Below are 70,999 nucleotides of genomic sequence, written 5' to 3' on the forward strand. Positions count from 1 at the left end.
TGAGGATGCAGTGAGGCACATGTACAATGTATGCACTGAGTCATAGGGAAGCCGGGGCACTTACTAACCAGCCCCTGTTCTTTACCAGTTGGCGGTTGCTCTGGGGGTGTTACATCCCCAGCCCTTCTAGATTGCCCTGTGTGCAGGCTGAGCAGGCTCCTGTGGGGCAGGAGAAAGGAATACAGGGCTTTTGTGGTGGAAAGACTTGCACAGGAACTGTCCACTGGGGCTGCCGGTGAACTCACAGTGGGCTAAGGGATATGGAGTGGTGTGGGGCATCCACAAAGACATCTCTTACCAGTAGTACTTGCTAGAAAATTGAGTCAGAACCTCTTCACAATTGTTCCACATTCACAAAAGTTAAATACCAAAGGTATACATCCAGAAATAAGCCCTCATACATTTATGTTCAATTCTTGACAAGGGCGCCAAAACAATTCAATGGGTAAACACTAGTTTTTTCAACAAATGGTGTTGGGACTACTGGATACCATATGTAAAGAATGAAGTTGGTCCATCTACCTCACACCATATACAATAACTCAAATTGGACCACGGATATAAATCTATGAGCTAAAACTATAAAACTCTTAGTAAGAATATAGGGGGCAAATCTTAGTAACCTTGGATTTGTCAATAGTTTCTTAAATTTAACCCCCAAAACACAAGCAACCCAAGAAAAAAATGGATACCTTTGGACTTCATCAAAATTAAAACTGTGCTCCAAAGGACACTGTAAGAAAATGAAAAGACAACCCACTGAATGGCAGAAAACATTTGCAAATGACAGATATGATATAAGGGACTTGTACATACAATGTACAAAGAACTTTTGTAACTCAATAACGAGATAACTCAAAGAATAGGCAAAGGATCTATCTTAATTGACATTTTTCCAAAGATGATATACAAGTGGCCAGTAAGCACATGAGAAGATGCTCAATCAACATCATTAGCCGTTAAGGGAATTCAAGTCAAAACCATGAGATACCACTTTGTGCCCACTGGGATGGCCAAGACATAAAAAAACAGTAACAAGTGTTGACAAGGATATGGAGAAATAGGGGGCGCCTGGGTGGCTCAGGCAGTTAAGCGTCTGCCTTCGGCTCAGGTCATGATCCCAGGGTCCTGGGATGGAGCCCCACATCGGGCTCCCTGCTCCACGGGGAGCCTGTTTCTTCCTCTCCCTCTGCTGCTCCCACTTGCGCTCTCTCTCAAATAAATGAAATCTTAAAAAAAAAAAAAAAGGACATGGAGAAATTAGAACCTGTTGATGGGAAATGTAAAATGGTGCAGCCATTCTGAAAGAGTCTGGTAGTTGCTCACAAGGTTAAATGTATTGCCGTTCCACTCCTATATGCCTGATTAAAAAACCTGTGTCCACACAAAAACTTGCACACAAATGTTCAGAGCAGCATTATTTATAATAGAAAGTGGAAACCCAGATGCCTTTTTAAATTATTTTGTTTGAAAGAGCACACAAGTGGGGGGAGCTGCAAAGGAAGAGGGAGAAGCAGACTCCCTGCGGAGTGCGGAGCCTGAGGTGGGGCTGGACCGCAGGACCCCAGGACCCCCGGGTCACGAGGCGAGCTAAAGGCAGACGTTTAACTGACCCAGCCACCCAGGTGCCCCTGGAAACCCAAATGTCTTTTAACTGATAAATGGATAAACAAACTGTGGTATATACATTCGACGGAATGTAGTATTTGGTAATAAAAAGCAATGAAGTACGGAGAGATGTTCAAATACGTGAACCTTGAAGACGTCAGGCTAAGGGAAAGCCAGCCACAGGTCACACAGCTTAAGATTCCATTTATATGAACGTACAGAAGAGGCAGGTCCATGTATAAAGCAGATGAGTGGTTGCTTGGGGCCGGGGGGATGAGAGGGTTGGGAGCCAGTAGCTAAAGGGTCCTGGGCCTCTTTCTGTGACAGTAACGTAGAACTCATCACGGTGATAGTTACACAACTCTGAATGTGCTAAGAACCACTGCACTGTACACTTTAAATTGGTGATTTTGCATGGTATATGAATCTCAATAACACTGTTACAAAAATAATCAAGAGCATGGAAACATATGTACCTACTTTTTTTGTAAAGTCTCATGTTTTAGCTATTACACTATCATTAAAGCAAACTTATTCTAAATCAGTACACGCTTTGTTCATCCGGTATGGAGGCTTCTCCCACACAACTGTGCTTGTTCTTCAGTAAATGGAACAAAGTCTATTTTAACATGCCAATGCTGCTCCTCTACCATGAGCTTTTTTTTTTTACCGAGACTGTCTCATTTTTCTCAGATAAAAGGGAATGACCAGAAGTAGATGGCTGCAGATGGACCAACACCATTTTAGAACCTCCTTAGCTTTGCCTCCTCTCAATTTGCCTCAGCCTTGGTCTGGAGTAACCCTTCACTCAGTATTTAAAGAATTAGAATACTAACCCCTTACCTGTTTATAAACCCTTCTTCCTTGGCTTATCCAGTTCTTTTGAGAAAACATCCAGAATCCTCCCCACACGCTCAAAGGCCCCGTGTGGCAACTCTTGCTAACGTCCTTCCTGCTTCAGGCCCTACTCCTGCTGTGGCCATTTTCCAGTGCCCTTTCCCGCCACACAGGAGGTGGGGTTTGTTAAATGAACAAGTGTACTTTTTTTATTCTCCGAGTGGAAGAAATTTTCAAATATATCTTAAATTCATTATGACCACATAGGGCAAGGCTTAACTGTGAATTCATAGATGAACTTTGAGGGTCTGTGTTTCTTATGGGAATGTGCATTTTTCTGAAGAAAGCATCCATAACTTCCATTAGATTTCCAAAAGTATCTACCACACAAAACAAGGTAAGGAACCGAGTTAAGGGAATAATGAGGCCCACAGAAAAAGGGAGAGACAAAAGTAAAGTGAGAGGGTAAAATAGCCATTGTGTATTTATTACAAACAATGGTGCTATAAAAGGTAAACTGCCTTTGTCATTCTTGATGGTTGGAAGTACCAAGGAGATCAGGGATCCCTATGCCTAAAACAAAAACTAGCTGATTATCTACCCCCCCATTTTCTCATCCCTGTAGTTAGCTACAGAAGACCGCATGCTTCCTTCTGTAATGGCAGCTCATGTTGATGGTGATTTTCCAAGAAGGTTGTGCGCTCCAGAAGCCTTTGAAAACTACACACGCCAGTCCCCCATTCCAAGATCTGATATGCCTTCTGCCATACCAGGGGTGTACTGGGTATGTGTGAGGTTGAGAGTCATTAACCTAAATAATGTTCTCTAAAGAAGCCATCTAAAATCCCAGTCATGTCTTGGCAAATTGAAACTATTTAAAGAACATGAAATGTCCAAATGGCAGTTTATCTACATAAATCAGTAAAACATGTGTCAGTGGCAATTTAATTTTAGTATCTTGAAAAAAAAAACAAAACAAAACTCCAACTTACGAATTAGTATGCATCTGCGTATTTGTTCACACACACATACAATCATTTGTTCCCTCATCTTAAGTTCAGCCTTCTACAGGATGAGGTTTCTGGGGCTCCAAGATGACTGCGTTAAGAGTTGGTGCTCCAAGGAGCCCCTCTGTCTGGACACTGGCTGTTTGGTGTGGCTGCGTGCCACGAGACCAGGGTCCATTCTATGGAATCACAGGCCAGAGCAGCTCCTGTTATATTCCAGATGCACAATGCAGATGCCATTTCTGTTGCAGCCCAAGTTCATGTATCCAGGTGCTTGTACAGTCGACGACTTTTCTCTTTTTTATTTCTGTTGCCATGTTTTTTCCAGGCCTTCCCAGCCCGGCTCTCAGCACTCACAGTAGCTGCGGTCACCATGCCACTCCCAGGCTTGTAGCCCATCACAGCCTGGACTCCTCTGGTCAAAGCTCTCACATTTTCCTAGGAAGTAAGATAGTATTATTTGATATGTGAGCACAGAATTATTTATGGAGAACTCCAAGAACAACCAAATTCCACCTACTGATAAATAAACAAAATGTGGTCTATCCACTCAACGGAGTATTATTTGGCAATAAAAAAAAGTACTGATAATACATGGATGAACCTTGAAGTCACGATGCCAAGTTAAAGAAGCCAGTCACAAAAGGCCACAGAGTGGGCGATTCTATTTATATGAAACGTCCAGGACAGGCCAATCTATCTAGGACAAAGTAGACGAGTGGTTGGCAGGGGTTGGGGGGAAGAGGGGAATAGTGAGTCACTGCTAATGGCTACAATGTTTCCTTCTAGAGTGAAAAAATGTTCTAAAATTATGGTGATAGTTGCACAACTCTGAATATACTACAAATTATTGAACTGCATTTTAAAAGAGTGAATTTTATGCTCTGTGAAGGGGTATTTCAACAAAACTGCTATATAAAATGTGTTGGATCAGAAGGTAAAGAAAAACTTTAAAACTTACTTGATGGAAAAAAGTTTTATCAACTATGTTTTCAATCTGTGTTGCCTTTTTATTTCTGCCTGGATGTGTTTTCAGTTCGCCACCATTTGTTTTGTTCTCTAGGAGTCGCTGGTGTTGCTGCTGAAAGGTCACAGGGTCTCTTCCAGGAGGAGGATGACAGTACAGAAGTTTACCCTGCGAAGACAACAAGAAGCGTAACAGCACCTCACAGGTGCCATCTGTGTTATCCCAGAAGAAAAAGTCCTCTGAGAAGACCTCTCTGCCAGGCACCCTGACAAGCTTCCCGCTTTCTGATGGGAGCTGAGCAGAGTTCTGTCACCTACAACTGGAGAGCCCTAATGAAGACACCGACTGTGCTCCTTCACATGTTCGGGAGGCCTCGCCGGCCCACAGCCCCCACACAGAAGGAAATCTTTCTCCTCTGTGCTCCTTTTTACCTTGTTTGCATCTCTACTCAAGTGTCCTTCAGTACGCCGACATGACTGTACTTAGGATAAATATTTCCCACAACAAAAACCAGGACACAACTGGACAGCAGGATGATACTATGGGGATGTTGGGCTGACCATGGTTGCTCACTGGGCACAAATTTTCTGCTTCCTGCTGTAAGCGCTCTATAAACTGTGGTTGGTTTTAACTCATCTTCTCATCTTCCACGGTTTTACAAGTGGTAAATGAATACATAATTTATACATACAAATATTCCATTAACTTCTTTCTTCCTGAACTGAAGGCAAGAGAGTATGCTGCCCAATTTGACTCCTGTGCTTCCCAGAGCTCTGTTGATGTGGCACTGAGAAGGGGTAACAAAGCCAAATCCTCATAACCAGTTATTACCGGAGACCCGGAATGCTTGTTTGTGAAAAGAATTAAGCTTAATCCACAACAACTATTGGGGGTTAATTATGTGCCAGGCACTAAGCTTAGTGGTGTGTGTGTCTCCACATACATGTATTTTTCTCATTTATTTCCCATAATAATCTCATGAGATAGGTACTATTAATTCCTATTTTACTGATAAGGAAAACCCCCAACTTAGCACGTGTTCATTTGTAATACGAGAATAACAACCTCATAGACTTGTGTATTCTTAACCAGGTGACAACACGGAGAACATTTTGCACTGCCCTCAGCTGGGCGCGCTGGGAGTGCTGTTGTCACAAGGGGAAGCGCAGGGAGAAGGGCAGATGACGGGCTATGCTGCAGGGAGGGCGGGGACATAGCTGTCATAGGAACCAGCAAGGGCTTTGGGAGATGGAAAAACCAGAGGCACACATTTTCTCACTTTCACTGAGGACGTGTGTAGAGGCATCTCCCTTGCATTATGCTGTCGGTTACATGTAGGGTTCAGACGATGCTAGCTCCCCTGGATCAAGAATGCCCGGCCAAGGCGGCAGATCCCCTCCCCTAGAAGAGCCGCTCAAATCTTGCCAACGCTGCCTCTCGCCAATGACACCACCACCTCAGTGAGGAAGTATCTCCTTTCTAACTCAACAGCTTGCCGGCATGTAAAAGCACACCGTGAGGACGAAGGCCTGTTTACTCCAGAGCGACAAGGAGCCGGGCTCACTTACGCTGACGTAGTCCTTCAGGATATAGCGAGCAGACCGGGGCTCGTCTGGCTGCCCACGCGCACTCATGAATCCTCGCATGTCTGTGAGAAGTAATGGTGCAAAACCCAAGTGAGGAGCCAGAATGTCACAACAAGGACAACCGAGGTGACGGAAGTTTAGTCTTACCCCACTTACTATGCATTCTGACTTGCTAGTTTAAAAAAAATTTTTAAAAAGATTTTATTCATTCCTTTGTGGCGGGGGGGGGGGAGAGCACGGGCAGGGGGGAGAGGCAGAGGGAGGAGCAGACTCCCTGCTGAGCTGGGAGTCCAACATGGGGCTTGCTCCCAGGACCTGGAGATCATGACCTGAGCTGAAGGCAGACACTTAACCACCTGACCCATCCAGGCGCCCCTGACTTGCTAGCTTTAAAAAAGCAACTATCATGGCAGAAGATAATCTGGTTAGCACCATAAAGACATCTGAGAATCCAGGTGAACAGACGGTATTATTCTGCTATCCTAGCACCAAGAGGTAACATTCAATTTCTCTCTACTCCAGTTATTTCTTTCATCTCTTGATTTTAAAAACATTTAATCATGGAGGCTACCTGTAGAATGCTATGTTGTCACTATTATGAGCAAAACCAAAAGCAATACAGTAAGCCTCTTTTTGTTTAGTCATGTATCTGTGCTTTTTCTAGTTTCTCAAACATACTATACAGATCCCTCTAATACTGACTCAATAGAGGGAGTAGCAGAGCACAGTGGTTAAGAATACGGGCTTTGGCAGACAGGTGGGGTTCAGAACTCAGCTTCCTCACCTAGTTGCTGTGTAGTAGGCTCTGTCATGTTTAGAAGGAAAGAGTGAAAACCCTAGTTCACATAATACACAAAAATACATTTAGGCAGATTAAAAATCTAAAGATATTAAAAAAAGATATTAGAGGGAAACAATTTTGTCTTTCTGAGATAGGGAAGGCCCTCCCCAAGTAAAACACCAAACCTCAACAAGCCAAAAAGGAAAAGGAAAAAAAAAAACGCTATTAAAATTGTTAATGTCTACAGGGTTAAAGAAACCACAAAGGGCTCCTACAAATCATTAAGACAACAAAAGATGCATAGAAAACTGTGATTCCCAGAAGAAACAGAAATGGCTAACATATGGACAGAGGTCCCATTTCACTACTATTTAAAGAAATGCAAATTATTTAGCAACATCTTTTAAAATGAACTGTCAGAAACTATTCTTTACAGACCTGCAGATGATCCTAGAAACTGTACATATGTGGTCATCCATTTTTATTCTGATTTTATCCGACTTAGATGACAAATCTTAAAAAACTCAAACTCAATTACTTTTCATTTTATCTGGAAGTCAAACTAAATGGGAAGTCTGGTGGAGGTCCACCTTTCCCCATCTTTCAGGCTCTGGCACCAGAGAGAGGTCTGGATTATGAAACGGGTTCTCATCCAGGCTATACCACTGACCAGACACCACCGCGGATAAGTCATTTCATGCTCTGATTTCAGATTACTTCTTTAAAAAAAAAAAGGAGGTGAAAGGTAGCCTGATTTTTAAGGTCTTTTCTAGTTCTGATTTTGTGACTACACCAGTCTCATCAAAACTGCTTAGTATATATCCTCCTTAAAGTCTCCCAACTAAACTAAGTTCAAGTTCTGGTTTAAGTGTGTTTCATATCAAATCACCTTTCTCTGTGAGAAAAATACAAGTTTTTTCTCTTCGTATCAAATCACTCAATAACCTGAACTCCTTCCCTGTTGGTGGCAGTTCCTTTAAAGGCATGCCACAGATGTATGGAAATGTTTCTAACATTGCTATTTCTTCAGGTAGACGTAGGTTCCTCCAGACCACCTTTAAAGTTTGTATTTAAGGTAAATAAATCACAATCAGTTGAAGAATGATAGGCAGATAGCTCCCACATAGAACTGGGGTAAGACACAGAGGTGGGAGAGCGGTGGACTCATTTTATTGTCAAACAAGGTTTCCAAGGGACCGATGGAAGGCGAGGGAGGCTGTTTTGTGTTCCCATCCTGACCACGCTCCACTCTGTCCCAATCTCTGAGGGCTTTCCTCTCCCATGCTGCCCTCACAACTCTCCTATCCTGCTATGATAGCATATTCATTTTCTTCCCAACAAACAGAAGGGAGAAGACTCCAGAAAAAGCCAACGCAGCCTCAGTCATATCTACACGAAAGTGAATGCCCTAAGGGCCTTGTCTTCCAAGCATGTGACAGCGGCTGGCTCGCCCTGTGTACCCTGTGGGAGCTTTCAACCCGGTCCGCATGTAGGCCTCCGACAGGGAGGGGCCCGAGACCAGGAGAGCATGGGAAGACATGTGTCCCCCGGAATGGGACTGATTGTGACCGTGAAGGTCCACAAAGGGCAGACCAGAAGAGGCCAGGGACTCAAATCATCTCCTTCTCTAACTCTAGACAGCGCTTAACACACACTACTCAGGCAGCACTCAGCTCTCGAGACCTCATTGTTGCACTCTGAACCCACCACCAGAACAGCTTGTGGGCAAGGCCCACAGAGACAACAAAAGCATCAACGCTGGAAGATGACATGACAAATGCTAAGGAAAAATGTGAATTTGTATCTTTGCAGGAGTAGTTCTCTCATTAACTATGTTGTTACTTTTTTTGTTCATGTTTTAAAATAAATCACAACTCACATCCATAAGCCGTCAACAGTTCTTCTGATGTTGGAAGTCGATGGGGATCTTCATCCTCTCTAGGCTTTATGATATTAATGCCATAGGTGGCTTCTAAGACGTGTCTCGGAATATTCTGGCAAACATAAGCTTGTCAAGGAATCCATTCCCTTGAACTCACCCCTGCCCCACCACAGCTTCTGACACGTGCTTCCTAATTCAGCATTTTTTTTTTTTTTAAGATTTTATTTTATTTGACAGAGACACAGCGAGAGAGGAAACACAAGCAGGGGGAGTGGGAGAGGGAGAAGCAGGCTTCCCGTTAAGCAGGGAGCCCGATGCGGGGCTTGATCCCAGGTCCCTGGGACTATGACCTGAGCCAAAGGCAGACGCATAATGATGGAGCCACCCACTCGCCCCTAATTCAGCACTTCTAAGACAGAAGCCTTCTCACCTCTCCAGAGAAAAAGGGTAGTTATTCATTAATTTTTGAATACTTTTTTTTCCTCTTTAAACACCATGCTACCTTGTTACCAGTTATTCATGCACATGCCCCATCTGCCCTCCAGAGTGAATCCGGCAAGGGCAGGATCCATGGCTGATTCATGCCTCTAGCCTCCACAGAACCCAACCTAACCTGGCTTGTAATAAATGCTCAGTACACACCTGATTACTAATTCAGAGTTGAAAATATACAGAGAAGCATTCAGTAACGTGACATCTGTGTTCCCAACTATCAGGAGGCAGTAACAATGTCATCTATCAAAAAAATGCACTGAAAATGGAAACCTTTGGAACACTATACCAGCCCCTCTTGCCACCTGGAGGTAAGTAGAGTTTGTGGTATAGCCACCAGGCCACTTTGCAGACTTTCGCATTCATGAGTATCCATTAATATAAAGTATGGTTCTGCGAGATGACACTTTTTACAGAAACAGTGTCATATCGTATATGTAATGTTTTGAGATTTACCCAGGTCACTACAGGTATGTTTAGTGCAGTATTTTTTTTTTTTTTTAAGATTTTATTTATTTGAGACACAGAGGTAGAGAGAGCAAGCATGAGCAGGGGGAGAGGCAGAGGGAGAGGGAGAAGCAGACTCCCCGCTGAGCCAGGAGCCCAATGTGGGGCTCAATCCCAGAACCCTGGGATCATGACCTGAGCCGAAGGCAGACACTTAACCATCTGAGCCATCCAGGTACCCCCTAGTGCAGTATTTTTAACTACTGTATACTATTCTATTTTAGCGATACACTATATTTTACCTATCCTGGTAAATGAGTTCTTCCTCATTATTTCTTACAGAAAGAGAAATTAAATTGGGGTGCATGAAAACCTGTGGCAAGGATCTTGTCAAGAACTGTAATTTGGCATACTTATAAACTAACAAATCAGTGTGCCAGTCTCATGGAGTCTCCTGTGTTCCACCAGTACCCACAGAACAGTAACAGACTAACTCGTTGGCTTTAAGGAGGGTAAAATCTTAAAGACACCGTGGTTCTTAACAGATCTATCTTTGAGTACTTTTTTCATATCAGACGCTACTCTAGATGCTTCACTTAAGGTAACTCATTATGCTGGGAGGTTGCAGAGTTCCTAATTAGCTATGTACCAGCTGTTAGATCTTGGCAAATTATTTAACTTCTCTGCACCTGACTTTCCTCAAGCTCGAAAAAATTCAAGTAATAGCAGTACCCACGTCAAGGGTTGCTTTAAGAATTAAATGAGATTACTTGATAAGTGTTGTGTGAAGCACACAGTAAGCACACAATAAATGGCATTAACGATTAAATTCTCACAATCAACTGTGAAGTAGCTTTTCGGAATTTTTCAGAAAAGGAATGTTTCTGGAAGGCTAAGCAAGCTTACTAAGGTCACACAAATAGTCAAAACGCCAGTGTCAGGATTCAATTGGGGACCGCCATCCAAAACCTGGGCTCTCCCACTGATACCAGGCAACACTGCCACCATCAGGACATGAGGTTCTACTCCCGCAGTCCTGATGCTACCTCACTGCACAAACTTGGGCAGATCACTAGTCAGTATTTCATGTTTTTCCGTTCAATAGCAGTTGTGAATACATCCAATGTAAAGCAATGTCCCAAACAAACCTGAAGCCCTAATATACACATTAACAACCAATCTTTGCAAAGCAGGAAGGATATTAGTGACACAGGGGGGACGTGGTCTCTCATTTGATCAATTGGGAGGATTCCATTGCAAATCATCTCTGCCTTGGTAGAGACAAAGGATGGCATCACCAGGCCGGGGCAGTCACATAAGCAGAGGCCAGGTTCCACAAAGAGGGTCTGAAAGACAAGTGAGAAGTTTATGTTGGGCACACAGCAGAGAAAGGGAAAAGACCAGCACACACGTGGCAAAGAACTTCACAGAAACACCCAGAGGGAGGAACTGACTGAGAAGGAAATCCAGAAGCTGATGCTGCAGAAATACCTGGAAATGCTTGGTGTGGCCAGGTGTGGCAGACACAGACACTTTCTTGTCGCCCATGATGGTGTTGATTGTGGAACTCTTACCAACATTCGGGTAGCCTACCTGCAAGAGACACCTAAGTTACTGAAGAGTCAAACGCTCTGTCGAACCCAAAGATAATACACACATAGTGCAACAGTAGCATAAGTGTTTGGTGGCTTCAAAAGATTTGAAAGAGATGCTGTTTCTTGACAATTTTCTCCCCTGTGGTGTGGGTGTTATTTACTCAGACATGTTTCCAGTGATGAACAGTCAAGCTAAGTACATTTTATTTTATAGGTCTTGCTGTAACAGATGTTACAGTAAACCTCAGCCCCCTGTTCCCAGCTCTCCCCACGATGTCCCATCTTACAGGCATTTCACTGTTTCCGCTGTATTTTTCACACTGTGGGTGAAGTCGAGCATCAGATAGACATTTTTAATCATCACCACATGCAATTAATCTTTAATTTTTAATAACCTGTTAGAAAGCTCTTGTCTTGTTGGTTAAAAATGTTAAGTGGCACATTGACTTGATATGGGTTAATAAGCTACTAAAGCTCTTCAATTACTCTTAGCGGGATCATATAAAGGTTCTCAAATAAGCACTCAAATCATGGCAGCCTTGCTCCAGGCTTTTTCTCGGGCTTGCCCCTGTGACTCTAAATCCAATTCCCTCTTACTTCTAAGAATCCTCTATCAGTGTGACTGGAAGATTATAAATACTGATTCCATCGGACATAAAACCCCAAACCTTCCACCTCTGTTCCAGGCCTCATAACAGACAACATCACTGCTTCAGTCTTCGCTCTCACTCCTCTCCACGCTTAGCCATACTGTTATCTGCTATTCCATGAACATATTTCCATTCCTGGGGCTTTGCTTAAACATCTACCTTCTGTTTGCCTGAAAGGCCCTTCTACTGTCACTTTGTCAAAAACTCACATACTTTAAGGTACAACCTCTTACATAAAGAGTGCAGATAACTGCTCATTCTCAATAGTCTCAGGTCTTCTGTTTATTTATATCTTGATTACATGACATATTACTATTTGTTTAGATGTCATTTGTTGGGGGGAGGGCACTTTTGTTGCTGTCATCTCCCCCACCTTCTGCAGACCAGGCTCCCTCACTGTACACCCCTACGGGCCGCTGGATGCCCTCTTGCACTCACGACACCCGGAACACCAAGCGCTGGGAGGGTGGGGACTGTGTCCGTCTGGTCCGCTGATACACTGCTATGGACCAGCAGGATGCCTGGCCTGTGGCACGTGATCAATAAATGTTCGTAGAATGAGTAAATTAACCTATTCTCAGGATTTATAGAGTAAAACATTCAGAAAGTGGAGGCTGTAATGTGGGGCTCGATCTCAGGACCCTGAAATCATGACCTGAGCCGAAACCAGGAGTCAGACTCCCAACGACTGCACCACCCAGGCGCCCTACCACATGGGTACCTTTATTTCTAATCCATTGGTAGTTAACACTTCCATAAATGTGAGACATTTCCATAAGTGTGAGTAAGAAAGAAACTGGCTTTTAGGGAAGCTGGACTTTCTGGCAGCATGTAAGAAATGGATTTTTAGCAATCATATAAAGAAAAGAAGCTGAAGTTGTGAAGCTGAGAGAAATGATGTAAGTTCTCCAAGGTTCACAGCCAGTGAATCCATCCCACTGTAGCACTGGGGGGCATACTAGGTCTGCCTGGCTCCAGGGGCAATTCCTTTAATTAGCGCTCTGAAGTGAAATGTTGATCTGCTACAATCATTGTAAGTGGTGGGGGAGCGCTTCAAAACAATTAGGATTAACTATACTTGGCATGTAACTTAAGAGCTAGAAGATTTTAAACCTGCCATGATCTACAGTCCCTCACAGTTTTGTTCTCCTGGGTGAGAGTCCTTTAAAATACCTTCTCTAACATCTTACATTTCCTTAGCTCAAGATGGGGCCTCTGGAGCTGTGCTGTATGTCTTTGAGGTCTGAGCACTTCTCACAGCCACCTCTAGAATTAGCATGTATTTAGCTAGGGATGTGATCTCCTTTCCCTTGTTTTTCTGCAACTAAAGCACCAGTCATGTTTTGCTTGGCCCAAAGATGTCGGGATTCTCCCTAAAATGCACCTGGAACATTTACAATACAAGTTGGCAGGGATCACATGACACCAAAGGCCTATAGAAAAAGGCAAGATTATTGAACTGGAAGTGTGAAGACACCCTTACAGGCGCTCTCATTCTGCTACCTCTTGGTAAGTCACAGGACCAGTAGGGCTGAACTGGAAGATGGGAGAAGATAATTAATATGAATAGGGGTGTAACCAATATAAGCCTTGAGAGAGTTCACTCTTTTGAGTTGGGCTTCACCTACCCCCACAAGGCCAGTGGGAAACAAGAGGGCAATAACGATCCTTATGATGCCAGAAGCTTGGCTGGTCCCTTGGGTGCCAGTGTAACTACCAATGGATTAGAAATAAAGGTACCCATGTGGTAGGGCACCTGGGTGGTGCAGTCATTGGGCGTCTGACTCCTGGTCTCGGCTCAGGTCATGATTTCAGGGTCCTGAGATCACGCCCCGCATTGGGCTCCATGCTCAGTGCAGTCGCTTGGGATTCTCTCTCCCTCTGCCCCCCACCCCCGGGGCTTGTGCTCTCTCTCTCTCTCCAATAAAGAAATCTTTTAAAAAATATTTTATTTATTTGTTGGGGTGGGGAGAGCACAAGCAGGGGAGCTGCCGGCAGAGGGAGAGGGAGAAGCAGGCTCCCCAATGAGCAAGGAACGCGATGCGGGTCTCGATCCCAGGACCCTGGGATCATGACCTGAGCTGAAGGCAGATGCTTAACCAACTGAGCCACCCAGGTGTCCCTCCAATAAATAAATCTTAAAAAAAAAAAAGGGTACCCACGTGGTAACAATCTTAGGACCTATTTCATCTTACCAGTCCAACCGTAAGTTGTCCGTCTTTCACCTTCTTCCCAGTGTGCAGCTGCTTAAAGATCTCCAACAACTCCTGCCTTGATACCAGGTGGCTAAAACTGTGTGTGCACTCCTTCTGCAGGGGCTTCCTACCCTGAGCCTCAGAATCCGCAGTGCAGCTTGTCTGCCGGTCCTGGCCACAGGCCTCTTTGTGAGGGTTGCTGTCCTCTTCGGAGCATGTCTGCCACGCCTCCTCCTCCTCCTCCTCCTCCAGACAGTCCTCGTACTCACTGGGGTCCTCATCGCTAGGGGCAAGGTCACTAAGTGCGAGGGAACCGCAGTCTGGGAGATGTCTGGGCTCACTGTGTGGGACCGCAGCCTTATCACAACTGGACTTTTCAGACTCGGCTGTGTTGGCTTCTCCAGCACCCCCGTTCGCTTGTTCCTGGAGAGAGGACAGAAACCACAAAAGCTCAGAAGTGTATAACAATGGCACCTTTCACTCTAGTGAATGTACTCAGAGTTGGTTATCTCAGATGAACAGAGGACAACACAAGTGACGAAGGAGACCAGAAAAAGTGAAAACAGGGAGACAAGGTAAGCCTTTGGGTGGAAGGACACAACAATCAACAATGGTGCCCTCTGGGGACCTCACTTTAGACATTTCTGTATTATTTGGACCCTGTACAAAATATGCATTACATTTGTAACAGATACATCTTTAAAAAAAGCAAGCATTTAAAAAAGTCCGACATGTGTCAAGCTGAATTTTGGCAGTACATTCATTTTGCACCAGGCTGCAGAACAAAGCATTTCTCATTAACGATAAAATATTTAACATTCCCTTCTTTGCACAAAGCAAGAAGGGCATGGTTTATAATTTGAGTTTCTTTTCACATTTGCATTTTTAAAGACCGTGATTTGCATGTTTAAGGAAACTGCTATTCCTTTATAATTGCCTTTAATAAATCAAAGCACTGTGGAGCATAGCTTCCTCTGGATGAAATGCAGATGCAACAAAACTCCACATGTGAAAATTATTCACATATGCAAAGAAAAAGATAAAAATCATTTACTCTTCAAGGATGTGTTAATTCTTCTGAATTCCTACTGATGGTTAAGGCAAAAATAAGACAATTTACAGTATTACTAATTTGAATTAACAAGAGTGAGTAGGTCTGGATTTAGAAGTGATGCAAACCTTGTATCATTTCTAAATTACCTAGTGTTAGAATGAGTAACCGTCACAGAACAGGACACAATGAACTCAGTTAAACAAGTATCCTAAATTTTAGGAAAGTAGAGATATAGAGAAAATGTCAGGGAAGATAGACATGATTTCATGATCAAACCTGGCAGGTCAAAAAGAAACATGGCAGCATGGCTTATAATAGAACCACAGAACTGGAAGCAATTTCTATGAGAAATGAGCAATAAATGTAAAGACGACGGTGTGTCTTCACTGTGAGCTCTTCTGGATCATTTCAAAATATGAAAGAAACAGAAAACAGTAATATGAACTGAATGTGGATGTGTATTAAAAAAACCAAAACTAGAAGCACTTTAGGTTCAGTAAAAATGTTAAAGACAACAAAAGGACTTTGTGCCAGTTATATTAAAAATAAAAAGAAAGGAAAAATCAATCCCTTGAGCAAACACAGTGCAACAGATGGCTAAGAGAATACCGAAGTATTCAGCTTGAAAACTTTTTTTTTTTTTTAAATAAGAAGGGATCAAACAACTGTAAAAGGAAAAACCAAATTTCAGGTAGGTGAGAAAACAGTGACTATCAAACTATTTCTAATAAATTCGTGTTTGATACTCAAATGACAGATGTGATTCCAGCTATGATATCACAACAGTAGCTGGTTATTGGTCTTGGGAAATCATGAAAAATGGCAGATACTTCAGAAGACTTGGGAGAAGTAAATGATGGCTAACTTAAAAAGGGAGAAACAGTATCTTCCGTAACCACTCCCCGTGAACTCAGAATTGGGTATGGGAGCAAGTCTACAAGATTGCTGGTGAGCCCTAGAAAGACAGTCACCAATGTACTACTTGGTTAACAGTTCAGGGAATACCACAGATGTAGAAACTAATCTTTCCCCCATTTTGACAGTTATTGGGTTGGTACACCGGGATAAGTAAAACAGTGATAAATATTTATTAAAAAAACTTCAGTAAAACATTAGTTTCCAGGAAAGAGTTGAAACAACAAGTAATGGTTAAGAAGACAAGCCATGAAGCCAGACTACCTGAGGATAATAAGCACTTATACTCACTGCTAAGATGATTAAATGAATACAATGTATAGAGTGCTTAGGACAGTGATGCCTGGCACAGAATAAGCTTTCATGGGTTAGTTTTTATTAACAATAGTAACAATGGAACAATTATTACTGTTGTATCCTTGTGAACACATCTGTATTCATCACATCAAAATGCTTGGTACAGAGGGCTTAGCAAGTTCACAAAAGGTTACAGAGCTCTCCCCTTGGTCCTAATCTGTTTAACAATGTTATCAATGACTGGAAAGAATACAGAGAAGGACAAACACATAAAATTGGCAGATTCAAAGCTAGGAGAGAAAAGCAAACTGTACAACCAAAATGAATTCCCTATTTAGCCCCAAATCACTAACAATATTTCAGAGTAACTGTATGTCCTAAATTGAGAGAAATACAAAATGAAAAACTTTTTCCATTGTAAATATGGGATTAGATTTGCTAAGTCTTTTCTTTTTTAAAAAATATTTGAGGGATTTCATTGTTCACAGGTTAAATGAGCTAAGAGCATAACACAGCTCCTCTGAAATGGGGTAAATTAACAAAAACTGAATTATGGGGCGCCTGGGTGGCTCAGTCGTTAAGCATCTGCCTTCGGCTCAGGTCATGATCCCAGGGTCCTGGGATGGAGCTTCGCAGGAAGCCTGCTTCTCCCTCCCCCACTCCTCCTGCTTGTGTTCCCTCTCTCGCCGTGTCTGTCAAATAAATAAATTCTTAAAAAAAAAACAACTGAATTACTGGGAGTATTCTGATCACAAGAAATAATCATCCCTCTGAATATATAACGTATAAATTAAGTGACACCAACTGTGTTTCCAGACATAGGCAGACAGGCACTTGAGATGAAGAGTGTCCCAGATATTCTGTCCATGATGCCTAGGACACCAGAAAATATACACAGAGAGAACTAAGGGGACAAAGGAAGAGTCCTCAGATCAAAGGCTAGGGAGGCGGACTTAGCTTCACTGAACTGAAGAACTTTCTAAATGTAGATAGAAAGAGTGAGCTACCTGGTCTTTATCATTTAACGCAGATAAATAACAGAGAGATTATGTGACTGTCTGCCCTGAAGGTGAGGGAAGGAATTCATAGTTAGAGCTAACCTGTGAGCTCATCAAGGGGAGGGCATTGTATTCACTGGCACTCAGCTCAACATACAAAATAGTCTACAGATGGTTGACAGAGATACGAGAAGAGAAAAGGAAAAGGCTAGGAGAAAAGGTATTACTTAAGTCTCTTTCAGCTCTAAGATTCTACTAGCAATTTCACTTCATAGTTATTACTAGCTAATAGTTACATTTTTTATTAGAAGATAAACCCCAGGGGTCCCTGGCTGGCTCAGTGGGTGGCGCATGTGACTCTTGATCTTGGGGTTGTGAGTGGCTCAGGTAAGTGTCTACCTTTGGCACAGGTCGTGATCCCAGGGTCCTGGGATGGAGCCCCACACTGGGCTCCCTGCTCAGTGGGCAGTCTGCTTCTCCCTCTCTCTCTCCCTCTCCCCTTCCCAACGTGCTCTCTTGCTCACTCTCTCTCAAAAAATAAGTAAAATCTTAAAAAAATAAAACAAATAAACCAAGATAACATGGTATATATATATATCTTTAGGGTTACTTCATTTGTTTTGAAAACAATGTCAAAAGAGATTCTAATCAAGTCCTGAGAGGTAGAAGTAAATGCTTCGGTTGTACCTGCCTCCTGTTAAAAACAATTATAAAGTCATTACGAAACCTATACAATTTCCTACTGAAACTTTAAAAAAATTAAAAATTATAGCTAACATCAGTGTGTACCACAGAGCCCCAGAGATGTCAGATTATTTGACACCAGAGAAAGTAACCTTGTGACTCATTTTTCTATGGGTCATCCTACTATCAGAGCATTTAGGGAACAAACAAAAGCCCTGGATTCCCATAACTCTTCAATAAGAAAAAACAATGCTTACTAACCAGGAACTGAAATCCTCCTCCCAGAAACGCAACCTGACAAAGTCCCCCAGAGGTTACCTTAGAGTCACCAATCAGCTGAATGGCTTCAGCCAAAGCTGACCAGAAGATAATCTTCACATTTTCTTTTTCAAAGTATGTGGCCCAGGAACTCCGCTGCTCAGCAGTCAACAAATCTGCCTTATTTATCAGAATGACGTTTTCCTTATTATCATCTATTTCTTTCACATAACATTCCTAGGCAAGACAAAGGTATTTAGACAGGCCTCTTCAAACAAGTAAAAATTGGGCTAATTATATTGAAAGCCCCCATATAGTACTAAAAGTTTTTACTGTGCTCAGTTTTAAGTCAATCCTAATTTAAAGATTTTTCATCCTGGTACATTCTACTGACCCTCTCAACAAGCTCTGAAAAAGTCAGATCATATATACCTAGAAATACTCTCGACATAAAGAATTAGAAAGGGTAAAAGGAAATGCTTTCCTACCCTGTCGAAGTATAATAGATTCTTTAAGTAATGTAGTTCCTCTCTTGAATAGTGCTGAATTGTTTTACACAAAAGTTTAAGAATTGCAAAACTAGGAGATTTGTCAGCCAGCAGGGACTATTTTTCAGCCAAGTGATGATAGCCAGTAATAATCTCATCTTTTGGGGTGCCTGGGTGGCTCAGTTGTTAAGTATCTACCTTCGGCTTGGGTCATGATCCCAGAGTCCTGGGATCGAGCCCCACATCAGGCTCCCTGCTCGGCGGGAAGCCTGCTTCTCCCTCTCCCGCTCCCCCTGCTTGAGTTCCCTCTCCCGCTGTGTCTTTCTCTGTCAAATAAGTAAATACATAAGTCTTAAAAAAAAAAAAAAAATCTCATCTTTTCACGTAAAAAATACTTTTTGAAGTCTAAAAGAAAAATAAGACCCAGTAATTGAAATTAATTCCCAGCCACAGCTCTTCATTAGGAAACACACCCGAGGTATAAAAGCTGACTTCGTATGAGTTTCAGTATTAAAACTGTCCCTCACCAGTGGATTTAAAAATATTCAGGGGCACCTGGGTGGCTCAGTCGTTAGGCGTCTGCCTTCGGCTCAGGTCATGATCTCAGGGTCCTGGGACTGAGCCCCGCATCGGGCTCCCTGCTCCACAGGAAGCCTGCTTCTCCCTCCCCCACTCCTCCTGCTTGGGTTCCCTCTCTCGCTGTGTCTCTCTCCGTCAAAATAAATAAATAAAATCTTAAAAAAAAAAAAAATTCTGCACTAGGGCGCCTGGGTGGCTCAGTTGGCTGGGCGTCTGCCTTCAGCTCGGGTCATAATCTTGAGGTCCTGAGATTGGCCCCCATGTTGGGCTCTCTGCTGGGTGGGGAGCCTGTTTCTCTCTCTGCCTGCCGCTCCCCCTGCTTGTGCGCTCTCTATCAAATAAAGAAAATCTTTAAAAAAATATTCTGTACTATTACTACTATGGACTCAAACACTAATAGGAATACTTCACATGTGTACAGTGTTTTATTAATTTAAAACCTGTATTATATTATTTCATGTAGTCTTCACTCCTTAACTGTTAGTCCCCCTGGTGTTTTACAAACTTAGTTCGCTTTTAAAGTATCACAGGGGATGATAAGTAAGGTACGAGGGGAGAGAACCTCACAGTGTGGGTAAGATGCGACTAATAAGCACAATGCTATTTCAATGGATGTCTCTTAAAAAATGAGAAACACTGGCAAATGTCTATTAACAAACTGGCTTCTAAACTAAAAGCTAGAAAATTCATGTGTTTGCCCTTCCTACAGATGGAAATACTTGTTTTCGAGGGAAGACACCTGTCTAAACAGCAGCAGTATGCATGCACCTGCCCCTGGGAGTAGAGGGGGGTCTCCTTCAACACAGAGGAGAGGACCGAACGCTTGCCCACAGTGACGGCTACCAGTGATGCCGTCCTCCCACTGCGGCTCCAAGGACTGCGCATTTGAATTGTCACACTTCACTTACCAAATCCTCACATCTAAACAGGAGTGGGTTTCGAGCATCTACTATCTGGACCACGATATCACTGAAAAAGAAAGGGAAACAGGAATATATCAACTTAAGATGCCACATCGAAGCAGGAAGGAGGAGTCTAACTTCCTTCGTCACACAGAAGATGCAGCAATAAGAAAACTTTCTGCAGCCGATACAAGCTCCTCAGAGCCTTCACAAATGTAGGGGGGACTAGAGCAGCCGAGCGCTTCAAGAATAAATCTCCCACTTCTCTGGGAGGACCCTCCTTTCATTCTGCCCCCGTGGCTAGGAGAGATGCTCTAAGGGCCAGCTGCCACTGGAAGGAAATGAGCGGCAGACAGGCTCACAGCAGTCTCCTAAAAAGCCGTGTCTGGTTAGCCTGTTCTGAAGTAATGCTTATGCAACTAGGCTGGAGACAGAGAAAATGTATTAAATCAAGCTTACTATTTAAGGCAGGGCTTTGACAATCAAAGTGTATTTTCTTTCAGAATAGTTAAATTTCCAGCATAATACTGTGATTCATCGGAACTCACAGCCTTGCTAATTAATGACAAATTAAGTTCTCTAATTAAGTGGGTCCCGGTATTTCTTCCTTAAGGTAATATCTACCACTTTCAAACTGTAAGGATTTAACAGTAAACGCAACAATGACTGCAAAATGTGGACAAAGCCTAATAAAAAAATTGCAAGGTCCACAAACATCAGGTCTACCCACAAACAAGTAGACACCAGTAAGAAAAGACAAACTTAAGACCGCTTGCTTCGTGTGCTACCCGAGGCTGCAGAGCACAGTGCTGACCGTGTACCAGGAAAGGCTCCTGTGGTACAATAGTGCCTTATCTTCCTGGAATATGGTGTTCTGCCCTCAGTGCCCCAGCAGCTTCCTGCATTTCAAATTACAGGGCATACATCAAATCTTTTCCAATAACTACGCTTGAAATTAAAAAGGCAGATGGCTTAGCTAGCCTGTTACCAAACAGGAGACATCTGCTGTACCGAACACATCAATAAATATTTCCTGCTAAAAAATCTGGCAGTAGTCACTTTATTAATAATATTTCTATGTAATTCAGATCCACTTCCATGTGATATAAACTATATATAAGTTACAAACATACTCTCTTTTACAAACAGAGAAATACCTCATAATAAAAGTAACAGAGCAAGTAACACTGTAAACTAACTGAAGTGAGGAGTTCTAAGTACAGGCTTCCTCTGGAGAAACCAGTTGCTTATTTAGGGACATAAATATGTGTAAAGGGCCATTCTGTCAAAGGTGAAAGAATGAACACATATGCTGCCCTCTCAAAACCTATAAAAATGAAAGTAAACTCTGAAGCTCATTAGGACACAGGAGCAACTGACACATGGTAGCCCAGTCAAGAAGCAAGCCTGTTCATGCTCCACAGCCCCGAGGAGGCAGATTAGAAGCGTCAGATGAAAGGTCTCTAGGCAAGGGTGAAGTGTAGGACTGAAATCAATCTGAATGAGGAGCTCTTAGGTCTGCTCCCCTATTCCATCCAGGCAGGCAACTACACCCCCTCAATCTCCTATCCCAATGGCAGAAGGCTACGGTTTATAATGGAGAAAATGAACCTGAGAGGCTGAAGAATTGGGACCTCAAGCACAGAAGGTGGGGGAAAAGGTGCCATACTGAAAAAGGGGGGATTAAACAAGTCTACATACCAAATGGTGAAAATGAGCAACCCCTTTGCAATATACCACCACATTTAGCCATGTTCTTGGCAGAAGACCATTCTTCTCTTTAAGAAACTGACTGGCTCCAGGGAAAACCCCTACAGATCCTAACATCTTGGGGTATTCCAACAAAATGAAATTGATACCTACTTGGTCCTGTACAGTGAAGTCTACCAGATGGCAAATTCCACCCAAACAGGTCATCCTGTCAATCAACTTTATAAAGCTTCATTCTTAAATATGACCACACTGGGGTGCCTGGATGGCTCAGTCAGTTAAGCATCTGCCTTCAGCTCAGGTCATACATGATCCCAGAGTCCTGGGATCAAGCCCTGCATCGGGCTCCCTGCTCAGTGGGGAGCCTACTTCTCCCTCTCCCTCTGCCCTTCCCCCTTGCTTGTGCTCTCTCTCTCTCTCTCTCAAATAAATAAAAATCTTTAAAAATGTATGAACAGACAACAAACATCACTTGATATCTGAGGAAGGCCTCTTATATAAAAGTCAGAAACCAGAATAAATAGAAAAAAAAAGGAGCAGAGAGGAAAGACAGACAATACAGGAAGGAGAAAACCTAAAATCAAAAGAACAGAAAAACAAAACAATACTGTTAAATATGCAGATGGGGGCATTCCAAGGCCAGGTTTCAATTATGTTAAACCTTGTTACCATTTCTCTTTGGAAGCAGCAGTACACATCTTCAACTGCTCAAGAGGCCCTGAAGAAGAGATCCACTGTGCTCCACAGAAGTTCCCCAGGAGAATCAATGGGTCTTCCCAAGCCTCATTCAAGCCTAACTGAATCAAAGGGGCCTGCACAGAGTCTGGGAATCAGCAGCAAGCTTCTACACTTTTCAGGCTTAGAGATTTGCCTTGTTACCCTGACCCCCCCCATATCCCAGCCCAATAGCCTTCTCTCTGCCCCTGCCGGAGCAGGATGGAGAAGGTATGTAAGTGACTTAAAAAAAAATTGAGATATAATCCACAGATCATAAAATTAACCCTTTTACAAGTTTACAATTCAGTAATTTTTAGTATATTTGCGAAGTTGTGCAACCATTACCACTAATTCCAATTAAAACAAATCACTCCTTGATTCCCCCAATACTCATCAGCTGCTCCTTTCTCTGTTATAACTCGGCCCACTGCCTTTCTATCTGTAACACAGCAGGAATCACACTCTGGATTTACCAAGGACTGATCATCTGAGTGCAAAGACTGACTGCGCTTCATTCCTGTGCCCCTGATGCCTTCCCTACAATGTATTTTCTCTTTGCAAGCAGACATCTACCCCCTTTCACACCCGTATTTTCCATATTTCCAATAGGAATCAACAGACATTTGCTAAAATAACTGTAGGTACTTCAGAACTCATCTTACAGAAAACGTTCACCATTCTTACATGCTTATCAGCATGTTCACCTAATAATAACAAAAAAAATCTATACTTTGAAAGAAATATAGCATTATACTTTCAGTTTTTATAATAATCCTCAATAGCCATTTGCATAGCTTAATCCCTGAGCACCCCAGCCCCCGGGGTCTATGAGCATTCATCAACATCCAAATCTAATCTAACACCACTAATGTCTTCCTTACACCAAAGGAAAATGGTAACTTACCTTCTCTCAATCACCCTCCAGAGCTGGCGCCAAAAGTCCAAATTTCTTTCAAATGGAGTCAATAGCAATTTTTGTTCCTCTTCTAGCCTGGCTTTAGAATGAAAAGTTTTTATCTTTGCCAGATTATAATCAAAGGTTTCAAGTAGTAGAAACACTCAAATTCATTGCATTAAAAAATACACAAATATCAACTATCAAACTGTTTTTATTACTTTCTGCTGAGTCATTATGAAAATCAAATTTGAAATTTTATACTTAATCTACTTAAGCCCTAGACATTCATCCCACAAAATGACATTTTCCCACACACCTCCTTCTGGAAGAATGTTCAAGAGAGCAGTGATCAACTCCAGAGTGACTAATGGCTAGAGAAGGGTATGAAGGAGAGAAGGCCAGGAATGGAGCGTAGTAATCAATTTACCATCTTTGTGCAAAGATGCACACGTACCCAGTAATGCTGGTTACACACAGAATTTGCACTTGAAAGAAGAAATCTATTTCCTTTTTTAAAAGAATCAAGCCTTCAAAATGCAAATAGCAATGCAAACACACCAAAATGCCAGGCTCAGAACTTCAAGACAAATCTTCATATATTCTAACACTCACCGGACAAGCTGACGTCTCCATTCTAGAAAGTTATCTTTCTCTGCCTGTTTGAGTTCTTCTGGACTAGTGTTTTGGTCCCACTTTGGTCTGAAACAATCATAGAGGGAAAAAGAATTCCATGTGAGTTACCAAAATAAAACAGAAGATTTGGATTTAATAATGGCAGCGATAAAAGGAAACAGGAAAAGAGAGAACACCAAATGAAAAATTTTATACTCAGGAGTCTTGTTATGCCTTGTAATGTTCTACATTCTTGCTCAACTCACCTCCGTGGTACACTCAAGAACTGTTTGTTTTCTTCATGGAGTTTCTTAATTCTCTGGCTTTCCTCAAAAGACAACAGCCCAGTTCTAGCCTCAGGATGCACAAACTTGATATTAAACTTCTCTGTTTAGAGAAAAGAAAGTACTGTAATTGATGTGGCAATCTAGAGAGTGGATATTGGTCATTACTTGGAAAATTAAAAATGCAGCATCTAAAACAGAATTTGAGCTTTCTTGATGTAGATGCCTCCAGCCTTGGATAAATAATTTCCAAGTGAAGTTATCTACCAAAAAAGGAATGAAAGAAAAAAAATCTTTACTAAAGCTTCCAAAAGGCCAAAAATTTTTTCAAATACTAATTTTATAAAACTCCATATGCTGAATGCACTTCAAGGAAACAGAAACAGTTAAGAGTGGGAAGGACTGTAAAAGTTCAGTACAACCAATCTCATTTTACATATGGGGAATAATTATCATCCAATGGGAATGGGTGGGGAAGCAAAGATTCAGCAAAGAGACTCCCTCCAGTTAAAAAACTGGTGAACTACTACACGGCCATCATTTATGTAGGATGTTTATGATGAATGCCCACAATTAATGCTATATAACAATTCAAAGGAATAAAAAAAAAAAGCCAAGTCCATGTACAAACCAGAGACCTCTGTGAACCCTACAGATCGCATGCCAAATTTATCTGTGTGTGTGTGTGAGTGTGAGTGAGAGAGAGAGAGACAGAGAGAGAGGGAATGAGTGTTTTTGGACGGGTTGATGGTATCCCAGCTTCCTTTTGACCCCATTCTATTCTCATCTCCTTCCAGACTCAAACTCTGTTCCATTTCCTCATTAATCTCTATTTTCCGTCATGTGTCTAAAAATTAAAAAAATTTTAATTACACAATACATAAACACTCCTTTTAAAAAAATTCAATAAAGGCATACATTCTCTTTGACCAACTCCCAATCTTCTGCCTACCTATGCAATCTCACTTCCCTCCTTGGAGATTATTGATTAAATGTGTAGGCCTCCAAGTTTTTTCCTAATATACACGTAGATATAGGGATTGGTTGGATTATTATTTTTTTTTTTCCGGGGAGAGGGAGAGAGAGAATCTAGAGCAGACTCCCTGATAAGTGCAGGACCTGATATGGGGCTCAATCTCAAGACCCTGAGATCATGACCTGGGCTGAAATCAAGAGTCAGACGCTTAACCAACTGAACCACCCAGGCACCCCGGTCGGATTATTTTCTTAATGCAAACGGTACCATACATATGCATTATTCCACAATTTGGTCTTTTCATGTGGTAACAGGTCATGGAGATCCTTCGCTTTAGTATCCACAAATTTACCTCATTCTTTTTAACTGCCATATAGTATTTCATAGCGTGTCTGTGCCACAGTTTAGCCATTTTTTCCACCTATTGAACATTTAGGTTGTTTCCAAGTGTTCATTATTAAAATATGTCAGAAATACAAATTCTCAGGCTCAACCCACACCTACTGAATCTCCAGAGGAGGGGCCCAGGAATCTGTTTTCCAGGTAATTCTGATGCTTACTAAAATAACTGCTCTAGCATAGGTATTAAAAAGTGGAAACACCAGGTCATAAAACATGCACTTTAAATTTTTGATACTGTGAAACCAAATGCTGTATTTTCAACCTCTCCCTCTGTGCTGGCTCTCACCCCATAACCTATACACACGCTGGTATTAACCTTATGTTAATGCTTACACACATATGCTTACACACATAAGCACGCGTGCACACACACACCTCTTCCTGCCATAGTCAAGTATCTTAAAAGAATGCAATTCTCAAAAGAATAGAACAAACTCTAACACTCCTCACTCTTCTGCACTTATTCCACCCCCTTCCACAAGGTCTGGTTTAGTCCATGTCCCTATTAATCTTGTTCTGATCCTTTGTGCCATTCTTCTATTACTGCTATTTCAGTCTTGCCTGCTTCTCTTGCTGGACTAATGTAACTGGTCATTCCTGCTCAAAATCCATCAGTGATCTTTCAAAACAATGAAATCTAAAATCACATTTGACACCTGCTTAAACCTCTCAAAAGATTCCTTTAAAGCCCTTATTCTCTCCAGGCTCTAGCCCTTGCCCACCTCCCTCGTGTTTGCTCATCACACCTGTCCCTGTGTACTTCAAGCACCTGCAAGGCCAACTTATAACCATTTTCTGAACAAAGTAAGCTGCTGCTCACATGTTAGCTTGAGTCCTCCACCTGTGTATATCGTCCTGGGTCACCTCACCTGTCCTAACATCTACTCATCCTTTCAGACTCAGCCCCAGCATAAAGCTTTCCTTGACTGGCCCTGGTCATCCTTCAGACAGAATGAGTACTAACTACATCTTTTATGTTCCCATTGCTTGCTACAGACTTCTTTCATAGCACCTAAAAATTCTGCAGAAACAAAGTTATCTTATTCAACACTATACTCTCAGTAGCCAATGCAATCCCTGAGAGTAGCTGGGGCCCAATAAAAGCATTTAAATAAATGAATGAATTTGCTAAACAGCACAATAACATTTATAATAAAAGAGCAATAAAAATAGTTTATAATGCTACCTGTGCCAGGTACTTTTCTAAGTGCTCAGAAGATACATACCAAAAAACATGGGAGAGCAGTGACTAAAACAAATTACATGCATGGAAAATTCACTATACTGTGTCAACAAGTGCTTTAAAATACAATTCATATTGCCCACATAACAACAGCAGGCCCAGGGAGTTGGCTTCTAACAATGGTATCAGAAAACATTTTCTGGAAAATTCTGGTATTGCCCGTCATAATGCTGACTGGTCTTTTTCCTACAAGAGATTCAGTTTCTTGAATTTGATACAATGTATAATCTGAAGGTTTTTTAGAGCTTAATTTTAAAACTGTGACACATTCTGTACTTCACAGCTTGATTCTACTTGATTAGACCTTCCCACACTCTTCTGGGATATCTGCGTTTGGGTTAAAGACAGCCCATTTATGAGTTTATTAGGGTCCACAAAAACACTTCCAAATAGACAAATTTGCATCTAGTCAGCAAAGACGGAAGGGTGACCAGTGTCATGTGTACTCAGAAATAAACAACTTACCAGCTACAAAATCTGTTCCTGCAAGTTCTGCAGTTGCAAGGAAGTCATCGAGGGAGCTCTGTTCAGTCACTGACTGAAGATTAAGACGACCCCAATCGTAGCCATCATTGAGCTCACTTGTGTGTAACTATGAGTAAAACACAGGGTAATAATACAGCTGTTCTCTTCTGGTTCTGACATCTGAACAAACTCTAACCTCCCAAGGAACTAACTCTTCTGTGGTCTTGAGGGTGGTGTCAGCCCCTTTAGAGTCAATGCTAATACTAGTTAACATTTAACTAGTAAACACTTAAACACGACAGGCACTTCATTATTTAATTTTTTCTGAAATTTTTGAAATAAATCTTATTGTATCTCTGTTTTGCTGATGAGGAAACAGTCTTGAATAGATAAAAATAACTTGCTTATAGTTGCTGCTAATGAATGGTAGAGATAAATTTAAATCCAGACTCTCTGATCCTGACAGACACAGCTGAAAATTTTTGATGGAGACCCACAGTAAAAAATACACGTTACACAGTGACTCAAATGCTGCCATACGCACAATGATACAATTCTGTGCCACTAAGTAGAATAATATGGGGAAAAAAAAGAATGCTGAAACAAAGTTACCTTATCACATGTAATACACTCTGATATTTTGAGTTCTATCCTGTTGGGTTAAAAAAAAAACCACTGATTGGGACCTACTTAACTAATTCCCAGGCGCAATCCAGAGTTTGATAAACACTATTCTAGCTACATGCTCACTACAGTACAAATAAATAAAAAAAACTGAAGCTTAAAAGAGTAGGTGGTTGGTGCAAGGCCACAGGTCAGGAAAAAAAAATCAGAGTAAGGATTAGAATACAATTCTTAAGGATTCATATTCAATCTTCCTACCACTTCCTAAAGGCTATATTATAACAGGTTCCCTCAAAATCAATTAAAATGATCAGTAATCTAATGTCTAGACTAACTTGGACTTGATGACTATGGAAGAGCCCTGTATATGCTGCTTACTCTGCGTATAAAATGGCTGGAAATCAGATGGTATTACAGTGGCACACACAGAGAGCACAGGTTCTTATTGAGAACTCAGTAAATCTCAAATACTTAGAGGTATGTCAGAATAACAAACAAAAGTCAAACTACTTCATCATTTTTCAAGGATCCTGAAATTATGTTCATCCCTAGGTCCACGGAAGTATTAGGCCAGCTCACCACAGTTTGGAGATGCACTGTTCATCTTCCAGCGAAACCGTTAGGGAATAATAAGGATGCAGCAAGCATTTGAGTTATTTTGTATTTCTGGTGGCAACCAGACACTCTTGGAGGATTCATTCTTTGAAAAATACCAAAAGAAGTAGCTTTTACGTTTTTTCCTGCTCGGAAACTTTCAAACGCTCCCTACATTCAAGATTCTTCAAGCTCTCCCAACAGCCTCATCGTCACACTAGCCCTCCTTTCCAGCCTCTACCTCTGTGCCCTGTGCCTTGCTAGAAGGAGGGCCTGCTTATCGGCCTGACAGGAATTTAAATATGCTGCTCTTTCCAAACCCTACTTAGGCGTCACTTTCCCTACAAAACTTTCCTGTGACTTTTGACTCCAGGCGTCCAGCATTCAGACTCTCTCTCACAGCCAGAAAGAAAGGCTGAGAAACACGATAAGCTGTCTTACCCAGGAGTCGCCGTGACGGTGGTTACGGCTCCGCTGGGTCTTCTGGCGGATAAGGGCCCGGCCGAGGGTGCCGGGACCTGGCGCTCTCCGGCGGCCCATCGCAGCACGGCACTCGGCGAGAACCCTGCCGGCACAACACGCGCGTGTTCCGGTTTTCAAGAGCTCGCTGCCCGGAAGTGACGTATAAGGGAGCCCAAGTAGCGGAGGCCCGAGTTGAAGAGAAGGCGGAATAACTTGCTCCAAACTGCCCTTCATATATCTCTCATTGCCACTGTTACAGAATGTAAATATGAAAATGGCCCGAGAACTTAATTTCTATGGCTATCTCTAGGAATATCTCAAATTTGGATAGAATGAGTGAATCAAAACAATGGTACCTTCCAGATTCGTGCGTCGATCTTTAACGTCCGGTAAGGAACTGGGAGACCTGAAAAACATGGGCGTGCGTATTCCAGGTCCTAGCCCCGCCTCCCAGCTGCTTTTGTCGCCAAGAGGCGGAAACACGGGTGAGGGATATTTCTGCCGCGCCAAGTGGCGTTGCTTCCTGGCGCCGGTTTTCGGCGTGCTTCTCAAGGTGTGGTCCTAACGCCTTCAAGGCCGGAATCTAAATAGTTTTTGTTTACTTAGTCTTTCCTAGCTGCGAACTGGGGAGAAAGGTCCCGGCCTGGATGGGAGTTTGGAATGGAAGCGTGAGCCATGTTTCCAGAGCTTGGCAAGGTTGCGAGGAAAGCCAGCAGGATCTGACTTAAATGCTTTATTTAAAAAACATAAAAGTTCTACTTAGAATTGCATTAATATGTCCTATAATTAAAATGAAAACGGTGAGCGGGCTCCACTCTGTGGCCTGGGCTTTTGGTGTTCACTCCATCGTTAATTTCCAGCGATGGGCAGATGGAATGCTGGGTGAGAGTTGTGTGGGTGCTGGGCGTTTTGCTTACATTTCATTAATCGTGAGAACCACCTCAGTGTTACCGTGTTCAGAGAGGAAGAAGCTTGCTCACGTCGTAGATGGAATATGTATGGTGTCAGGTATCAAACCCCGATCTCATCAACTATCTTATATGTTCCTGGGAAAAGGGAAGCATGAGGGTTGTTAGCACACATTTCAGAACCCAGCGCTTCTCGAACTTGATCATGCCTGTAAATCCTCTGTGGAATCGCGTCAACATGCAGATTCTGATTAATAAGGTCTGGAATGGGGCCGGGGACTCTGTACTTCTAACAAGCTTCCGAGTGAGGCCGATGCAAATGGTCTGGTCCAAGGGCCACATTTTGAGTAGCAAGAGGAGTGCGCTCCGTTTGGTGCAGAGGAAGGCACTGCACTGGCTAAAATGTCAATCACAGCGAGTTAGGGGCATAACCAGCTGGGACTATATCACCCACCCATCTCTGGGTTCCCTGCGCAGCCCACGGTGGGCTACACCTCACTACTGACTCTTAACTGAGTTGGAGTGAACTTCAGGAAACAACCAAGGGATTGCTGAAAAGTCATGTTGTAGTTGGCAAGGCTTTCGGAAGTCAGTGACCGCAGATCAGTGAAGGAATGAATCAGAATGTGTTTTCTCCCATTTCCCAACATAGAAAGGGTGTATCTTTAAATACTGCAAAATCTCCATAGTAAGATATGGGAAAGATCCATGGAAGAGAGTAAGTTGACAGTTCCTGGAATTCTCTTGAAGCTGAGTGGTTAAGAATAAAACTAACTCATAAAGTAAGATTACATGGCTTTTACATTCTACTAACAACAACAGTAGATGCTATAAAGAAACCTGCCATCTCATTCCTAGAGCTCAGTCAGGAACTTGGGATTGCACCCTCTTTTCCTTTTCCAGATTCTGTCATCTCCAGAGATTTAGAGAGAGCAAGCCCTTTGGGTTTCTATTGTCATTCCTCCATGGGCTCCAAAAAATCTTAACTGAATAAAGTGATAATTTAATCGAGACTAGTAGAGAGTCAAACAGACACCGACATTGTAAGACTACGATGGCAGCAACTATTCTTAGCTGACAAATAAGTAAGACATAAATAATTCTAATATTTCTCTCAAGACATTTCTCAAATCTATCACTGAAAAAGAACTCTCTGAGCCTCAGTTTTCTTATTTGTTTAATGGGATAATAATAATCCCTGTCCTGCAGAGGTAGCAAATGAGATAATGCTGAAAGATCATTGCCTAGTGGTTCATGGGGTACCAGTTTTCACAGCTGAACAGTTTCTTTCCCAACAACTGGATGATGCAGGTGAAAATCCACCTGTATAATTGATCCATGTTGTGGGATTATGAGACCAGTTCGTTGAGAAGGAGGAAGGCGATTGAGGGTGCTGATGAGATAAGATTATGGGATCCAGATTGAGCGGAAAGTGAGATTGAGTGCGGAGTGATGATAGTGGTGGTGAAGGGTGGAGCATGGTACTGGCTGCAAACCAAGTGGGGAGGGTTGCAAAGGTGAATTAGCCCAGGTTCTTGCCCTCCGACCATTGAAGCCATTCCACCCGCACACTTCAGGGAACAACACAACCCAGCCAAACTACTCTCGTCACTTTGTCATGACAGTGGAAATGCCCATCCACCAGGTCTGTGTCTGAAAACTGGTCAGATCCTCCTGATTCCCACATAGCTGAGCTCTTCTGTTGAAGCCAGGATTCTCCGCACAGCTGACCTCTGGAGGAGGTTGCATTGATTTTGATTCATATCCAGCTTCCAAATAGCAACAGAGAGTGAGTGTTCCTCATTGATGGTGTTGCATAATACTTGATTTACCGTGGCTAAACAAATGTAGTTGCAAACCCTGAAACCCACACCCAGGAACAAATTTTGGAGTGGCTTTCTGCTCTCTGTCTCCACACTGCTGTGCCTCCCTGGGCTCCATATCTGTCTGGGGAGAGAGAAGGGAGAGTGGGTGAATTTCTGTTTTTTCTTTTCACCCCTTGGCCAAAAACAGGTCAGTGGCAGAAACCCTGTTCCAAGGCAAGCCTGCAGCCCTGCTCCTCTCTCTCACCCGTTCTCTACACCTCGTTCCATCAGGACAGTAAAGCAGTTTGTGTGAGGTTGAGGGTTGTGAAAATAGAAGTCTGGCAGTCTCTGCAGTCACTCAATCAGTAAAGAAAACTCCCTTCAATTATCTGCCTTTCTCAATTTATCCCTGTTGAAAATGGGTGGATTCTCACACATGAGTGAGTGTCAATAATTTAGCAGCCCTTTATTTGTGGTTATTGTAAGTGACTAACTTAAATCACTTCAATCAAACATTGATTGCCTGCTGGTGCAGGTCGTTCTGTGTGCAATGAAAAGTTTAAAAGACCTTTTGCTCTGGTGATAAAGGCTACAAGATTCTATATATATTATATTAGAACCTATGCATTTTCCCCCAAACTCTTGTAGTTTTCTTTTTTAAGATTTAATTTACTTATTTGAGAGAGAGAGAGAGAGAGAGAGCAGGGGAGCAGGGGAAGGAGCAGAGGGAGAGGAACAAGCAGACTGCTAAGTGCGGAGCCCAATGCGGGGCTTGATCCCATGACCCTGAGATCATGACCTGAACCAAAATCAAGAGTCAAACACTCAACTGACTGAGTCACCCAGGTGCTCCCCACAACTCTTGTAGTTTTATATGGAATATCCAGGGTCTTCTACCTACAGATGACTTTGTAATTATTTTTTTCCCCATGGTAGTCAAATGAGAAAGGGAACTTTTATTTTTCTGAACTTTTTTTTCTGTACCCATTAAAGAGTAACTCCCCATTCCCACCTTATGCATTTGTTTTTCTTTTTGGGGGAGGGAGGAGCGGAGAGAGAGAGAAAATCTTAAGCAGGCTCCACGCTCAGTGCAGAGCCCCACTCAGGGCTCCATCTCACAATCCTGAGATCAGGATCTGAGCCAAAAATCAAGAATCAGACGCTTAACCAACTTAGCCACCCAGGTGCCCCTATTTTTCTGAACGTTTAGTTGCAGAAATTTAGTGCAGAAATTAGTTGCAGGAAAAAAATTGCAATAAAGTGAAGCAAAGTAAAGGAGAGGAGACATAGAATTAATAATGACCAACTCTAAAATCTGCAGCTAGAAAGTGCCAGGCTTTTCCCATTCATTCATTCATTCATTCACTCGTTCATCGCTAGGCTCCAGGGATTCAGTATTGGACAAACACCCCGCCCCTATGAGCTTAAATTTTAGTGGTTGTCAGCCTGCAGAGGGACTCATCCAATGTTAAATAGCTCAGATCAGCGGTGGAGCCATGAACCACACCGCCAGTTAGACCCTACTTTCCCAGAATGGCCTTCTAACCACTCCCCTTAAATCACTCTAATAAATACACTAACAAGTGTTAGCATGTCAACTTAGATGGTGAGGGAATGAGAAAAAGGTGAAGGAAGTGTGACTAGCCTCGGGAGTAGGGACTCCAAGGGTATGTGGGGGCTATTTCTATTTATGTGAAGGACTGTTATAGGGAAGGGAGAGAACATTGCTCTGAGTAGACACAAGGCAAGCAGAACTAGAATACATGGGTTGAAGCTACAGAGTCACAATTTTAGTTTTAATTTGTTTGAACCTTCTTACAATCAGAGTGGTTCAAAGATGGAGTGGACAGCTTTATAAGATAGTGAGCTCCCTGCCACCAGGGGTGTTCAAGCAAAGGCTACATAACTAAGTGTCAGGATGTTCTAAAGCAGGTTCATTCTCCAAAGTGGGGGGTTGGAATGGATGATCACTGAGGTGCTTAACGGATTTCTTACCCTGAGAGGTTCCCTTCCTCTTCACACTACCCTACATCACCCCAGTATTTGACATAACAGGGCAACAGTGATGGTCTCAGAAAGGGTGCTCAGTTTGGCAGTCACAGGGCAGTGCCTTCACCATGTAGTTTGGGGAGAAGATGACATCTGCCCTGCTTGTCATGTAAAGGCTGAGGGCACCGTGAACCACCATCTAGCAAATTCAGTCATCATTAGATACAAATGATAATATCACAAGCGAAAATGTTAAGGTGCTAGGGTTTTTTTTTTTTTCTTTTTTTTTTTTAAAGCTAATCATGCAGGGGCTAGTGATTTCTCCTCCCTCCAACTTCAGAGGGGACAAACCAGTCTGGTTCCTGCCTCTGGTAGCACCGATGAGAAAGGCTCCCTTGTAAGGCTCAAGGTTTCGCTTCTTTTGACTTCTTTCTCATGCCTTTGCTTTTCTGCCTGGGTGCTTTCTGGGTGGCAGACACCGTAGACAAGCAGTCCGTGAAAGGAGGGGTGTCAGGGCCAGCATGGGCCAAAGGGTGACCTCAGGAGTTTGTAGGTGTCTGACTTGTTTACTGTTTCTCTCTCACTCCTGCAATTTCCTGTCATGACCTCTGTTTTGAGTTGAATGGTGTATCTCAAAAAGATAGATTATAGTCCTAACCCTAGGTTCTTGTGGATGTGGCCTTATTTGGAAAGAGGGTCTTTACAGATGTAATCAAGTGAAGATGAGGTCATACTGAATTAGGGTGGGTCCTAATGCAATAACATGTGTTTTTATAAGATACAAATTTGGACACACACAGAAAAAAACACGGGGCAGTGGGGACATCACGTGAGGACAGAGGCAGAGATTCTATAAGTCAAGGAATGCGGGGATTGCTGGCTAGTGCCCGAGGCTAAGAGGCAAGGAAGGATGCTTCTTTATTTTGGCCTCTGGAATTGTGAGAGAAAAAGTTTCTGTTGTTGTAAGCCACCTGTTTATGGTAATTTGTTGTGGTGGCCCTAGGAAACCAATACCGCCTCCTGCAATCTCAGGACTGGAAGGGAATTTGCTTAGGTCACAAACTGGGAGGCCAGGGACCCTCAGTGAGTCAGGGTGGGGATGTGGGTGTCTGAGCTCCGGCTCTGATCACAGCAAGTCCCTGCTCAAATGCCCAATGACTCACCACAGCTTGGGAAATGCCTCTACCTGCCATTCAAGGCCCCTGAAAGTCAGGCCCCAACCTGACTCGCACACAAAGAGCTAGGCTATGGCGATCTTAGGCCAGTTTCTTAACTCCTCCAAGCCTCAGTCCTTTCTCTCTAGTGAAGAGAACATCACAGACCTCACCACACTTGCATTTAACACAGTGGCTGACACCTAGTAGGTGCTCAGTATGCTTGAGTTCCCTGCTTTTGGTCCAGTTGTTTAGTGTTCAACACTAACCACTGTGTACATGGGCCATTTCCTCCCTCTGGACTTCTCTCTCCTGTCTCTGTCCATAGCAACCTGCTTGTCCTTCAGTGGAGCATGAAGCCTACCCCCTCCCAGGTGATGAGTGCCTTGGTGTCTTCACTGTTTGACCAGAAGTTTTTTTTTCCCTGTGAGCCCCCAGTGCTTTGTGTAAAGCTCAGCCTGTGTTAGCTCAGATCACACTTATTTGCACCTATATCACCTCCTACAGCATACCAAAAGTACCTCCTCGAGTTCTTTCTGAATCAACGGATTCTGGATTATAACCTCCTTAAAGGTGACACCATGTGCATCTCCCCAGCACCTAGTGGGGAGAGGCCAGTGCCCTTAACATTTGTGATGGAATAGCTGTTACTTTGCCAGCTGATTTGCATAGGCTCGCTAAAGGTGTGCCAGGCCCAACGTGCCCAGAGAGAAGTTCCAAAACAAGAGACAAAGGAAAACACAAGTTGCATAATATCCTTTCTCAATGTGAAAACCTCTAAGCATTTACCAGGCACATTTAATTTCATTGGTACTTCTTTATGCTATTTCCTGTAAAATAAGAACTGCTACAACTCTCATTGTTTTTGAAGTGAAAGCCCCAGAGAGATTAGAGGTCACGGGGCAGAGCGGAGGAGCCCAGTGGGCCACCAGACTCTCATGGACCTGGGCGTGATCTTGACCGCTAGAGAGACCAAAGTCTCACCGTGTAAATCTCATGACAGTCATGCTTGACTCTAACCTCTTTGGTGGCAGTGACAGCCAGTAATAAGGGGATTTTCCATTAAGGGGCCCAGTGAGTGGCAGCTTAGGTTATGGGGGGAAGTGTTTGGTTGATGAGGGCTGAGCCTGCCCAGTCTACCAAATGAAGCCATGAACCCCCCAAACATAGCCCTTCATAGAGGGAAGAGGGAGCCTGACATGTGCTCTGCATATTTGTGTATTTAAAGTCTCTGGCTTGGGGCACCTGGGTGGGTCAGTCGTTAAGTGTCTGCCTTCAGCTCAGGTCATGATCCCAGGTTCCTGGGATGGAGCCCTGCTTCGGGCTCCCTGCTTGGCCGGGAGCCTGCTTCTCCCTCTCCCACTCCCCCTGCTTGTGTTCTCTCTCTAGCTGTCTCTCTCTGTCAAATAAATACATTTTAAAAAATCTTTAAAAAAAAGTCTCTGGCTTTATGTTTAGCTGAAGGAGAGAGCCTTGAAATGAGATTCAGGCCACCTGGGTCCTAATCTGGGCTTGACTGTTAAATAACGGTATACCCATGCATGTGCACTCTTGGGACCTCAGTTTCCTCATCTGTGGAATCAGGAAAGGGGGGGGGTGACTAGCTTGTCCTGAAGGGGGTCACTTGGGTGGCTCAATTGGTTGAGCATCTGAACCTTGATTTTGGCTCAGGTTCTGATCTCAGGGTGGCAGGATCGAGCCCTGTGTCGGGCTCCATGCTCAGCATGGAGTTTGCTTGTCCTTCTCCCTCCCGACTCTCTCAAATAAATAGATAAATAAAATCTTAAAAAAAAAAAGATTGTCCTGAAGGGCCCTTCCAGTTCTGACCACCTGTGCTTATGATAGTCCAACTGCTGTGAAAATAAACACAGGGTTAATGTTTGTTCATTGTACAATGTTTATTGTATACTGACTTGGTGGCAGGCGTTGTGCTAGGAGCTGAGGACAAAAAGATGAATTCAATATAGTTGCTGCTCTCCAAGACTTCACAGTCCAGTGAGGGAGGCAGAGTTAAAGACAATAACGTTACAATAAGGAAGTTCAGAGGTAGAGATGCAGGGAGCATGGAGAAGGAGTTAGGGAGGCCTGGGCCCCTTTTCTGGATGAGATGGTCCTTGAGCTGGCTTTTTAAAAATGAGTAGGGATCAGCCCAGGGAAGTGGCAGGAGGCGGTCATTCCAGTTAGACAGAATCACTTAAGCAATGGCATGAAGACAAGAAACAGTCTCAGGCGCATGGTGAGAAGCATATTCTCCATGGCTGGAGCAGGACTTAGAAGGCCAGGAGAAGTGGTGAATGAGGCTGGAGGGGTAGGCAGGTGCCAGACCTGAAAATTCCCATGTGTTATGCTCAGAAGCTGAGGCTGCAGCCCGTGATTGGTAGGAACCCACTGAGTGCTTATAATGGGAAGGGTTACAAGGTCACATCTGTGGTTTGGTATCAGTGTGGGGGGTGGGTTTGAGGGGGACAGGTTCAAAGGAAAAGAGACTTCTTTTTAAAAAAGATTTTATTTACTTACTTGAGAAGGGGGTGAAGAGCAGAGGGGGAGGGAGAGGGAGGGGGAAAGAATCTTCAGCAGACCTGGTGCTGAGCATGGAGCCCCACATGGGGCTCCATCTCACGACCCTGAGATCATAACCTGAGCTCAAACCAAGAACTGGTCGCTCAACCGAATGAGCCACCCATGGGCCCCAGGGTGCCTGGAGGAAAGGAGTGGGAGAAGGTATGGATGTGACTGAGTGAGTGGGTTAGTTGGGGGTTGGCACACAGTTAACATTGCTCTGACTGCCTTGATTTTCTTGAAGAAGCTCTAGGTCCTGTGCTTGGCTCTGCTGGGGAGTGGGCAGCTTCGGAAGAGTGGTGAGGACTAAGGGTTCTCACTGAGGCGAGTCGGGGAGGAAATGGAATCAGGAGAAGAGAAGAGATGGCTGGCTGGGAGGTGTCCTGCCACTATAACAAATTACCATAAACTTGGCATAAGTCAACAGAAACTGACAATTCTGCCAGCTAGAAGTCCAACACAGGTCTCGCCGGGCCAGAACTGAGGTGTCACAGGATCTCCTTCGTGGATGCTCTGTGGGAGAATTTGTCCTGGCCTTTTCCAGTTTCTAGAGGCTGCCTACATTCTTTGGCGTGTAGCCCCTCCCTCCAGCTCCAAAGCCATCAGGGGAGGGTTGGGTCCTTCTCACATCACATCACTCTGACCCTCTCTCTGCCTCCTTCTTCCACTTAAAAAAAAAAAAAGTCGAGATGAGATGCATATACCATAAAATTAACCATTTTGAGGTCAACAATGAAGCGGTATTTAGTGTGTTCACAATGTTGCGCAACCACCACTTCTATGTAGTTCCAAAGCATTTTCATCACCCCAAAAGGAAGGCCCATATCCATTAAGCAGTTGGTCCCCATTCTTCTCTCTCTCCAACCCCTGATAATCACCCATCTGTGCTCTGTAACTATGGATTCACCTATTCCTTATAGTTCATATGAATGGACTCCAATGACATGGGACCTTTTATGTCTGGCTTCTCTCACTTAGCATACTGTTTTGGAGGCCCCCATCCCCACTTTGAAGGAGCCTTGTGAGGGGGAGAGGGGAAGGATAAGAGGCGAGGAAGGAATTGATAGTGGGAGGAATGAAGTGGGCCAGGGCAGGGCTCCCCGAATTTCAGGATATGTTCAACCACGGAGGAGTTTCAGCAGAGATCCTGAGTTAAGGGATCCAGAAATTGGCCCAGGGGCTCCTGGTGCAGCCAGTGGGTGAGTTCACTCTGTGACGGATGTTGATACTGATCCTGGAGGTCTTGAGGAGGTAAAAGAGTTGATATAATAGGAGTTAGAAATGAGGAGGGCTAAAGAGCCAGAGGCTGTTGTCACACAGGAGGATTTTTTATTTATTATTTATTATTTTTTTTAAAGATTTATTTATTTATTTATTTGAAAGACAGAGAATGAGAGAGAGAGAGCACATGAGAGGGGGGAGGGTCAGAGGGAGAAGCAGACTCCCTGCTGAGCAGGGAGCCCGATGCGGGACTCCTTCCCGGGACTCCAGGATCATGACCTGAGCCGAAGGCAGTCGCTTAACCAACTGAGCCACCCAGGCGCCCCAGGAGGATTTTTTAAGCTGGAGAGTCCTTGGACCCCTGAGCTCATTCCCACCTTCAGGCCTGCATGTTTGCCCCGCACAGTGCTATCCAGATCTGTAGTTGTGAGTGTTCTAGCACCCACATTAAAGAGGTAGAAAGAAACAGGCCAAATTAATTTTAATAATATAGTCTATTTAACTCAACATGGCCAAAATATTATCATTCAATATATAATTATTATAAGATGATTGAGATATTTTCATTCTTTTTTTCGAAGTCCTGGAAATCTAGCGTGTATTTCACACCTGCATCACACCTCGGTTTGGACCAACTAGATTTCAAGTGCTCAACAGCCACACGTGGCTTGTGACTTCCTTACTGGTCAGCACAGGCTAGAATGTTCCTGCATGCCTGACTCCACCTCCTTGAGATCTCTGCTCAGAGACACCTTCTCTGACCTTGTGGTCTAAACCAACCACCTTCTGCTCTTAGCCCTGCTTTTCTGTGTGTGTTGAGACTTACCACTATTTGAGATTTTATTATTTGTTTGCTTAGTCTCTGCCTCCCTGTAGGATATAAATCCCATGAGGGCAAAGACCTGTCTGTCTGCTTTAATATCGTATCCCCAGCGACTACATCACATCCATCATAGACTCACAACAAATGTTTATTGAATGACTTTGAGGATCCCAGATTAGTCATTGGTTGTCTCTGAAGCCAACATGCATTCCGTGGAGTGTTGGGGGAGGAGGCCCAAGAGGGAGGATCATGATGCAAGAAATAAGGTGGGAGAAAGCCGGCCTGGACGCTTTCTGTGAGCTCGAAGGCTGACTCTCAGGTGTCAAGTCAGAGGCCAGGTTTCTTGCCGGCTGTGTCCTGGCTGTGTGTGGATTCAACCACTGCCTTAACCTGTTTAGGAGAAACCAGCCCACCGAATGGCACTTCTGCCTGCCACCAGTAGATGGAGCAGCATCACACAAAAAAGCCTGCGGTCTGAAGCAGTTGCTAACCTGGTCCCCAACTGCCTTGGCTCATGTTGTTCTGGAACTGCCCTGTGTCTCAGGTCCGTGGTGTGGGCTTATAAATGGTGCCACCAGTTTTCCCGGCTGAAGAAACTCAGCCTCAGTTGCGACGAGGTGAGGCCGGCCCCAGAGGCCAGCCCAGGCCCAGGCCCAGCTCCAGGCCCCAGGTCCAGGCGGGCAAGAGACAGCCTTGTCCTTCTCCTCCTGGGTCTGTGAGCACCAGCACAGACAGTGACTCACACGTTAGAGTGTTCACATTTGCCTAGAACCTTTCTGTCCTCCCAAGGTCGAAAACAAATTATGGAGAAGGTAGTCCAGGCGTGGCAGAGACCAGTCCATAGGAGCAGTTCTGTAGGCCTCCGCACCCAGAACTGATGCTGTCACTGCCTCGGAGAAGCTGGGCCTGCCAGTGGAAACCTCCCTGCCATTGTGGTCCACGGCTCTCCCTGCTACCGTGTGATGCCCGAGGTGGTGCCCTTGCGGAAGCTGAGACCAGCCTTAGCTCCCACCACTGGTCCTCTCTTGTCTTCCGTGAACCCTTCTGGGCCTTGGACCTCTGAGCAACTTGGAAATGGTACCTGCTTGAACATGACATCTACTATCGTAGAGTTTAGACTTCAAGATTATGGACCAGCTAACGGTCGCTTAACACTGGTTAATCTGGTGTTTTTTGTGGGTTTTTTTTTTTTTTTTTACCAGACTTTTTGGTTTGGAGCACATACAGTCTACTTGATTGCCACTGCAAGATTTTCCAGAAATTTGAGCAGAAGAGGAGTTCCCTTTGGCTTAAATGGCTTATGACAGTCCTAACTAGTTCATTCCAGCACAAGGCCTGGTATCCCTCCATTAGTCCATTAATGCAGCTGGGGAGTAAGTCATCACAGCTCTGGTCTAATGATACTCTGGGGCAAGAGTCAGCCGTGAAAAGGCCATCCCTTCCCTCAGATACTAGGGGGGCCCAAAAACACCATCGGGAAACTTTCTACTCTCATTGTTATAATCATTAAACTCCATCCTAGTCTGCACGTGTGCATGCATTTTCGTGTCCTATAATTCTGCTGTCTTCTATATCCTGAAAGCCCTTTAGTTCTTCCCTGCTTGGAGAAAGCCTGCTCATTCTTCAAACATCACCTTCTGTGGAGCCTTTTCTGATTTTCCTACTCAAAATGAAACTGCTCTTCTTCCAGCTTCTCATAGTACTTTGGGTCTTTGTCAGGGCACGTAGCTCTGTCTTCCCATTCACATGCATGTCTCATTCATTAAATCAACAATCAAGTAGTGCCTATTTGTGTACCAGGCACTGGGGGACACAGGGTGCTCTCCTAGTTTCAGTGGAAGCCCAGAGCTGGGTGCAATTTACATCCTTCATTGGACTGGGAGCTCCTTGGAGAAAGGAACTGGGTCTGCTCCTGGCTCAGGGCCTGGCACCAAAACGTACTCAGAAAAGTTACATTGAAACTCAGCACCAATGAGTCTGAGAAAACGGGGTTAGAATTCAGAGAAAAGTTATTTAAATTTCAAAGAAAGGTTAAAAGTTAGCAAAGGTATGGCTCCAGAGAATTTCCAGGAGGGGCTACGGTGGTGGTTCTGAAATCAGTGGTTTTGGCATGGAAGCCAAAGATATCCAAGATCCCCAGTGGATGGGGCCTGGGGAGTAAAGGGGTCCACTGTCCTCCTCCAGGACGAACTTGGGAGTTTGATGCAGGATCATCTGGACATTTATCACACATTCCAGCTTGAAGTTTTTCTTTTTTGCTTTGACTGAGCAGACCATAGAGGCAAGCAGGTTGTTTTGAGGGTCCAGAAATGAGTTATCAGCCAAAGGTCAAGCTGGTCAGATGACTGAAGCTACACTGTTCAGTCAGCATAGGAGAAAAGCATAATAATGTGATTGTCCTTCCTAGTGGACGGTGGCTGAGCATTATTAGACAGTGAAATAAAAAAAGGTCACTTGGATTTTTACTAGGAATTCTTACCCAAAATGTGTCAGTGATGTAATAAAACTGAACGACTGACCTGCCAAAATAAAATGAGTTCTAATCACACATAAGCATTACTTAGAAATTGTATGGGTCTCAGAAAACTGCTCTTCTCTGAGGCCTGAGAGCAGGAGGGGTTACTGCTAGGGATTAGGCGTAGGAAGCGCTTTATTTATGGGCTATATACCATATTGTTCACTCCAGTCACCCCATTATGTTCATCTCGCTTCTCACTATCTGCTTGTCTGTGGAGAAAGGGCTCCAAGATCCTAAAAGATAAATCTCGCTGTTTTCCTTACTTCTATTACTTTTAATGAAAAAAAAAATTGTGAAAAAAAATAATATTAAACAGCACCCAGTCATTCTCAGAGAGCTGTCACACATGGAAAGAACCACTATTTCCCCAACCTTTTTACATAGTAAATTAGTCTAAATCCCACGTTCTACCACTTCCCCCAGAAGTTTCGACGTAGACGTACATTTATTTAGCGAGTTGCAATTCAGCCCGAGGGTGGAGTGTCAGAATTCAAGTTGCTTTTCCCGAGGGGTAACCCCGGGTCTTGGCGATACCTGTAGATAAATGAGATGTTGGTAAATTTGAGATGTAATTGCGGGATTGGACCAGTTTCCCCTTTCCCTCGACAAATGGCTGCAACTAGGTCCCTTTAAGAGACCAGGGACCCACCGGCCGTCCGAGCCCGAAACGCATCCTCTTCTCTGCTCCTCCCCTGTCCCCGCGCAGCGAATGGTTCGCGCCGGCCTATATTTACCCGAGATCTGGCTCTCGGACCGCAAGGATGTGAGGCTGGCGAGCCGGCTACTGCTCGCAGCACGGGACAGGCGCGCCGCAAGGGCGGGCAGCAGACCTCCGGGACCTCGGGAGCGGAGTCGGACACCCCCGGAGGGAAGAAATGAGGTAGCGACCGTCCCGGAGCCGACCATGCGCGCGCCCCACCCTCGGCGCCCCGCGCTGCCCCGGCCGAGCCAGCCGGGACAGTGAGCCAGCCGAGCCTGAGTCCCCGCGTCGGGCCGGAGCGAAGATGCAGTGAGCCACAGGCGGAGTGCTGCGCCGGGCCCGCCGCGGCCAGCCGGGGCAGCATCTGACTGCACTCCCGGCAAGCCGCACATTCTGGGACCAGCCCAGACGAGGGGCTCTCAGGCTCCAACACCACTTAGGGGCGGGGAGCACTGGCCGCTGGGCACACTCGCTATCGAGTTTCCGCGGTTTCTAGTCCCAGCCCTGGGGAGTGTGTGTGTGTGTGTGTGTGTGTGTGTGTGTGTGAGAGAGAGAGAGAGAGAGAGAGAGAGAGAGAGAGAGCGGTGGGCCTTTCCAGGTTCACCGAGGAGTTCCTGCATATTCTCGCCCCGTCCCGGCTGCTTTGGCTGGGGCACCCTCTGCGCGCGCGCATCTCTTTTTAACGTTCCTCTCTGATTTCTTCTTTCTCTCATTTTGCTTGCCTAAGACTCTTTGCCCTCGTCCTTGCCCTGGCTGGGGTAAATCTGTGCGCGCTTTCCTCCTCCCCCCGCCCCCTCGCAGCTAGATATTTTCTTCTCTTTTAAAATTTGTACCCGTACCCCCTTCGGCGGGGTCCCTGAGCACGATACTCCCTAACCCCCTCTCTACCACTGGGCCACTCCCAGCAGAGTTTTATTTTTCTGTCTTGCCCGGGCCGAGCCCGGCCAGGGCGGGTGGCTCGGCGGGTCTTGTACCCCGCGCTCCGCCGCCGCCGCCCAGCTGCGCGGGGGCGCCCTCCGGAGATGCTGCCGTGGAAGAAGCACAAGTTCGAGCTGCTGGCCGAGGCGCCGCCACGGCAGGCGTCCAAGCCCAAGGGCTACGCGGTGAGCCTGCACTACTCGGCGCTCAGCTCGCTGGCGCGGGCGTGCCCCGAAGGCGCGCTCAGCCGGGTGGGCAGCATGTTCCGCTCCAAGCGCAAGAAGCTGCACATCACCAGCGAGGACCCCACTTACACCGTGCTCTACTTGGGCAATGCCACCACCATCCAGGCGCGCGGCGACGGCTGCACTGACCTAGCGGTGGGCAAGATCTGGAGCAAGAGCGAGGCGGGTCGTCAGGGCACCAAGATGAAGCTGACTGTGAGTGCGCAGGGTATCCGCATGGTGCACGCCGAGGAGCGCGCGCTGCGCCGCCCGGGCCACCTCTACCTGCTGCACCGCGTTACCTATTGCGTGGCAGACGCTCGGCTGCCCAAGGTCTTCGCCTGGGTATACCGGCACGAGCTCAAGCACAAGGCGGTAATGCTGCGCTGCCACGCGGTATTGGTGTCCAAGCCCGAGAAGGCTCAGGCCATGGCCCTGCTGCTGTACCAGACGTCGGCCAACGCACTGGCGGAATTTAAACGGCTCAAGCGGAGGGACGATGCGCGTCACCAGCAGCAGGAGCTGGTGGGCGCGCACACCATCCCGCTAGTGCCGCTGCGCAAGCTGCTCCTGCACGGACCCTGCTGCTACAAGCCGCCGGTGGAACGCAGCCGCAGCGCGCCCAAGCTGGGCTCCATCACCGAGGACTTGCTCGGCGAACAGCAGGAGCAGGAGCTGCAGGAGGAAGAGGAAGAGGAGCACACGGAGGGCTGCCTGGAGGAAGAGGAGGAGGAGGAGGAAGAGGAGGAGGAGGAGGAGGAGGAGGACCGTGCTGAGGACCGACACCCGGCAGGGGAAGAGGCCGAGGCGCAGCGGGCGCTGGTGGTGGCCATGCACTTGGAATGCGGGGACTTGCTGGACACGCTGGAGAGTGGCCGCGAGGAGGCGCTAGGAGTCGGCGGGGTCTCCCTGGGCCCTGGGGCTGGGCCGTCGCCTCTGCTGATGGGCAGCGCCCCCGACATGAAGGCCGAGCTGTCCCAGCTTATTAACGACCTAGGAGAGCTCAGCTTCGGCAATGATGTGCGCAGCCTGCAGGCCGACTTGCGGGTGACGCGCCTGCTGTCCGGAGAGAGCACCGGCAGCGAGAGCTCCATCGAAGGCGGGGGCCCGGACGCCACCTCTGCCACCGCCGGGGACCGGTCGGGCCCTGCCGACGGCGCCAACGCAGAGGAGCCCCACTCGGGTTGAGATCGCAGCAGCCCCCTGCGCGCGCCCCTGACGCCCCACCGTGACTCCCCACCCGCCTTTTGGACAGCCTCCAGGAAAGGGGAAACGGGACGCTTGAGGCCCAGAGTTACCCTGGCCCTCTCCTTCAGCACATTTGGCTCTGTTAGAAGCGGGGCTCAGGTTGCGCGTGGAGATGTGCGAGGGGGCAAAGTGCACGGTGGGAGAGAGAGGCAGGGCCCTAGGGGCCGGGGGTGGGCGTTGGGGGGGCTGGTGAGGGAAGGGCCTGCTGGTTAGCAAAGTCCTACCCGCCAGGGATGCCTGCCTGCCGGCCAGTTTCCTGTTTGTGGGACAGCTGGGGCCTGAGGAGGAGGGGTTAATTTCCTCCCCGGACCGACCCAATAACAGGGAGCCGCCTAGCGCTGTCACTGACATGTCATTAAAAAACTTTTTTTTTTCCTGCTCTCACAACGTTTGAGGCTGATGCCACCTCCTTAACCCCAGTCTTTTTGGTGCGAGAGCTTGGGTTGTTTACCTCAGACTCAGACCCTTGAAATTCTGCCAAATTCCTCAAATAACTGTTTGGGGGTGGTGGTGGTGGGGAAATGAAAGAAAGTTGCATTTTGTTTACAGTTAAAGACATCTAATATCTTTAAAAAAGGAGTTTTCCTTTAAAAACACACCTTCCTCCTGCTCAAACGATCTCCCTCCATGATACTGTGTAACACATTTTGCACTGTTGTGAAGTATTTTTGACATTTTTTTTTTTTGTACATAACTGTGTTCTCGGAGCTAAATGTTTTTATCTTTTGCTGTGCAAAAGGGACATGTAAAATGTTCAGTTGTATATACAGAAATGTGTATAAAACATTTTGTTATTTTCTAAGAGTAGCACTGCTCTGGTTCTGTTTGCATGCCAGTGGGGAGAGAATAAAGAAGACAATTCACCGAACAGGTGAGCGTCTGGAAGTGCTGCTGAAAATGCTGGGGGCCGTGGGGCTGGAAGAGGGCCTGGCCATCGGCGTGAGGGTGCGGCGGTAGGACAGGGTTTGGCCTTTGCCGTGCTCGCAGGTGATTCCAGAAGGGGAACCCGCTCTTTGCATAGTCCGGGGCTTTTGTTGCCCTCCACCACGGTGGGTGCCATGGCTGGGGCCAGCTCTCACCTTCTCTTTGACTGTATCCTTCCATATTCTTCCTGCGGTAAACTGGCGGGGGGGGGGTGTGTGGACTTTTTCTGGGTCTCTCAGAGTTAATTCTTGGAGATACAGGCTGAGTTCTGTTCCTCACTCCCAGACTTGTGAGGTGATTTAGGGAGGAGTGACTTTCAAGGTCTTCTGAGGTTTTACCACCTTCTTCTGTGGGGTTCACCTTTTCCTTCACAAACAGCTCAAGGGGCTTTAAAGATCAACCAGAGACCTAAAGAAAGTGTACTTGGGGCTCTGTGAGTAGTGGGGCCATCTCTGTTTTTCCTGGAGGAAAATCAAGGAGAGAGGAAGGTTGGTAAGTTCTGATCATGGCCTGAATGAGTCATGGCGCAGGTGGGGCGGGTGGGGAGGCCAGCGGAAGAACCTATTTCCTTCCCTTCTACAACCCAGCGTGACCCAGTGGGGGAATGGTCTGGAGGTCAAGGCAGATGAGAACTGTTAGAGCTGTCTGTGTGTGTGTGTGTGTGTGTGTGTGGTCAAGGCAGATGAGAACTGTTAGAGCAGTGTGTGTGTGTGTGTGTGTGTGTGTGTGTGTGGTCAAGGCAGATGAGCACTGTTAGAGCTGTGTGTGTGTGTGTGTGTGTGTGTGTGTGTGGTCAAGGCAGATGAGAACTGTTAGAGCTGTGTGTGTGTGTGTGTGTGTGGTCAAGGCAGATGAGAACTGTTAGAGCTGTCTGTGTGTGTGTGTGTGTGTGTGTGTGGGGTCAAGGCAGATGAGAACTGTTAGAGCTGTGTGTGTGTGTGTGTGTGTGTGTGTGGTCAAGGCAGATGAGAACTGTTAGAGCTGTGTGTGTGTGTGTGTGTGTGTGTGGTCAAGGCAGATGAGCACTGTTAGAGCTGTGTGTGTGTGTGTGTGTGTGTGTGTGTGGTCAAGGCAGATGAGAACTGTTAGAGCTGTGTGTGTGTGTGTGTGTGTGTGGTCAAGGCAGATGAGAACTGTTAGAGCTGTCTGTCTGTGTGTGTGTGTGTGTGTGTGTGTGGTCAAGGCAGATGAGAACTGTTAGAGCTGTCTGTCTGTGTGTGTGTGTGTGTGTGTGTGTGTGGTCAAGGCAGATGAGCACTGTTAGAGCTGTGTGTGTGTGTGTGTGTGTGTGTGTGTGTGTGTGGTCAAGGCAGATGAGCACTGTTAGAGCTGTGTGTGTGTGTGCGCGTGCGCACGTCAGGGTTTTCAGGCTTTCTGTGAGCTTGTTTCTGTTGTAAACTCCAAACAGATGTCTCTGGTTTGGCTACACCCGATCAGCTGGAAGTTGTAATAAGATGCTGCCAAAACTGTGCCTTCCTCAAATTATTTTTTTCCCTTTGCCCCTTTGGGCTCCATTTCCTGTGTTGCAGAAATGATCCCACTTCTGGCCTTCCCTGCTGTCCTGAGGCCGCTCTGCTTTGTTTTCATCATAATTATGTTTTGGGCAGCTAGACCCACAGATCCTGAGGCGTCTGGAATTTATCGGAACCATAGAGGGAGGGTGAAAGATTTTCTTCCTAATCAACAGGAGTGGTTTGGGCATAAGATTAGCTTTAGAAACAAAAAGCAAAGGGTGGATGGGAAATAACTTAAAAAATACTCAGAACCACTTCTTTTTTTTTTTTAAGATTTTATTTTATTTATTTGACAGAGAGAGAGACACAGCAAGAGAGGGAACACAAGCAGGGGAGAGGGAGAGGGAGAAGCAGGCTTCCCGCGGAGCAGGGAGACCGACGCAGGGCTCGATCCCAGGACCCCGGGATCATGACCTGAGCCGAACGAAGGCAGACGCTTAATGACTGAGCCACCCAGGCGCCCCTCAGAATCACTTCTTAAGGGCATTAGCACAAGGTCCAGGCCTTTGAATCTGTTATATTTTGGTTTGGTTGAGAGTCCCTACCCCTTTCCCCAAATACCTCAGATACACATCATTGCATGAAATTTAAAACGCCTAGGTAGAGAGAGGTCAGGCGAGTCAGATCCTCGCCTCCCCAGATACTCATACTACATGCCTTCCATAGAGCTCTCACCAGACTGGCAGCCAGCTGTGTGGCCCATCACACTATCTTGCATGACTGGATTTCACATTTGAAATTATTTTCACACATTGCCAAGTTCCTCTGCTCTTTGAAACTGGCAAGAACATTATTATTATTTTTTAAGATTTTATTTATTTATTTGACAGAGTGAGACTCGGCGAGAGAAGGAACACAAACAGGGGGAGTGGGAGAGGGAGAAGCAGGCTTCCCGCAGAGCAGAGGGCCCGATGCAGGGCTCGATCCCAGGACCCTGGGATCATGACCTGAGCCCAAGGCGGACGCTTAACGACTGAGCTACCCAGGCGCCCCTGATAAGAACATTAAAGAGGGGGAAAATCACATGGTTAATACTTGTGGTGGGGCAGGGTCTCTGTGTCTTCATTCTTTTTTTTTTTTTAAAGGTTTATTTGAGAGAGAGTGTGTGTGTGTGGGGGGGGAGAGGGGCAGAGGGAGAGGGAGAGAGAATCTCAGGCAGACTCCCCACTGAGTGTGGAGCCTTATGCGGGACTTGATCTCACGACCCTGAGATCATGATGTGAGCCGAAATCAAGAGCTGCGCACTTAACCGACTGAACGACCTAGGTGCCCCTATGTGTCTTCATTCTTAACCAGTTAATGGTCTAGTGACAATGCCAAGGTTGGCATTTATCCGTGACTGGTGGGGGTGTGGCGATTGGTCAGAAAATTCAGACAAACGACATTTAAACCAACACCATCAATACATGTAAGGCAACTTTCTCTTTTAAAGTCTGATTTTTCCAGTTACCTGATTTATGAATAGGGAAGGGGGGCTTAGGGGTTGAGGAAGGAGGAAGAAGAAAATAAGCAGACTGCAAAAGAACTAGTTCCCTCCCTCACTCCTGGTGCCCTCCCCTTCCCTCCTTCCTCCCCTCTACTTTTTGGCCTTTATCCCCACTGCGCCCCATAGCCCTCCGGCTGATGTAATTCTAGAAGAGATGCGAAGGTGATACATGATTCACCTCTCCTTACATCTTAGTCTTCCAGGGATGATATCACTAGTGTAAGAAGAGAAGAATGAGAAAAAAACAAATACTGAACCCTAATTTGCTCCTGACCCTCGGAGGGATAAGAGTGGTGTGCCCAAAGCAAAACTAAGTGCTTAGATGAAGCACACCTTCCAGGGAGCACCTGAGGTCTGGTTTACTCATCGCGTCTAGCTTTTCCTTCTTGCGACGGGAGGTTCATGTTTCTCCTTTGCGTAACCTGATGGTACTTTAAATGCAGTGAGACGCTTTCCACATTCTTCCCCAGCCTAAGTAATCCTCTGTGTCCAACAATGCACCATTGACTGCGTGAAAAACGAAGTGACTTCCGGCGGCAAGAGAGGTCTTGCCGGTGGCAGCTCGAGTCCACGGAGGAGGTGTTTCATCAACCGCAAAAACATCCTCCCATGTTCGTTTGTACCATTTGTGGCTTTGTGTTGACGGGGAGCGAGGGAAAGGCAAGACAGTACAAAATAAACCGTAGTATTACAGATATTCTCAACACTTACAGTTGCGGAGAACGCCCGCTCCACGCACTTGCATGCTCCTCCCTAAGGCAAACCTCCCACTCACTGCCCCCAGAGTCAGCAGAACAGATTTTAGACCAAATTAGAAAGGTTCTGTTAGACTGAGAAAGCACAATTCCCTCCCAGAGACAGAGCTGCTTTTAAGGGCCCTGCTCTTGAAAGGAGAGAGAACCGGCGCGTAGAACCCACCCCTGGCACCACACTGGAGATGGAAAAACCTCATGGGAGTCCGCCGAGGATCACGAGAAACATAAACATTCTATTAGGAGCAAGTTGCCCTCATTTCTAGCAGGATTTAGTAGTTCAATAAGCAGAACCCTTTCCTCCAAGGGGTATGCATCAGGGGTCCTCGCATCTGCTGGCAAGTGATGCACGACAGAGTGAGAAGTGTGCACACACTGGGCACCGGGGAGCCACGTCTGACATGTGGGAAACTACTCCGGGCTCCCTGGAGGGCAAGGAGGCCGTGGGGTCAGGGCACTCTGGACCCCGGGCACCAGGTTTTCCTGCACATGGTCACATCTAAATCTGGCTTTATTGTCAGCTGGGGCCTTTCCTGCTCCTGCTGGCTCATCCGAGGCCACAGGCTGCTGGAGGCCAGCCCCCCGTGACCTGCTCGGAGGTGACCCAATTTGAGCAGCTCTGAATAACCATCATGTTGGTGGCTTGAATGGCTAGGTGGCCTTGGAACTTGGCACCCATTCCCTCCCCTCTCTAGGAATGTTCAGTGGCACCAGCAAGAGTCCGTGTCTCTAACCCCCGCGGAGGGTGGCCCTTCTGACAGCCTCCTCTTTTGCATCCCCCCTTCATCTCGGTCCCATTCCATTTCCTCCTGAAAGGCATCATTTCCCTCTGGCCTCTCCGATTGCCCAGCTTCCCACCTGATCCTCTCTTCATTTCTCCTCCTTCCCACAAGCCTAACTCAGACCTTAAATCAAACCTAAAAGAAAAGAAAGCCCAAACTTGAAGGGACAAACAAATCAAACACACACTCGTCAGTCAGCACCAATCCTGCAATCCCTGGGCATGCTCTGGCCCTGTCCCCCATTTACAGATGAACAACCTGAGCCATAGAGGGGTGGTGTCATGCCCAAGGTTACACAGGAGGGACCTAGACCCAAGGGTTTGAACTCTGAAACCCATGCTCTTTTCACATTCCTCCCATTCTTATGGCTTATAACCAGATTTTTGGCTTTGGGATGGCAGAAACTGGCAGTTGAATTTTTCTCTGATCCCCCTTTCTTTGGTACCTCTACATTTCATGCATGGTAGATGCTTGATGATAAATACTTGTCATGCCATTCCTAAGCATGCCACTCCTGTCACGAAAGTGTGAATGAGTATCTACTAGCTGCCTGCTGCTGGAGGTGGAAAGGGCAGGTGATGTCTTCATGGCACGAATGCTCCTGGTGGTGGCGTGGCGGCCCCCAGAGGAACCTGGTCTCCTCTTCCTTCTCCCCTGAGATCTGGTCTGGCAAGATCTCACCCTAGAAGAGCAGGTCTAGTTTGAGGGTGGGGGAGCTCTTCCCATTGCATCATGATTATTAATCATCCGTATCTTTCCTGGTTGGTTGAATACTCCAAGGACTTCGGGCATCTCTGATTCATCAAACTTAACACAGAGCCTTGCACCTAGTTGGTGCTCAGGAAACACTAGGGGAGGAGTAAAGGAGTGATTCTACTTCAGGTTAGGAGAATAGCTAGGAGAATGGGTCTGATAAAGCTCAATGGCATTACCTGGATGGAGGAGTCAAGGTATTTTGTTTTTTGTTGTTGTTGTTGTTGTTGTTGTTATTCTTTTTTTGTTTTAAGAGAGAGAGAGCTCGAGATGGGAGCGAGAGGCGGAGGGAGAGGGAAAAAGAGAATCTTAAGCAGGTTCCAGGCCCAGCAAGGAACCTGAGACAGGGCTCAGTCTCACGGACCTGAGATCCTGACCCTGAGATCCTGACCTGAGCTGAAATCAAGAGTCAGATGCTTAACTGGCTGAGCCGCCCAGGCGCTCCTCAAGGTTTTGAGGACATACGTTGGGGAAGGTGGGAAGACTGGGGTTCAGCTGACTCCTCGTCTCTACTTGAGGTAGATTCAATTCCCAAGAGTTTCCTTGGAACTTCCCTGACCTCCCTAGGGAGGGTTGATTCTGGTTTGGAGAAAGATGGTTTATTTGGAAATGGCACTGGATGGAGTTGGAGTCTCATTCCTGCTCATCTCTGTTCCAAGGTTGTGGCCCCAGTCCCTCTAATGTGAGTCAAATGAAGGCTCAAATAATGTGGTGTGGCAGAAAGCCTTCAGGAAGGACCTTGGATGCAGGCCTTGAAGTGACCTGGAATCCCTCTGCATTAACCTAATCAAGGCACTTCCCCCGCCGCCTCAGGATCCTCATGAGTAAAATGGATGTGTTGGATTATATAATACCAAGATTTTAGCATTAATGTTCCGAATTAAAGAAGGAGCAAAGGTTAAGTTCAAGTGTGTTTCTGCCTTCCTGCCTCCCCTAGTGGGACAGAATAGAAGAAACCTCTGGCCCGGGGCTCTGGGGACCAGGGCTCATCTTTGGGACCCCCTATGGCATGGATTCCCCCCACCGTTTTTAATGTGGAGGTGTTCTTGACCAAGCCAGAGCAGGACTTGCCTGTTAGGCAGCTCTTTCACTACCTCAAAGCTTGGAGGCTACAGTGGGTCCTGAAATGGGGACCCACATTGAATCTAAGGACCAGGTTAAGGCCAGGTAAGGGACCAGAAAAGGACTTGCCTAAGATCGATCACTCAGCAAGGTGGGGCCAGAATTCAGGTCTGCTGACTCTAAGTCCTATAGTCTTTTCCCTGTGTCTTTTGGGCTGAAATCAGTTAAGTTTGGAAGCAACCCAGCCACTATCAAGAGAAACTTGGCAGAGCCCAGGCATCTGATCAAAGGCCATGAGGGCACCTGGCAGCAGGGTGTTTGTCCTCCTAACGATGGAGACCAGGACCCACTTGCAGCAAGTCTGAGAATAAGACGGAGTTGATAACCTGGGGTATGCTTTCCCACCTCCCCCTGTGGCAGGCTACTCCCTGCTCTAGGACCCATCCTAATTCTGGATGCAGGCCTTGAAGTGACCTGGAAATTCTCCCAGGAGAATTTCTTCTAAGCTCCCTGTCGGGGATTCTCCCTCCGCTCAGTTCCAAGACTAGCCAACCATCAACTCAAGGGGTCACCAGCTCACTCCAAGATCTCCTCCGCTCCCTAGCCCTGAGGGCCTGAGAGTCAGACAGGGCATTAGTGCTCCTCCAGCTCAGTCCCTTCCTTTAGCAGATGAGGAGACTGAGGCCCAGGAAAGGGAAGGGACAGGTGTCACAGGGAGCAGAGCTTGTAGCAGGCTTCTACTTTCCCCCAATCTCTTTCCAAGACACCACACTGCCCTCTTTTAGAAACTCTCAACAGTAATGTGGGGACCCCCCCCTTCTTTGGTGCCATGGGTCCATGGTATGCGCCAGAAATGCAGGGCTCCCCTCCTTTCTGCAAGTGGTAAGGTCTGCAATTTTGTCTTCTCAAGCTATTGTTCCTCAGCCTACAGTGGATGTGTCTTACCTGAACTGGCCTTTTTAGGGAATTAACATTTTAGTAGGGGACTCTTGAATATTCAAAGCCTTTGAGATGTAAGATGCCAAATAAGAAGGGTATTTTGGGCACCATGATAGAAGGAGACAGGAAGAAATATGCACATTACAGATGTTCTGACACCGTAAGCCATATCCCTGAAGGTTCCACTCTTGCAGCTGAACTGCTATACAGAAAAAGAAAAAGTGATATTTCCAAGGTCATGTGAGTTCAAGGAGGATGGGTGGGGAGGGCCACAGGGTCCTGCATCAGCACACTCTCAGTTCTGTGTTCCGGTTCAGGGCTTGCAAATGATTCCCAGGTACCACCTACAGATCTGCAAAACCATCAGCATTTCCTTATTTATGGCTGTGGTCTGTTCTCCCCCAAGGCCTCCTTGGCAGAGAAACTTGTCCTTGCTTTTGCATGCCAACTTGCCCCCAGTGCCCCTGATCCTCCAGTAGAGGAGCTCATCTCTTGAGAAGAGCACCACATGATTAGGTGCTCCTGTCTGTGCTTAGATCAAACCACATAATGCTTGTCCAAAAGTGATGTGTAGACACACCAAGGTGTGGGGGGCCCTTCCTCTCATGTCTACCGCAGTTGCTGCCACAGAAGAAAGCTCCCAGAGTCCACGGCTGGTCAGACCTGTTTGGAGATGTTCACACTGCTGAAGTCAAAAGAGGTTATAGTCTTATGCTGTATCTCCGCCATTCCATTCCTTGACCCAGGTCTTAGCACATGTCCAATATTAACCGACAGATGTGGGATTGGGTGGCTAGGGTGGACGTCAGGCAGTATTCCTGTGGACAAGGCTATAAGGTATGGCTGAAAGAGAACTGGACTTGAGATTCGGTGCCAGCCCTGGTTTTCCTGTACAGTAGCTCTTTGACCTTGAGCAAGTCTGCTTTTGGGGCCAGTTCTTTCTGTGAAATGGAGATAGTAATATTTAAGCTTTCTCTCAGATTGTTTTGAGGTTCAAAATCTAAAAATTGGATGAGCAGGTGTTTTGTCAAGGGTAATACAGGAAAGGAGTGGTTGCTACTGAAATATTCAGATTGAAATAACACAGTTGGGATGAGTGAGCCTCAGTGGGGCTCCCCCATAGGGCAAATGTGTCATGGGCAGGAACATTTTCCATGAAACATATTCCAGTTCCCAAGGAGGGAAAACAGGCAAAACGAGAAGTAATCTATTAAGAATAGGAAACAGTAGGAGGGTATCTAAATGGCATGCTTTATGTGGAAAGATTATGGGCTAACTTTCCGTCTGAAGCTCTAGATATCCCCATGTACCATGTGCTCTGTCTCCAGCCCAATCTCTTCCATCAGGTGTGGCAGGAGAGCATGGCAGCTGCCTGTGCTCTCTGGCGGGATTTTTATTTGTTCTTTGTAATGGGATTCATTTTGTCAGCATGTGATTATCAGCCTGGATCAGTATTTCTACTATGATTAGTATTCTATACTCAGGCGCATGCATGCATGTATGCACACACACACACACACACACACACACACACACACACACACACACACCTTTCCCAAAAACTTTCCACAAATATTTGCAATCATAATTTAATTCACCTCTCAGATGGATGTTTCTGAAATGGACACAGTCCTCTTAAAATAATTCTTTAGACTGTTTTGTACAAATGTAGAGTTTCAGGGCACCTGGGTGGCTCAGTCAGTTAAGCGTCTGCCTTTGGCTCAGGTCATGATTCCAGGGTCCTGGGATGGAGCCCCACGTCAGGCTCCCTACTCAGCAGGGGAAACTGCTTCTCCCTCTCCTCCTGCCCCTACTCAAGTTCTCTCTCTTACTCACTCTCTCAAATAAATAAATAAAATCTCAAAAAAATGAAATGTAGAGGTTCTAAGTTTTTATTGGAAACACTCTATACAGAGAGAATACACAGAGGAATACTTAGGATCCTCTTGTCCTGATGGAACTGGGGTGTGTGTGTGTGTTTGTGTTCCTGTGGGTATGCCTGGGACTGTGCTCAAGGGTGAATATGAGCTGTACTGTAAACTCAGGCTGTTGTGGTTGGCCTTAGTGTGAAATGATCAGTGAAAACTCATAGCGCAATGAGAGAGCTATGTTGATCCTCCCACATTTCTGCCAAGAAAAACTTCAAATCACATCACCCTTTCCTTTCCATTGTACACTGAGCTTTCCTTTTTGTTTATTTTTAATCTTAAAAGGTCCTTAATCTAACAGAAATCACCAAATTCCCTTAAGAATGCTCTATATCCCTGGAGACCTTGATCCAAAGAAGCCTACTGCTGGGATGGGCATTGATTCTGGTTTGCTCAAGACGGTCCCAGTTACACCTGAGGTCATCACATAATTATAGCAGAGCACCCTTCGCTCTCAAAGTGTCCTAGTCTGGATGATAAATGATACAGGTTCCCCACCTATTACCCAGGTAATTTTGACCTTAACTTCATAGGTTTTCATTCACTCATTCTTGTTCTCTACCTCACTGAAGAAACAGTTATAATGTATTTACTGTGTGCATTTATAATGCACCTATTGTGTGCCAAGCACAGTGCTGGTTGTGGGGGTGGGTGAGGTGGAGGGAGTGTGAGGTGGGGGGATGGGGGTGGGAAACAAGAAGGAAACAAGGACGGAAACCACAAGCAGTCCTTGCCCTCATGGAGCTCATAATCCGGTGGAAAAGACCAAAACATGTGACATCTATCCAACATCAAAAGAGGTATGGTCAGTTTATATGTAATGTATTGAGGGAACATAGAGGAAAGGCCAGCCCGGCCACCCCAATCCATCCAGGGGAGGGGGTAGTCATAGAAGACTTTACAGAAGAGACGATCATCCTCTTCAACCATCAAAGTGGTCTCCTCAAAGGCTCTGACTGAGTCATAAAACCTTGACTGATCTAGGTTCTAGAGGAAGCACAGTTTTCTAAAGCTTTTTTTTTTTTTTTTTTTTTTTTTTGGAGTAGGGGGAGGTGGTTGGAGGATGTGTTTGAAAATCTCCTACCTGGGGTGCCTGGGTGGCTCAGTCATTAAGCATCTGCCTTCGGCTCAGGTCATCATCCCAGGGTCCTGGGATCGAGCCCCGCATCGGGCTCCCTGCTCGGCGGGAAGCCGACTTCTCCCTCTCCCACTCCCCCTGCTTGTGTTCCCTTTCTTGCTGTCTCTCTCTCCGTCAAAAAATAAATAAAATCTTAAAAAAAAAAAATCTCCTACTGCAACCTCTCTCCAGCCCTGTACTTCTAAAGGCCAGAATAATATATGGGTTTTCTTTCTCATTGGTCTATTTCCTGAACATGAACTTGGGAACCAGAAGTTATAGAATATGGTAGGTATAATTAAATAAGGTAAAGAATTCTAGCTGCTTTAACAAATCCCATACTCACTGGCTTAACATAGTAAGAGTTTCTCACCTATGAACTGTTCTGAATGAATAGTCTTGGTTGTCAAACCATCAGTCAGGGGCCCAGGCTCTGTCTGTATTGAGACTCCACCATTTTCTAGAGCAGGAGTTGGCCAAATTGGGCCTGCTGGCTGTTTTTGTATCTGAAGTTTTATCGGAACGCGATCTTGCTCATTCATTTACGTATTGTCTATGGCGGCTGCACAGTTGAGTAGTTGCAGCAAAGACTGCATAGCCCACAAGCCTAAAATATTTACTATCTGGCCCATTACAGAAAATGTTTGCTGACCCCTACCCCAGTGCCTCAGAAGTCTCTCTGGGTCATCTGCTTCTACCGGACAATGTCTCCCAGTGGACAGAGAAAGAGCGTGCATGATCTTTTGGAGATTTTAATTGGCAGGCCTAGCAGTGACACACACAACTTCTGACCATGTCCCATTGGCCAGAACTCAGCTCATAGCTACATGTAACTGCAAGAGCCACTGGGAAATGCTGTCTAGCTCAGGTTTATTTGAGCAAAGACCTTAGGAGGATCAAGGGGAAATTGCTATTTGTAAGAGTTTGTGAAGGCATGCATCATTCAGTTGGCACCTGGTCCTACGGGCTGCTTTGAATAGCTCAGGACCCAGAGCTCATGTAACTTTTGACACAGATGCTGCAAACATTCGCTCAAGACTAAACGAAGTGTTTGAGGTGGGCTGTCTCCTCTGTAGGGGATCTGGGAATTCCTGCCATCTTTGGGAGCAAGTCTCTCTCCTGAAACAGCCCAGCACCTGGAGGGGCAGCTCTGGTCCTTGAAAAGTTCTTCTCAGTTTTGCCTCCCTGCAGTCTGTCACACTTCCCTGTGAGACTGCCGGGTGGGTGGGCTCGTTCTTACCCAATGTGCAGAAGAAGCCCTGTTAAGACACCCCTTCTCCACTCCCTTCCGGCCATCTGAGGGAAGATGCCTGTGTTCTTCTCCCCCACGGAGGGCTCAGCTCCTCCCACCAGGAAGCCCAGACACTGGGGAGAGGGACGGCTCTGCTTTCCAGGTGAGAGGGGGACCGGGCCAGATGTGTGAGTGGTCGCTGTGTGCTCTGGGAAGGGCTGAAATGAATTACAATCCCAGCCAGAAGTCTGATAGAGGTCCTGCTGTCTCTGGTTAGAGACGTCTCTACCAGCCAGCCAAGTCTGCACACTGGCCCAGGGGGTGGGCAGGATAGGGAACTTCTACTTTCTACTTTCTACTATCCTGTACTGGTGGGATTGTTTATTTTGTTTGTTAGCATGTTACATTTATAATACCCTCATCTAATTTTATTTTATTTTTTTATTTTTATTATTTTTTTATTTTTTTTAAAGATTTTATTTATTTATTTGAGAGAGCGAGAATGAGAGAGAGAGAGCACATGAGAGGGGGGAGGTTCAGAGGGAGAAGCAGACTCCCTGCTGAGCAGGGAGCCCGATGCGGGACTCGATCCCAGGACTCCAGGATCATGACCTGAGCCGAAGGCAGTCGCTTAACCAACTGAGCCACCCAGGCGCCCTATTTTATTTTTTAAAAAAGATATTTGAGAGAGAGACAGAGAGAGAGAGAGCATGATCAGGAGGGGCAGAGGGGGAGGGAGAGAGAATCTGAAGCAGACTCCATGTTGAACGCAGAGCCTGACCCCGGGGGTTGATCTCATGACCCTGAGATCACAACCTGAGCTGAAACCAGGAGTTGGAGGCTTAACAGACTGTGCCATCCAGGCACCACTTAATCTAATTTTATTTTTTTTTTTAAGATTTATTTTAGAGAGACAGAGAAAGCACGAGTAGGGGGAAGGGCAGTGGGAGAGAGAGAGAACCCTCAAGCAGACTTCCTGCTGAGCCAGACTTCCTGGCTGGATGTGGGGCTCCATCCCAGGACCATGAGATCATGACCATGAGATCAAGAGCCTGGTGCTTGACTGACCGAGCCACCCAGGTGCCCCCCCAATCTAATTTTAAAATAAAGAACTGTATAATGCATTTTAGAAATGTTTTAATTAAAAATGGTATTTTAAAAAAGGCTTGTGGGACCTAACAGGATTTTTTGGAAATTTACTGTTACAGGTGTTACTGAAATATGGCATTAGTTTCTTAGTCATTATTCTTTGATAAGTTTAGGGATAAGCCTGCAAAAAGTTGAAATAAATGTACTATTATCAAGGAAAAACAAAAAAGAAGAAAGGAAGGAAGGAAGAAAAGAAAGAGGAAGACAAAGGTGATAAATTGTGTCTTTTTTGAGGTAACCACCACTGGGGAGAAGCACAGGAGTCCAACTCTGAGGCCTGGGCTTGTACCCCCTTCTAGAAGGCTCCCTGTGTGACCTGGCACAAAGAAGTTCAATTGGCTGAGGTCTAGCGCCCTCGTTTGTAAATAGGGATCCTTGTGCTACCTTATGGCATTGTGCAATTCAAAGAATCCCAAGACTATGAGCCACTTTTTATGGAAAAGCATGACACAAATGTGAGGAATTTTCACTGCTGTCCTCTTGGAGGCACCTGAAGGACAGGCTTGGGTTGGGTCTCAGGCGGGTTGGGCCACATGGTGGCTGAGCCTGCTCTGTCCTGTTACTTCCTGGGAGTGCTGCTTCCCCCCAACTTCTTGGCGATGGAGACCCAGTATTTGCTCGGGATCTGCACCATGGGAGGCCAGACCCCGACCTGGGGTGGCTCCACCAGGGACTGTCCCCGTGGGAGGCGCGTCTGGCCACGATCTAACCCCCTCTCCTTCTGAGGAGGCTGCCCTTCTGTGTCAGTGGTACTTATACAACTTGTAAGGGAAATTTTCAGCCATTTTCTCTCCTGATGCTCACAACCACTCAGGGAGGCAGGCAGGGGAAGCGTCAATCACTCAATTTTCAGATGAGAGATCTGGGGATTAAAGAGGAGAATGGAGGAGAAAGGAAGACTGCTGACAAGTGTTTAACACCTACTGCATGCAAGGCGAAGTGCTGGGCACTTCAAGTGCAGGTATCTCATGGTAGTGGAATAAGTAATGGGCAGATCTGGGACTGCTGTCCCGGTCTGCAGCTTCTGAGCGCTCTCTAAGCACAGAATGGCACAGGACAGAGGGATTAGGGGCAGGGAATACTGAGGGCCTGGGGGTAGACAGGCAGCAGAGTAATAGAGAGGGTCTGGTGGAGAGGTGTGGGGGGAGGTGGGCAGCTGACAAGTGAGAGACTGTGGGTGGGGATGGGGCCACAGCTCCATTATGAGGCTGTCATCAAAGTGCCCAAATAAATAAAGGTTTGCAATTACAGGGAGACGTGGTTTGGGAATCTCCCAGCAGCGGGCCCAGATGTTAATTAAGCCGAAGATAGGTTATTATCTCTCTCCATTGGATTGAACAGAGGGAAATGGATGCAGATGGCAGGTTGGGGACTTGCCCATGTGGCTGTGATGTGTTATTATTTCTGGTTTTTAAGAGGCACCCACCCCGGGGCTTTGGGGCACAGCTGAGGGGGAAGGCCACTTTTAAGTGCTAGTCACTGAGGACATTTCCCACTCCTCCCTCACAGCTAAAGAAGGGGCTGACCAGGTACTCAGCATTTGCCCCGTGGCTTTCTGGAGCCGCCTGACTTGTGTTCCCAGACTGGGGCTGCCACAGAGCCAGGGAGCAGAGTGTGGGGTGCACAGTGCAAGAACCCTGAAGGTTGGTCCATCCTGAACATCTCAGTGCAGATAGGCAGGGGAGATATTAAAATATTTAACAATCAGCGTGGTGCATTCACCCACCCGTCTGAATGGCCAAGGGCCATAGCACTGGCCTAGCACATGTCCTGGGGGCCCCTGTTGGGCCAGCTGTGAACTCTGATTGCCGGGTCTTGGACAGGTGTGTGTTTCAGGGGGATTCCAGAGGAAGGGGCTGGATGACCAGGGTGACGCAAGAAGGAGGAGCGCAGGGAAGAAGCTTGGTTCAGTGACTGTTTATCAATAGATACGGAAACAATTCAACATTTCACCAACCTGTATGGCTGTTATTAGCAGGATGTCAATCATGAGAATGGCACATTTTGTTTTTTTTTTATTTTGTTTTATTATGTTAGTCACCATACATTACATCGTTAGTTTTTGATGTAGTGTTCCATGATTCATTGTTTGCTTAATCTGTGAACTGATTGACAAATACCAAAGTTTTAACAATAATGATAATATTTTCTTATTAATAATGATATTCCGTCCCATCACAGAAGCACCAGCGGGCTCTGCTGTCATGCCTCTTTTGTAACGAGCTGCCTTCCTAATCCCAAGAGGAGGTTTCTGATTTGCTAGTCAGGGGACTGCGGGCCTTGGCTAACTCTTGCTTTGAGGGTGGTGGGGAGAAGTAAGTCATTTTGTACTCAGTACCTTCCACCAGCAGGGGGTTTTACACTGTTGTGAGATAAGATGGTCACCTGTGCATAGGTCATCTCGCCGTCTGTTCCCATCTTACCTTTGTAGATCAGGTAACTGTACATTGATGAAAAATGAGCTGCTTAGAATTCAACTTTTTATTTTGAACACCAGTTGGAATGACGGTAATGGAAACTGCACTCCCCATATCATGGGTGTAGTGGCCAGGGGATTCCAGAGGAAGGGCCTGGGTGGCCAGGGGCCCAGGGAGGCTTGAGCCAATGGGAATTTACTCCCAGGTATTTTCTAACAAGAGCTTCCCTGCCAATCTACAAAGCAAAATTAAAGGGAGCGTCATTCTTCATTTGACAGCTTGGGATAGTGGTCAGCAGTAATTTTCAGGCAGAAGCTGTGAAGTGACATGGTGTCACTCCTGCCGTCCCACCGTCCCTGGCTTCAACCACTCCAGGAGTACCAGTTCTCAAGGACACAATGAAGATTTCCTAATTAGACTTTTATTGTGCTTGGAGACTGGGAGACAAAGGGCATGCTGCTGGGCAGAGTGTGACCCTGATTGTGAAGATCAAAGCGAGACCTGGCTTACTTCTGAAACTTGACCTTGCTTCCGAAGGGTTGAATAATACCACCACCAGCAATAAAATGACGATGGTGGAAAGAGGATGTTCTGGAATACTAGAGTGACCTAGTTATGCTCCACTTGGAAAAAGCAAACAGGCATGAGTTACTTTAATTCTCTCCAGCACCTCTGTTAAAAGGCTGACTGAACATTCGGGACAAGCCTTAGAATAAACAGGCATGCCTGGATTCTAATGGCCAGTCCTCTGTGTAGATCTTGGGGAATACAAATGCTGTGAGGAAGCTACAGACACAGGCCTGGTCTGCCATAGTTCACCTGGTAGATGTCTCACCCCTGTGTTTGACCAGTGATGTGAAGAGGCCTCACTTAGCGGACTTTAATGTATTCTTGTATTTCTTCTACATTAACATTTCTGAGACGACTGTGATCATGTTACAATTTAGTTAGATCACCCAGGAATGTTGATAAAGGACTTTTAGCACAATAATTAACTTTCACAAATAATAACTAATCGATACAGCTACACTGGTATTCTATTTATTTTTATTTTTTACTTAGTTTTATTTATTTATTTATTTATTTTGAGAGGGAGGGAGGGAGGGAGTGGGGGAGGGGCAGACGGAGAGGGAGAGAGAGAATCTTAGGTAGGCTCCACTCCCAGCATGAAGCCCGACAAGGGGCTCGATCTCACAATGCTGAGATCATGACCTGAGCCAAAATCAAGAGTCCAGACACTTAATGTACTGAGACACCCAGGCATCTCTACAATGGTATTTTTATACCCATTACCTCATTTGATCTTTAACAGCCTTATGAGATGGGTAGATACTATTACTCCCATTTTACAGATGAGAAAATTAAGGCACAGAGAGGGGGAACTGACTTAGAATCACGGTGTCAAAGGTGTTAGTGAGCACCTGGTCACTAACTTCCTTTTTCCGATGGGAAGCCAGCTGGAGTGAAGAAACTGGTCTCTTCGTAATTGGAGCAGAGTGACATGCCAAGGGTGTTTTCTTTTTGCAATTATTGTAAGGAAACTACCTAAAATCCAAGACATTGTCTATGTGTCCCATGACCTAGGTTTGAATGTTTTGGGGGAAGGGTGAGTGGCTGCCTTCTACCCTTGGGGTCAGGCCTGGACCAGAGCCTTTAACAAGGGGTCAAGTGGCTATTTGGAACCCATAGTTATTCAATTTAAAGCAGCAGAAAATACACGGAACCTAAGAGATGGGGTTTTAACTGGGAAGAGTGGGGTCCCTGTCCAGTCCCTGTCCAGCCAGGGAGAGGGATGGGGAGAACAGCTGGGGGTGGGGTCTTGGGAGCTTCAGCCACTATAGAGAGTTCTCAGTTCCTTCCTTCCACATCCCCTGGCCTCAGCAATCTGTGCCTCTGTTTGCCGGAAGCCATCCTAGGCTTTGGTGGGCGAGGTCCTTGGCTCTGCCTCTTCCCACTGCCTCACCCCATTGACTTCCTGGTGCCACCGCCCTGCAGACCCAGAGAGGCTTTCCCATCAGGCCAGGACATGGTGCCAGGCACTGAAGAATAGGAGACTTGCTCTAGGGTTCTGCCCTCCAGGAGCTTGTGGCTTTGAGGGGAGAGAAAGGCAGAGGTCCAGAGAATCGGCCATGATTTCCCACGGTAGGTTCCTCCACTGAGTTCTCAATGAAACACCGTGGGCATGTGGAGACATAGGGCTGGAGGAGGAGGAGGATGCTGAGGAGCCCAGAGTGGGGAGGGGGTTTGTGACTGGAGAGAAGGCATTTTAGGCTGTAGGAATATCAGGGGTATGAAGAGCACCATGGTTCATCAGAGAAGTGCTTCAGGGGTGTGTGTGTGTGTGTGTGTGTGTGTGTGTGTGTGTGTGTGTGTGTGTGTGTGCGTGTGTGTGTGTGTGTGTGTGAAGATGAAGCGGTAGACAGAGGTCAGGTCATAGAGAGCTCGCATATTCAACAGCTTTGACTTTTCCATTGAAACTCATGAGTTTGAAGGACTTTGAGGATGGGCAGCATGGGGCTGTGAGATGACAGTATAGGAATGCTCACTCGGCAGTGGCAGGGCGGAGGGACGGGAGTGAGGAGGGTCTGCAGGCAGACAGACCAGGGAGGAGGTCGTCCTCGTAGTCCAGGCAGGAGGTGAAGAAAGCCTGGGCTGAGGGAGAGATGCTGGGGATGGGGGAGTGGAACAGGTCCCAGGGACATTCCAAAATGATCAAGAGGACAGTCAGGGAAGGTGAGGTGTCCAAAATGCAGGGAGGCCCTGGGGCCAGCCCATACTGGCTGAGTAGACTGACAGTGTGCATCCCTTCCCAACCCTGCACTCAGGGGTGCCATGTTGGGAGCTTTAAACTGGCTGTGGGAGGAGGGGCAACATCACAGAAATCAAGAAAGGTGGCAAATCAGGACCTTCTCTCCTCAGAGAGCTGGTTGTTCAACATTTACCAACCCACCATTGCCAAGATACCTGCAGCTTCTCCTGCTGTGGGTGGTCCAGAGTGCAGTGGCATCCGAGGTGGGCCTTGGGCAAGGGATAGGTTTGGGGAAATGGATGGTAAGGAAGGCATTTTCAATGAACCACACAGTGTGAGCAAAGTCCCACCTATTTCTGCAGTACCTCAGCACAGAGTAGGGAGCTGAAGAGATGCTCAGTGACCCTGTGTGGGCGATGGCTAGCAGAGTCTTGAATTAGATCTTTATGAGTTGATAGACCAGATGCACAAGTGAAATGTTCCTTAAATACAGTATATGATGCAGGTTTGTCATGAACTGGCCTATTTGTGCCAGAAGTTCATCTCGATAGCATTCCTTGAATCCAGTTGTAATGGTTGGTTAGTTACCATAAGAATGATTCAGAAATTTTCCTAGATTATTATTTCGCAGGGGAGGAAACTGAGTTCAAGTGAGAACTTCAAAGACATTCTCAAGATCACAGCTGGTTAGTGACACTTGTCAGACCAGAGCTTTGGAGTTGGAACTTGTATTAGTTATGGAGAGCTGCAAAGCAAATTTCCCCCAAACATAAAAAAAAAAAAAAACACAGTTAAAAATGGCTTAAAACAACAAAAAACATTTATTATCACATAGTTTTTGTGAGTTAGGAGTTCAGGAGTGACTTTAGCCCGGCAGGTTTGGCTTGAGGTCTGTACTAGGCGGGGTTGTCCAGAGAAACAGAACCAATAGTAAACATATAGTATGTGAATATAGCCCTGAATGAATAACATCGCATACGAATATAGTACATAAATAAACGGTTTATTATGAGGAGTCAGCTCACACAATTATGGAGGCTAAGAAGTCCCACAATCTGTTGTCTACAGGCTGGAGACCCGGAAAGGCTGGTGGTGTAGTTCAGTTTGAGTCCAAAGGCTTGAGCGTCAGGGGGCCAATGGTGTAAATCCCAGTCTGAGGGCAGGAGAAGATGAGATGGGATGTTCTGGCTCAAGCAGTGAGGCAGGAGAAAAAGGGGTGAGCTCCCCCTTCCTCCATCTTTTGTTCTATTCTGGCCCTCGAACGATCGAATGATGCCACACACATAGGCGAGAGGAGTCTATTATCCAGAGCCCACCGATCCACATGCTAATCCCATCCAGAAACACCTTCATAGACACGCCTAGAAATAATATTTAATCTGGGCACCCTATGGCTGGTCACCATCACAGGGTCTCATGAAACTGCGGTGAGGGTGTCAGCTGGGGCTGCACTCAGCTGGCTGGGGCCGGAGGCTCTACTTGCATGGGGCTCACTCACATGGCTGGCACGTTCGTGCTGGTGTGGGCAGGAGGGACATCTCTCTGGGGCTGTTGGAGCATCCTCATGACGTAGCACCTGGCTTCCTCCTGAGTGAGTGGTCCAGAGAGATCAGAGCAGAAGCTCCGACATCTTTTATGACTTAACTTCAGAAGTCACCCACATTTCCACAGCATCCCAGTGGTTACACACGTGAGGCTCCTTCAGGACGGAGGAGGACAACACAAGAGGCTGGGATCATTGGGGACCATCTTGGGTGTTGGCCACCGCAGAACCCAACATAGGAAATGAGTCAAGTCCATGAGACTCTTGAAGTCAGAGGACTTGTTTCGGCCATTTGGTAGGTAGGGATCCAGGTAGAGGCTCAGCGTCCTCATCGATAAGTGCAACTGTAATTTCTGCCTGGTTTGCCATAATGGCTTGTGATGAGGACCAGACTGCAAAGAACAATACAGATACTAGTTACGGTGATTGCCGCCTGTGGTTAAAAAGCAAGCAAGAGAGAGAACCCTAAAGCCCTGCTTATTGATGGCTATTCAGCAAAGCACAGGTACTTGGGCCTCCTGGAAGTGGGGGGAGGGAAGGGGACAGCTGTAGTGTGGTGGGTACAAGTTTGCACTCTAGAGTGAGCCTTTCGGGGCTCAAAGCTCAGCTCCACGGCCCACCAATGGGCCAGGTACTGAGTCCCTGTGTGCCTTGTTGCCTCCTCTATTCCCATGGGAATGACCGAAAGTACCCATTTCACAGGGCTCTTGTGAGAATTAAATTAGCTAATTCAGGTGAAGGATTTAGAACAGTGCCTTCTGACGGTAGTCAGATAATAAATACTGGTTTTGGCTTCCTGACCACAGTCTGGAAATGTAGATAATATTTTATCATGCATTATACTATAATATAATCAATATCATTATAATATCATATCAACCCATTGATTATATAGTTGCCTGTGTTTCTAGACTTGGTGGCCAACCTATATTCTGCCCTCCGATCCTGATCGCCCAGGTGGCTTACTCTGTCCTTTAGTTGTGCTGGTAGTCCAGCTGGATAATCTGGGATAAGATTCTAATCTCTCCTTAAAGAGGAGAAGGCCTTCATTATACTTATTAATGTGGGCCCCACCTCCAAGCTTCCCCAGATGTGGGGTGTTGTTAACGCTGCTCTCAAGTGTGTTGCTCACCCCAGTGGGGCCTTTTATTACACAAGCACATGGGGTAGAACAGATGCCCTGTGCTATTAAGTTGGTTTTGCAAACCACAGTGACCAACCACATCATGGCAGAGATACGCCTTACCTCGAAGGAGGCAGGGTACCAGCCATCACATGAAAAGCGTTCTGAATCTGGGAGGGTGTCCTGGGAAAGGAATGTTCCAGAGAGGGAAGGCCTGGAGTTGCAGAGATGTACCCTATGTTAATAAGGTTGAGCGTACAAAACTCGGAGCCTACAAACTGGTAGCTAGGATGGTGTTTATGTTATAAAATGACTGCGAATCATTTACCAGTTTCTGCAGATACCCAACTCTCTGGTTTGTTTAAAAGTTTCTCTCTTTCTTTAAGGATTTGAGTCACATCTTTCTGGAGAACCTCCATCACCTGGAAGGGCTTTCCCAAAACGTGTTCTTGAAACACGAAGCCATGGCGTATTACTGGATGTTACATTAAAAGAGGTTTCAGTGATCAAATGAGCTCAGGAAACACTGGATTAAACACAGTTAAACAGGTTTCCTTCTTGCCGGACTTCTCAGAGCCTTTAATATACTAACACTGAATTTCTGTGAGGGTGCTGAAATCTGTAGTTTTTCCCACATTTATTTGTTTATCGCCCTTTTTGGGGGGGGATATATATTTCAGAAGAAGAATGCAGTAGAATATAGATATAGGAAAACATAGACCAAATAATTGGAAGCCTACTGTTTTATCTGCCTGATACATTCACTTATTTTGGGTAACACCATACCCCTCTTCTAAGAACTGCTCTTAGCACCATTTGCATGGTCCCCAAAGGAGCTGGTGTTTTCTTATGTGTCTTACTCCTTGGCCACAAATGACAAACCTCCTAGCTATAGGAGTGAGCTCTAGGCCCATGCTAGGCCACTAAGCCCCTTCCCGGGAATTTTTGGATTTGGGACCAATAATTCTTTCTCTGGTAGTTGAAGCTGTAAGACATAGAATGTAAAGAACTGTTAGTTGGTATGCGTTCTACCATCTGGAGAAAGCCATTCTGCAGTGAGGTTTAATAGTACCAACAGGCAGAGGGAAAACCATGTGGGAGATGGATGGGAGATTGACTTCTCGGTTCTACTTGTTCTGGACTTCTCATTCCATTCCCACTTTTGTGCATTTGAATAATCTATGTCAGTACTACTTTCAAAGTGTAATCAAAGTGTGGTTTGTGGGCCAGTGCTGCTTCCCAAACTATGTATTACCGGTCTGACGTGAGGTTAATTCAGAAACTGAGCATTTAGGAACTTTTGTAGTGATTGACACTACTGAGACATCAAGTGGTATTTCATTTTTGTAGTAATTTACATTTATTTAATTTACCCAAGTATTGATCTACAATGGATTTTGACAACAACAGTAATAATAAACCTGGTCCTTCAGCACAGATACTTTGAGAAATACTGTTTTATCAGATATTCCAGCAGGGCTGCTGGATATGATTGTGTAGGCAGTGAACCGTACAACTCTAGGATGTGCCATTCACATAGATGACATGAATGATTCCCCATGGCCTGAGTTGTACCGTGCACAACCTGCCCAACAGCCCTTTGACCCCAGTATCCCTCCAGGGAGTCCCTTTTGTTTTGCTTACTTTCGTCAGTCTTTTTACTGTTGTTGTTGTTGCTTTCAACCTAAGGAAAATGAAATAGCACATCTTCTGTCCCAGTGGCCTCTTTCAATTGTCTAGTATATATAAGGGACCTGGTTCTGGAGTCTGACTTTCCCACAGTATGATTCATCCACTTTGCTGTCTTGTTGGTTCTCATGGAAGGAAGCAGCTTAATACACACTGCTTGGGAGGATGCCAAATGTTCTTTTCCATCAAACCTGCCAGCATTTAGAGGTTCCCTTTCCTTCCACGTCGGAGCCCCGTTATAAGGAGAGCTTACAATTAGCTGGCTGGCTGCAGGTGAGCCAGTTGGGCATTCTGAACACTTTGTCAGTGGGCCTATAATATGGTTATCTCTCTAGAGCAGTTTAGTAATATCCATCAGAAGCTTAAAAAATGCCCTTTGCCCTTCTAAGAATTACACTTCTAAGATTCTCTCTTAGGGATCCGAAAGGCCATCAGATATTTATCCCCAAAGATTCCCACTGGGTTTTAATTGTGAAAATAGAAATTAGGAATAACCTGAATATCCAATATATAGGAATTATCAGGTAGATAATAAAACACTAAGTAAAAGATAAAATATTCTGAATAAATTCAAATTATGTTTATAGTGTGTTAACAATATGGAAGTTTATACAATATTAGGTTAAAAATCAGAGTACAATACACTATATGCAAGGGGAAAATACTAAAAAATGATGAGAGAAATAGGCTAAAATGTTAATAGTGAAGTCTCTGAAGAGTGAAATTTTACATGATTAACATAAAAATATTTTTCTAAAATTTCTACGGTTTATGTCAAGAGTACATATTACTTGGATAATCAGGGGAAAATAAAGTTAAATATTTAAAAGGAAAAAAATAAAGGCAGGGCAACTGTCTGTTTCAGGTTGGGCCCCAAACGCAGCTGGTGGGGACACCGCAGGCTTTCGCCTCCACTGAGGAGCTTGCCTTCCTCAGCTCCTAGAGATCATCTGGGCCCGAGGTCCTGGCTCCACACAACCAGCACGCACAGTCTAGCTCAGAGTGGACACTCAAGTGTACTGTGTGCTTATGTCTAGCAATTTCTGTTGGAGTGGGTTGCATTTCTGGATCCTATCCTTGGTTCCAGGAGTTCTGGAGTGCCCCTCAGTTCCTGATCTGATCCTGTCTGGGGAGATACCCGTGACAGCGAGGAATACAGCGAAGAGGCTGGAAAGAAGTAAAAGGATATACATTCCCCTGACCCAGCAATTCCGATCCAAGATATATAGCCTTGACAAACCCACACGTAAGCATGAATATTCATTCTGCCACTGTTTGCAACAGCAAAAACATTGGAACACTGGAAAAAAAGTGGAACAACTGCCTGTCCATCAAAGGATACATAAATTATAGTATTTTCATACGGTGAGATACTATACAGCATCCAAATAAATGAATTTACATTAACATAGATGAATCCCAAATCAGTATTGTTAGCAAAAATAAAGCAAGTAGCAGTTTGATTTCATCTATATTAATATGTATTTTAAAATTATATTCCACATATTATTTATTTAGTTTTTATTTTATACAAAATTGTTATAATCTATTAACATTATATCAGTTTTATTAAGTTTACAGTATGATTCCAGTAAGATTAAGTTAAAAATATGTGAAAAAACCACTGATTATTTATGGATGTCTACATGTGGTAAAGGTAGCAAGTCATGCATGTGAATAAAAAACATCAAATTCTGAAGAGTGTTTTCCCTTGGGATCAGAGGAAAGGAAAAGAAATCAGGGGGAGCTACATGGAGGCTTCAAAGGTATTTGTGAGGTTTTTCTTCAAAAAAAAAAAAATACATCTGAGGGGCGCCTGGATGGCTCAGTTGGTTAAGCACCTCTGCCTTTGGCTCCGATCATGATCCCGGGACCCTGATCAGGTTCCCCTGTTCCTGGGGAGCCTGCTTCTCCCTCGCCCTACGCCTGCTGCTCCCTCTGCTTGTGCTCTCTCTGTCAAATAAATAAATAAAATCTTAAAAAAAAATACATCTGAAGCAAATATGGAAAAGAATGTTAGAATTTGACAAGGCCTGGTGGTGGGCACAAGTCATATTATTCTCTATACTCTTCTGCCTTTTGGGAATACTTCATTTAAAAAAAATAAAGTAACAAATAGAAAGTAGGGCACCAAGGTGGGATGCTCTGAGAGCGGCACAGGCGCGGTAACCCTGGAGAGACGGGCTGGCGAGCCCTGGGAGGCGATGTGGTCACACCGGCTGCACTAGAGGGCCCCGGATGCCGCCCTGCGTGGGCCACACTCCCTGCCCCGCCCACCAACGTGTGCCGTGCTTCTTTGTGCTTCTTTCCCCTTCTTGTTCCCAAGTCCTATCTGGCAGCTTCTCAGAGGGGACGTGCTGCTAGCTGGGAATTGCAGCTGTCACTAGCGAGCTTCAGCTCCTGACTACCTTTGCATAGGCGTACTTCTGCCCCCGTGCATCTCCCTGGGTGGCTCCAGCCTTTGTACTCTTGGGTCTTGTGCAAGAACAGCGCAAGGTCATGTCCACCTCCTGCCAAGGGGCGGGGGAATCTCGGAGGCCTGGAGATCCTGATTATTTTATCTTC

At 45.7% G+C, this 70,999-nt stretch overlaps 3 protein-coding genes across 3 annotated transcripts; 1 reads left to right on the top strand and 2 right to left on the bottom strand.

Moving 5' to 3' along the window:
• Positions 1-3,380: 3,380 nt before the first annotated feature.
• On the bottom strand, positions 3,381-29,342 carry LSG1 (large 60S subunit nuclear export GTPase 1). Its single transcript, XM_027585795.2, has 14 exons — positions 29,189-29,342; positions 27,530-27,656; positions 24,426-24,546; positions 24,160-24,246; positions 23,554-23,640; positions 20,229-20,289; positions 18,314-18,490; positions 14,048-14,470; positions 11,099-11,200; positions 10,810-10,953; positions 8,666-8,789; positions 5,988-6,067; positions 4,414-4,587; positions 3,381-3,890 (listed from the first exon to the last, which is right to left on the bottom strand). The coding sequence occupies exons 1-14, from the start codon at positions 29,285-29,287 to the stop codon at positions 3,711-3,713; spliced, it is 1,986 nt and encodes a 661-aa protein (XP_027441596.1). The 5' UTR covers positions 29,288-29,342; the 3' UTR covers positions 3,381-3,710.
• A 12,765-nt stretch (positions 29,343-42,107) lies between these two features.
• On the bottom strand, positions 42,108-43,315 carry LOC113918553. Its single transcript, XM_027587093.2, has 2 exons — positions 42,836-43,315; positions 42,108-42,720 (listed from the first exon to the last, which is right to left on the bottom strand). The coding sequence occupies exons 1-2, from the start codon at positions 43,276-43,278 to the stop codon at positions 42,651-42,653; spliced, it is 513 nt and encodes a 170-aa protein (XP_027442894.1). The 5' UTR covers positions 43,279-43,315; the 3' UTR covers positions 42,108-42,650.
• FAM43A (family with sequence similarity 43 member A) lies at positions 42,955-46,142 on the top strand. The gene has a single exon (XM_027587092.2). It carries the CDS (start codon positions 43,909-43,911, stop codon positions 45,214-45,216), a length of 1,308 nt encoding a protein of 435 aa, XP_027442893.1. The 5' UTR covers positions 42,955-43,908; the 3' UTR covers positions 45,217-46,142.
• The last annotated feature ends 24,857 nt before the right edge of the window (positions 46,143-70,999 follow it).

The sequence above is a fragment of the Zalophus californianus genome, chromosome 1 (assembly GCF_009762305.2).
Source record: "Zalophus californianus isolate mZalCal1 chromosome 1, mZalCal1.pri.v2, whole genome shotgun sequence".
NCBI classification, from domain to species: domain Eukaryota; kingdom Metazoa; phylum Chordata; class Mammalia; order Carnivora; family Otariidae; genus Zalophus; species Zalophus californianus.

Coding starts and splice junctions, on each gene's coding strand:
- LSG1 (XM_027585795.2), bottom strand. CDS start 29,287: ATGGGCCGCCGGAGAGCGCCAGGTCCCGGCACCCTCGGCCGGGCCCTT. Junction 24,247..24,425: donor TTCTTGAGTGTACCACGGAG/GTGAGTTGAGCA, acceptor TGATTGTTTCAG/ACCAAAGTGGGACCAAAACA. Junction 20,290..23,553: donor TGGAGGGTGATTGAGAGAAG/GTAAGTTACCAT, acceptor TTTCTTTTTCAG/TGATATCGTGGTCCAGATAG.
- LOC113918553 (XM_027587093.2), bottom strand. CDS start 43,278: ATGTGCGGCTTGCCGGGAGTGCAGTCAGATGCTGCCCCGGCTGGCCGC. Junction 42,721..42,835: donor GTTTCGGGCTCGGACGGCCG/GTGGGTCCCTGG, acceptor ATTTATCTACAG/GTATCGCCAAGACCCGGGGT.
- FAM43A (XM_027587092.2), top strand. CDS start 43,909: ATGCTGCCGTGGAAGAAGCACAAGTTCGAGCTGCTGGCCGAGGCGCCG.